The following is a 72,089-nucleotide window of genomic DNA, read 5'->3' as shown; positions in this document are numbered from 1 at the left end:
TTGACTGTTGTCTCTGCTACCTCATGGCAAGCGGTACTGGAGCACCAATTCTAGGATCAAAAGGCTCCTTAACAGCTTCTACCCTCAAGCCATAAGACTGCTGAACAATTAATCAAATGGCCACCGGACTATTTACATTGACCCCCCCCCTATTTGTTTTTACACTGCTGCTACTCTGTTTATTATCTCTGCATTAGTCACTTTACACCTACCAACATGTACAAATTACCTCAACTAACCTGTACCCCAGCACATTGACTCACTACCGGTATCCCCTGTATAATAGTCTCAGTCTCACTTTAGTTTATTAATTAAATAATTTCTTAACTCTTTCTTGAACTGCATTGTTGGTTCAGGGCTTGTAAAGTAAGCATTTCACGGTAGGTAAGGTTGTATTCGGCACATGTGACAAATACAATACAATTTGATTTGATTTGGTTTTAAATCCAAACTTGTCTTCTAGAGGCACAACTGAGAATGTTGTTTTTCTGCCTACCAGAATAGGGCCTTAGGTTTGAACCTATTCATTCAACGCCCTCTCAAAGCGTCATCGACAGACAAGTAATTTCCTGATGCCTTCGTATCTCTGTTCCACACCTCCATGTATGATGATGGCTATCCAATAATAGCATCACAAGCCTCATACAGTAGTAGGTGGCTTCTTGTTGCATTGTTGCCATGATGACTCCTCATTGTGCTGTGCAGTTGGAATCATCAAACAGGAGGCTGAGTGGAGTGGGGGATCTATCTGTTACAGGCCAACCACAAGGCACTCCCATGATGCTTTGCCAATGGCATTGAAGGAGTATGCCTTATGGTGCCTGGCATCTTACAGTGTCTTGCCTGGTTCCCTGGTTGCTTGGATGCTGTCCATGAAGCCTGCCAGTCAGATGCAACAGAGAGGAGGGTAGAGTGTTGGGTGTGATGCGTCACAGCCGTGGGCTGAGATGATCAGGGGCCTGCATGGCAAGGGCCCTGCGTCCAGTGGAGTGGACGTGGGACGACAAGGAAGCGCTAATTTAATCAGTGATTCCCCGCTGTGTCATTTCATCATCACCGATGGCTTCGCAATGTTTTCTCCTTCGTCACAGAACGTCTGGGCGCTGGGAAGACTTGCTGCCGGAGACTTTCACACACAGTTTCACAGCATGGACGTTGTTATTTTCAGCTCGATTTAGGATATTTCCATTTGCCAGACAGCAAAATAACAAAACAACACTAAGATGTGAATGGTGGAGATGGAAGGAGAAATTAGGAATGTGTTATCATGTTGATTTATTTGATTTGTCCAAGGAAATGGTTGGTAATATTGGGGTCCCTGAACTGCATGGGGTATAAACAACCATTTTTTTCCAATTTCGTAAAAATTAAAGGCCCAGTAAGTCCAAAACTTGTTTTCCTGGTTTAATATACACTGAGTGTACAAAACATTAGGAACACCTGCTCGTTCCATGACATAGACTGACTAAGTGAATCCAAGTGAAAGCTACAGTATGATCCCTTATTGATGTCACCTGTTAAATCCACTTCAATCGGTGTAGATGAAGGGGAGAAGACAGGTTAAAGAAGGGTTTTTAAGCTTTGAAACAATTGAGACATGGATTGTGTTTGTGTGCCATTCAGAGGGTGAATGGGCAAGACAATGGTGCCTTTAAACGGGATATAGTAGTAGGTGTCATGTGCACTGGTTTGAGTGTGTCAAGAACTGCAACACTGCTGGGTTTTTAACGCTTCCCGTGTGTATCAAGAACAGTCCACCACCCAAAGGACATCCAGCAAACTTGACACAACTGTGGGAAGCATTGGGGTCAACATGGACCAGCATCCCTGTGGAACACTTTCGACAACTATAGTTCATGCCCTGACTAATTGAGGCTGTTCTGAGGGCAAAATGGGGTACAACAGTGTTCCTAATGTGTGTACACTCAGTGTATATTTCCACACTAGTCTATTTATTTAACCAGTTAAGAACAAATTCTTATTTACAATGACGGCTTACCCCGGCCAAGCCTGGATGACGCTGCGCCAATTGTGCGTCACCCTATGGGACTCCCAATCACGGCCGGATGTGATACAGCCTGGATTCAAACCAGGGACTGTAGTGACACCTCTTGCACTGAGATGCAGTGCCTTAGACCGCTGCACCACTCGGGAGTCTAAGAGCTGTTTGAAAAGACCGTCTGAAATTTCAGTCTGTTTTGGTGGGATGGAGTTTTTCCCATAGATGCACTATCATACATTACAAGCTCAATACATTTTTGACAATTATGACAATAACTGTGGCATGACAATTAATCGGTCCCCAAAATTCCATAATCGTCACATTCCTAAAGAAAACTGAAAACTAGCTGTTATTGGCAGGGAGGTTTGGAACTCTCTTTCTTATTGGTCTATTAACTAGTTTACCGCCTGGTCATCAAAACTCCATCCCAGCAAAACAGGCTGAAACAGGCGGTCTTTCCAAACAGCTCTTACACTAAAAGGGCATGATCATAATTTTCACAATTTCACAGTGTTATTTCAACTTCATAGTGTGAAAATATAAAACACAGGAAAATCAATTTTCTACTGCACTTTTTACTGCACTACAAATGTTGAATATAAAATACACGGTGTCTGGCCTGGAGCTTCTTTCAGAAATACACACAGCTATGGGCAGAAGGCTGAAGATGAAAAAAAGGTCATTGTTTAACCCTTTCCACTGTTTTTATTGAAAGATGCGTGAAGAAATGATTGAGATAGAGGAATGGGACATAGCATAGAAAGTGGCACAGTCATGGTATGAACCCATGCCTCCAGTGGTCAATGTGTGGTCTTTTGTAGGCAGCAGTACCAGTAGACCACAAACCAACCCACGGTGAAGTAAAATACATTTATGGAGGTGTTGAAATGTGACGTTTCCATCCGTTTCTATTTTGTACCACTGCCCAAAATACTGTAACCCTGACTGAGGTGTGAGTCCCCTGGGCCAGTCTACCCTATAGAGGGTGGGCCTGACTGAGGTGTGAGTCCCTTTGGCCATTCTAGGAATCAGCCTGTACCTGATTGATTCATGTGAGGGGTGGTTGATGGTTTTCCAAACACATTTCAGGTTAGCCTGCGTAAAACGAACACACTGGTTCTGCACCTGTTAGATGTATTTTCAATGTGTTGGTTTCCCCTTCCATTAATAGCTGAGGTATCCTTGGCTGCCATCTGTTTTTGTATCTGTGGCTGAGATGTTTTGCAGACCTTCTGAACAGTAAGAAATTGTTGTTTCATACTGTTTGTCGCAGGAAATTGGGAATCTATTTCTGTTTGAACTAAGCAATGACAGGCAGCCTTTAAATGCACAGTCATCATCTATTTAATTTGGTATCTAACACATTTTCAACTTTACAACAATGTCTTTAACCATTCAAATGTTGGTTTGGTTATTTCTGTTTGTAAAATGTTTCAACAATATTTTTTATATTTTTTATTTTAGAATGGGGAATGGGGAATACTTAGTTCTTATTCATTTTAGAGTGATTAACACTATATGTTTTCTCTTTCTGTAATACAAATGATTTCCAGTGTTCTGGTTGTGCGGGTTTATGTTAACTAGACTTGATGATGTGTGTTAAACTCATATCTGTTGATAGGTATTGACGCCAGACTGGAGTTCCAAGGACCAAGGACACGGATTGTTGTTGTATTCCGTGAAACATAGTGTGATTCTGTAGCAGCTGTCAAAGTGGTTTTGACTTCCTGGTGCTATGTAATTAAGATATGGGCATTCTCGGTGAAGGACAAGTTAGACATTTTATCTGCTTCTGTTCTGCTGTTGCAAGTAGTAATTAAACCAGATTGATTTTTGATTGACTATGTCCACGACGGCTCTTCTCATTTTCCCCACTAAGGTTTTCAGCAGTGTTTGTTGAGCAAAGCTTCAGAATCAGCTCCATGGAGGTGTACTCCTCTTTTGTGGAGGCTTCTGCCATTTCTCTCACTCAAAGGTTGGCTTCCCTTGGTATCTAAACTGGGTTTCAGTGAAATAACCTTGTGTGTTGTCAAGTAATAATCTTGGTTTTGTTGTGATTGACTTGTTTGAAAAGTGATACCAGTATCAGACATTTCTGGAGCCGTATGACAGCGTTCTGGAGCCGTACGACAGCGTAGTCAGTTGGTATGGGGTCTGCAGAGTGAAAAATCTTTTAGTCTGTTGGTACATGGTCTGCAAAGTGGAAACACTTGTTCCTCGAGTGGGGGACTTGAGTGGTCTGTATGTTGGAGGCGCAAACTGTACATTCGGGGCGAATGGTGCCTGGTGTGACCCAAGTGGGTGTTTTGCACGTGAGTGCTCTGCAGTTAAAACCATATTAAATAAAAACTTCGGCTTCGGCTGGTGTCGGCCTAGTGAAAAGGTAACCTATTGGTATTACTTACCACAATTGTGAGAACTCTCTGGACCAGGGATTTGCAACTCCCAGTCTCCTTTTTGATACTGCTATACTGCTTGTATTGTGTGTAGCAGTGTGATGAAATCTAGTTCAGATTAGTTTGGACAAGTCGGGCATAAGCCTCTGGTGGGTAGAGCCTGTGTTGAGTGTCACATTGTTGGTTTACTTTTATGACTAAGGTTTAGAACCCCCAGGGTGGCACGACCACTCGATCAGGTTCTGTGAAACCAGACGAGGGGGACAGCAATGGCTCCAAGCAAGGTACAGTAGAATTGTGATTACCCACAAGCCGTTTACACTTCTAGAGGTGGAATGTCTGCTGGGTTCTCTCTCTAAACTCAATACTCATTGTCACAATCATGAATTCTGTGAGTTTTGCTCTCCAGGACCAGCAACACCCCATCTCCCTTTTTGTTGGTGTGTCAATGTATTTATTTTTTGACTGACACTGTACGTGACCGCGATCAGACCACTGCCGAGTTGGCTGCAAGGCCAGCTACCAAACCTGTTAAAGTTTCATTCAAGGTTCATGTAACTCCTGTTTTAGGAGGCCACAGTGTTATTGGCCACAGAGCTATTGACTGCAAGAAGGTTAATCATGTCCAATCAATTGAATTTACCACAGGTGGATTCCAATCAAGTTAATCAATAGAAACAGGATGCACCTGAGCTCAATTTCGAGGGGGTCTAAAAGGTATTTCTGTTTTAAATATTTAATACATTTGCAAAAAGTTATAAAAACGGTTTTCGCTTTGTTGATGAGAGGAAAAAATCTGTCCATTTCAATATAACGCGGCAATGTAACAAAATGTGGGAAAAGGGAAGGGGTCAGAATACTTTCCGAATACACTGTATGTATAATGCACAGGAAAGTCATGTTTTTGACTGCACTGCCCCGCTAATTAAACAATTTTTTGTTGGGTGAAATGGTGTTTACTCCTTATTTAACCTAAGGTAGTAAAATAAGGACTAAGGCGTATAGCCCAGAAAAATAACTGGTTAAATGTTTTTAAAGAGACATGATTCCCGGTACTCATTGTCTATCATTTGACTTTTTTTTAAATACACGTTTGGAAGTTTAGTATAGTAAATGTTAACCCCAAAACTTTTATCAGGAGTGTTGACAGTATTGTTCTTAATACTGGCAGTGTCTCCCTGTTACATTTTTTTATTAAACCAGATTAATTCATGATTGACTATATCTACCACTGCTCTTCTCTTTTATTCACCTGGAAAATCCCCTTTACAATTAGCAATATGTTAAAAAGAGTAGTCTGGATTTCAGTATGACCCAAGTCATTCAAGAGCCTTATGAGAAGTCTGCTTTAAATGTCAAAATTTCCCCCACCACTTTTTGAGCCACTGAGGTTGAAGTAACCTTTGAGTCCCTATTCAAAACATAGCTGTAAACATGAGGCTGGTATTGATCTTTACTTGTCTGAGGCGGCGTCCAAAATTGCACCCCATTCCCTTCATAGTGCACTACTCACATCCAGGGCCCATAGGGCTCTAGTCAAAAGTAGTGCACTTTAAAGGGAAAAGTTTGCCATTTTGGACGCACCCTGTGGAAACCATGCTCTTGAAACATAATAAACGCTCAGTACTTCACACGCAACAAGTAGGTCACTACCCCCCAGTGAGTCACTCCATGTATTGCAACAGTATTGACCACCAGCAGTCTCACACATCTTGGATCAATCTTGGACAAGGTCAATTCACTCTAAATTCCCTTCTTGAAAGGAAAATATGTGGTAGCATTTTTTCCAATGGGGTATGGAGAAGCATTTAAGATGCAGTTCACATACAAACACACTCTTGAATGTAATATCTCCATTCCAGAGAATGTTTTCAATGCAATTTGTCACACTAATGTAGAATAGTGTGAATACTTTGTAAGGGAGAGTAGGTATAGTTAAGCCAAAAAGGTAATCCTGTATCATCGATTACGCTACAGTGGGGCAAAAAAGTATTTAGTCAGCCACCAATTGTGCAAGTTCTCCCACTTAAAAAGATGAGAGAGACCTGTAATTTTCATCATAGGTACACTTCAACTATGACAGACAAAAAGAGAAAAAAAATACAGAAAATCACATTGTAGGATTTTTTATGAATTTATTTGCAAATTATGTTGGAAAATAAGTATTTGGTCACCTACAAACAAGCAAGATTTCTGGCTGTCACAGACCTGTAACTTCTACTTTAAGAGGCTCCTCTGTCCTCCACTCGTTACCTGTATTAATGGCACCTGTTTGAACTTGTTATCAGTATAAAAGACACCTGTCCACAACCTCAAACAGTCACACTCCAAACTTCCAAACTGTATTTTTAAATTCTTCAAGCTCTGTCAAGTTGGTTGTTGGTCATTGCTAGACAGCCATTTTCAAGTTCCTTTGCCACATTGTTTGCAGTTTTACTTTAGTGCCTTATTGCAAACAGGATTCATATTTTTGAGTATTTTTATTCTGTACAGGCTTCCTTCTTTTCACTCTGTCATTTAGGTTAGGATTGTGTAGTAACTACAATGTTGTTGATCCATCCTCAGTTTTCTCCTATCACAAACATTAAACTCTGTAACTGTTTTAAAGTCACCATTGGTGTAAAGGGTCTGTATTTATTTTCTTAGTCAACCTTGTGTTCTGTTTCGTTGTGTTCTTGAACGTAGCCCTGTTTCTTTGTGTTCTTGAACGTAGCCCTGTCTTTCATTTTTGTTCATTGATTTCACCTGTATTTGTTACTCACCTGGTCTCATCAGCTCCTTATTTAGTTCAGTTCATTCTGTTTGTGCCTTTGTGAGGTATTGTTCGTTTTGACTCTACTAAGCCTTTTCCTAGCTCGTTTGTGAGAACCAGTTATAGCCTTCAGTCCTAGTTTTGATTCACCTGCCTGTTTGCCTACCTGTGTATGACCATTGCCTGCCTGTGACCACGATTCCTGCCTTCTGTGAAGGCAAAATAAACACCTGCTGCTCTCTGCTCGTGAATCTACACCTTTTTCTCCCTGAGTATTCATTACAATTGGCTTCATGGTGAAATCCCTGAGCGGTTTCCTTCCTCTCCGGCAACTGAGTTAAGAAGGATGCCAGTATCTTTATAGTTACTGGGTATGTTGATACACCATCCAAAGTGTAATAATGTTACAATACACAAAGATATAGTCAGTGTCTACATTATTATTCTTTGCTCATCTACCAATAGGTGCAATTCTTTCTAAAGGCACTGTATAGCATATCTTGCAATACAATCTTCTCTAAAAACAGTTGTACAATGTCCTCTACAATAAGATAACCAGAGTTTGATGTTTAAACCAGATGAGTTCTCAAATAGTAGCTGCCCAATACCATGGTGGGCATGCAGAATGTTGGACGCATTGGAATAAAAGGTTTGGAGAATGATACAGATCCTGTAGGATTATAGAAAAAAACAGTGGGGAAATGAATGTTTGAGTTTCAAATACTAAAGGTTCAGTGAATGTGAGTATATTTGGGTGGTTTACATTATTAACTTTCTTACTAACCTTTTAAAAGATGACAGTGCCAAAATATTATATTCTACTAACTATGACTGAGTGTGGTTCTATTGTTAGGTTCTGAACAAACAGAGTAAAAATACGGACGACTCGAAAAAGCTCAAACCAAGTTTATTCACCCACTGGGTTCAACAGCTGCACAGATCAAAAAATGTTTTTACAAGCACATGTATTTATACCCACCTACTAGGCGGAGGCAACTACTTTCACATCTAGACAGCCAATACATCTCTGTTGCTAGGCAGGAACTTAATTGGTTCCTTTCATTGGTGTAGTCATGGCCCTGCCTCATGCTAGAGCCTTCGTGGGTGTGGAAATATGTGTGTGGGATAGGACTGTTCCTTCTCACTTCATCTGATCTGACCTCGGGCCGAATTCCTCACTCTTCCCTAATCCACGGCTGTCCTACCTTATCAGTCACTGAAACCAGACAGTTGCCTTTTCCCTCCCTCAAATTAAAATCTAATTTTATTGGCCACATACACATGGTTAGTAGATGTTGCGAGTGTAGCGAAATGCATGTGCTTCTAGTTCCAACCGTGCAGTAATCTCTAACAAGTAATCTAACAATTTCACAACAACTACCTTATACACACAAGTGTAAAGGAATGGATAAAAATGTGTACATATGAATATATGGATGAGCAATGACTGTGCGGCATTGGCAAGATGCAGTAGATGGTATAGAGTACAGTATATAACTCGGACAGGAAGAGGTTGAAAATGTCAGTGAAGACACTTGCCAGTTGGTCATGGCCTGCTCGCTGTACACGTCCTGGTAATCCGTCTGGCCCTTTGGCCTTGTGAATGTTGACCTGTTTAAAGGTCTTACTCACATTGGCTGCGGAGAGCATAATCACACAGTCGAGCTTAGAAGTAGTTTAGCTCGTCTGGTAAGGCTTGTGTCATTGGGCAGCTCTCGGCTGTGCTTCCCTTTGTAGTCTGTAATAGTTTGCAAGCCCTGCCACATCCGACAAGCATCAGAGCCGGTGTAGTACGATTCGATCTTAGTCCTGTATTGACGCTTTGCCTGTTTGATGGTTCGTCGGAGGGCACAGCGGGATTTCCCACTCCTTAAAAGCGGCAGCTATAGCCTTTAGCACAGTGCGGATGTTGCCTGTAATACATGGCTTCTGGTTGGGGTACGTACGTACAGTCACTGTGGGGATGATATCATCGATACACCTATTGATGAAGCCAATGACAGATGTGGTGTACTCCTCAATGCCATCGGAGGAATCCCGGAACATATTCCAGTCTGTGCTAGCAAAACAGTCCTGTAGCTTAGCATCTGCTTCATTTGACCACTTTTTTATTGATCAAGTCACTGGTGTTTCCTGCTTACATTTTTTCTTGTAGGCAGGAATCAGCAGAACAGAATTTTTGTCAGATTTACCCAATGGAGAGCGAGGGAGTAAAGGTGGTCCAGAGTTATTTTCCTCTCATTGCACATTTAACATTTAACAGAAATTTGGTAAGACCGATTTAATTTTCCCTGCATTAAAGTCACCGGCCACTAGGAGCGTCACCTCTGGGTGAGCGTTTTTCTGTTTGCTTATGGCGGAAAATAGCTCATTGAGTGCTTCAGTCTGTGGTGGTATGTAGACAGCTACAAAAAATACAGATAAAAACTGTGGTCTACAGCTTATCATGAGATACTCTACCTCAGGCGTGCAAAACGTTGAGAATTCCTTAGATATCGTGCACCAACTGCTTACAAAAATACATAGTCCGCCACCCCTTGTCTTAGCAGATGCCACTGTTCTATCCTGCCGATACAGCATATAACCAGCCAGCTGTGTGTTGATAATTCCGTCGTTCAGCCACGACTCCGTGAAGCATAAGATATTACAGTTTTGAATGTCCCGTTGGTAGTTTAATCTTCCATTTTATTATAAATGTCACCAGCCAAACAAGAAACAACAAAAACGAATGTGAAGCTTACTAGGGCTATACAGGCCACTAACAAAGACAACTACCTACATAATACAAAAGCAAAAAAGGCTGCCTAAGTATGATTCCCAATCAGAGACAATGATAGCCAGCTGTCCCTGATTGAGAACCATACCCGGCCAAAACATAGAAACACAGAACATAGAGTTTCCCACCCGAGTCACACCTTGACCAACCAAACATAGAGAATAAAAGATCTCTACGGTCAGGGCGTGACAGTAACCCCCCCCAAAGGTACAGACTCCGGCCCCAAACCTAACACTATAGGGGAGGGTCCACAGTATAAATCAAATCAAATGTATTTATATAGCCCTTTGTACATCAGCTGATATCTCAAAGAGCTGTAAAGAAACCCAGCCTAAAACCACAAACAGCAAGCAATGCAGGTGTAGAAGCACGGTGGCTAGGAAAAACTCCCTAGAAAGACCAAAACATAGGAAGAAACCTAGAGAGGAACCAGGCTATGAGGGGTGGCCAGTCCTCTTCTGGCTGTGCCGGGTGGAGATTATAACATGGCCAAGATGTTCAAATGTTCATAAATGACCAGCATGGTCAAATAATAATAATCACAGTAGTTGTCGAGAGTGCAGCACCTCAGGAGTCAGCACCTCAGGAGTAAATGTCAGTTGGCTTTTCATAGCCGATCATTAAGAATATCTCTACCACTCCTGCTGTCTCTAGAGAGTTGAAAACAGCAGGTCTGGGACAGGTAGCACGTCCGGTGAACAGGTCAGGATTCCATAGCCGCAGGCAGAACAGTTGAAACTGGAGCAGCAACATGGCCAGGTGGACTGGGGACAGCAAGGAGTCATCGTGCCAGGTAGTCCTGAGGCATGGTCCTAGGGCTCAGGTCCCCTGAGAGAAAGAGAGAAAGAGAGAATTAGAGAAAGCATACTTAAATTCACACAGGACACCGGATAAGACAGGAGAAGTACTCCAGATATAACACACTGACCCTAGCCCCCGACACATAAATACTGGAGGCTGAGACAGGAGGGGTCAGGAGACACTGTAGCCCCATCTGATGATACCCCCGGACAGGGCCAAACAGGAAGGATATAACCCCACCCACTTTTCCAGAGCACAGCCCCCACACCACTAGAGGGATATCTTCAACCACCAACTTACCATCCTGAGACAAGGCCGAGTATAGCCCACAAAGATCTCTGCCACGGCACAACCCAAGGGGGGGGGGCAACCCAGACATGCATATAATTGGTTCCATTGGATAGAAAACACTTTGGCGTTTGTAGAAATGTATCTATCCATTGGATAGAAAACACTTTGACGTTTGTAGAAATTTTTAAATAATGTACAAGACTATAACACAATAGATATGGTTCTACAGCTGCACCATCGAGAGCATCCTGACCTGGTTGCATTACTGTCTGGTATGAAAGCTGCTCGGCCTCCGACCGCAAGACACTTTATTTTTTAATTGCGTTGTTGGTTAGGGGTCGTAAGTAAGCATTTCACTGTAAGGTCTACACCTGTTGTATTTGGCGCATGTGACTAATAACATTGAAATGCACTCAATCTTTATGTGGACAGTACCACGTGTAATAGTACCATCATATCCTCTGAGCGTATTCAGCGGACATTGACTCATGCATGTTTTAATTACATCTCTCGGCACTTTTGATACTGATTCATCTAACATGGTTAAAGAGGGAACATCGATTGTCCTCAGGATGTTTTCACTGTGAGATGACAGAGTGAACCTATCATAGTTACATATATGTCAGATTATGAAGGCTGTGTACTTGGCCACGTTGCATTTAGTTGTATTTATATACAAATAAACATGCTGTTTTTAGGCTGCCTCCTATTCGCCAGCTATGCACCATCCATAAAACTGTTGCTCTCCAGCGTTCCTCTATTTAACCAGTATGTTATACATTGGATAACTCCTTATGAGTTACAGCATACAAAGACCAATAGTCATCTACAGTGATCTCCAAAAGTATACTACAACACTTTGGATTTGAAATGATACAATGACTGTGATGTTAAAGTGCAGAATGTCAGCTTTTATTTGAGCATATTTTCACCCATATTGGGTGAACCGTTTAGAAATTACAGCACTTTTTGTACATAGTCACCCTATTTTAGGGGACCAAACGTTTTGGGACAAATTCACTTAACTGTATTGGTGTAGTCAAACGTTAAGTATTTGGCCCCATATTCAATAGCACGCAATGATTACATCAAGCTTGTGACTCTACAAATTTGTTGGTGTTTGTTTTGGTTGTGTTTCAGATTATTTTGTGCCCAATAGAAATGAATGGTAAATAATGTATTGTGTCATTTTTTAAATCACTTTTATTGTAAATAGGTATATAGTTTATTTCTAAACACTTCTACGTTCATGTGGATGCTCGCATGATTACAGATAATCCTGAATGAATCGTGAATAATGATGAGTGAGAAAGATACAGAGGCATAAACGTCATACCCCACAAAAAATGCTAACCTCCCTTATTATTGTAATGGTGAGAGGTTAACATGTCTTGGGGGTATGATATTTGTGATTTCTCACTCGTCATTATTCACGATTCATTCAGTACAATCTGTAATCATGCGAGCATCCACATTAATGTAGAAGTGTTAAGAAACATATTCTATTCTTCTTTTTTTTTACAATAAAAGTGACTACAAAATAACACAATACATTATTTACCCTAAAATCGGTGGACTATGTACAAACAGTGCTGTAATTGCTAAACGGTTCACCCAATATGGATGAAAATACCCGTAAATTGAAGCTGACAGTTTGCATTTTAACCTCATAGTCATTGTATCATTTCAAATCCAAAACACCAAAAAAAGGTGTCACTGTCCCAATACTTTTGGAGCTCACTGAATAGTTGAGCACGCAAGATTTTTCACTTGAACGTATTATGCCCCACTGAGTTTGTGATCCAAAAAGAGGGCAAAAACCTCTCCTCACAGGTTTGCTGATCCAGAGATATTTCTCTGTGTGTGTGTGTGAACTCCTTTCTACAAGAACAAATCGGACCGTTTTCATAACACCCCTCCTCATGTTTGTAACCGGGTGGAGGAGTTTTTTGACCATTGCAGTTGTGCAAAGGAACTTTGGAATGAAGGGTACAGGGAGTATCGACAAAAAAAAAATACTGCCTAACTTTCGTAAGCACAGCATCCTTTATCAACCTCCATCACTGTATACTTGGTCAACTTTAGAAATGTCTGTGCACTTTTAAAATGTGAAGGTATTCAATCACAACTTCCTTGCTCCATTCCGAGAAACGTGGGCTTTTTAAAATAAAATTACAATACAAATAGAGTATCCAAGGAATATTCGCCAGTCAATGATACTCTCATGACATCACAGTGAGCCCCTTAAAGGACTGATCAAAGAAAGTCCTTGAGACGACTGGAAATAAGACCTACGTGTACTAATAAAAAATAATAAAAAAAGAGCCACAGTTGAACAAAAGCTGTGGCTTCAGAGTGAGGAATAGTGGGGAAGAGAAGAAAAAGAGCCCCAGTGTTCATCTGCGCATTCGCCGGTCTCCGCAGTATAACTGTGACAAAGATGGACTTCCTGTCAGCCCAAATATGGGCAGCCGTCGATGAGGTGTGCAACCGATGACTCATCTGCTAGCCACCCACGTACAATAGCCTCAACATGTGACAGATTTGGAAAAGGATACTGTAGAAAGGAAGAGGCAGAAAATAAAGAGCAGCAAAGATGTACAGTACCACTGCACTGGTTTTCTTTTTTTAAAGTAACCTTGTGGACAGACATTGACCTGCAAACCGACATGCATGTTGGGCTACATCCATAGATATGACAGGAGAGACAAAGATGCAGAGGGAAATGCCCAGTTTCTGCAGACTGTGATGTTATGGCTATTGTGCAGAGAGTCCTTTGTTCCAATGTAGGCAGTGAGATGAAGTACATGTTGTGAGCAGTGGTATGTGGAGTCCACCTACGCTGATTGCTCTATAGTTTGTCCCTGATACATCAATATTATCCAGAGAGCTAGACAAAAAATGATGCCCTGCATTTGTTTGTTCACAGGAGAAATATTGTGAGAGGACAAATCAGAGACGCCTCCTGCGATTGAAAGTAAAAGGGAACCACAGCTGGACAATACAAATGCTGATCAATGTGCACAAAACCACCCAGCTCATACAGTAGTTTCGCATTGTTAACCACGTTAGATGGTGACAATCAATCAATGACATGGATGTTTTGACATCTCTGTGTTCGATGCCCAACACAAGTAGCTCTGTCATCTGCAACTCAACGTGAGATACACACAAGGCACTCTTGTGTCAATGACACAGCTATTTCAAAGTTATATTGGGTTTTTAAATAAGCGCGGAAGGTGAATACCTGAAAGGTGCGTCAGGTGAACCTAAACACAACTGTAGACACCTTCGTCGTCTTCGGAACCTATTATTGACACAGCAGCGCTACTGTAGCTATGGAAGTGTAGGAGCGGTTGCAAACTAACTGCAAGCAACTTTAGATAGCCCCCCCAAAAAAGATCTTTCGACAAACATGTTATTGCAAACCCATTGCTTCAATGTGAGCACTATTGCAATGCTATCAGATGGTGCAGCATCTTTACAGGACCAGCACTACGGCTTCCTGGCAGAACTGCATAATCATGAAGGCCAGAGTGGTTCCCTTCACATGACGGCGTCGCAACATTATCTGTTCACCTCCCCCTCCATGTAAAAACGTTTCCTCAGTGCACTGTCCAGCCAAATGATAATGACTCAGAATTACATGATATGTTATAAGTTCCTTCTCTGGCACTGATGTTGTTATTGTTGATCGAGAGACGAACACCAGGCTGGTGTCTTACAGATTTAAACAGGGTTTCCTTCGTTGGCAGGGTCTGTGGCAGCAGCGTCCTGCTGATCAGCACTGATACCAACACAAACACAAGCACCATGTTGTGTCCACATTGACTCAGCTCGGCACTGAGGCCCCATATATTATCAATTGGAAAGTGATATTGACAGACAGCATTGCCACACAAGGTATCTTTCCACCTGTAAAAGTCATTCATTGAGCTGGACCTTGTGGTTATTATGTGGTTATGAAGTAAACGGTAATGACCACGCTGTTTCAACATATTATACTACAGCTGCACCATCGAGAGCATCCTGACCGTTTGCATCACCGCCTGGTACGGCAACTGCTCGGCATCCAAACGTAAGGCACTACAGAGGGTAGTGCATACGGCCCAGTACATCACTGGGGCCAAGCTTCCTGCCATCCAAGACCTACAGTTGAAGTCGGAAGTTTACATACACTTAGGTTGGAGTCATTAAAACTTGTTTTTCAACCACTCCACAAATGTATTGTTAACAAACTATAGTTTTGGCAAATCTACTTTGTGCATGACAAGTAATTTTTCCAACAATTGTTTACAGACATTATTTCACGTATAATTCACTGTATCACAATTCTAGTGGGTCAGAAGTTTACATACACTAAGTTGACTCTGCCTTTAAACAGCTTGGACAATTCCAGAAGATGATGTCATGGCTTTAGAAGCTTCTGATAGGCTAATTGACACCATCTGAGTCAATTGGAGGTGTACCTGTGAATGTATTTCAAGGTCTACCTTCAATCGCAGTGTCTCTTTGCTTGACATCATGTGAAAACCAAAGGAAATCAACCAAGACCTCAAAAAAAAATTGTAGACCTCCACAAGTCTGGTTCATCCTTGGGAGAAATTTCCAAACACCTGAAGGTACCATGTTCATCTGTACAAACAATAGTATGCAAGTATAAACACCATGGGCCCACTCAGTCGTCATACTGCTCAGGAAGGATATGTGTTCTGTCTCCTAGAGATGAACGTACTTTCGTGCGAAAAGTGCAAATCAATCCCAGAACAACAGCTTGTGAAGATGCTGGAGGAAACAGGCACAAAAGTATCTATATCCACCGTAAAACGAGTCTATATCGACATAACCATGAAAAGTCGCTCAGCAAGGAAGTAGCCATTGCTCCAAAACCGCCATAATAACGCAGATTACGGTTTGCAACTGCACATGGGGACAAAGATCGTACTTTTTGGAGAAATCTCTTCTGGTCTGATGAAACAAAAATAGAACTGTTTGGCCATAATGACCATTGTTATGTTTGGAGGAAAAAGGGGGAGGCTTGCAAGCAGAAGAACACCATCCCAACCGTGAAGCATAGGGGTGGCAGCATCATGTTGTGGGGGTGCTTTGCTGCGGGAGGGACTGGTGCATTTCACAAAATAGATGGCATCATGAGGAAGGAAAATTATGTGGATTTATTGAAGCATCATCTCAAGACATCAGTTAAAGCTTGGTCGCAAATGGGTCTTCCAAATGGACAATGACCCCAAGCATACTTCCAACTTTGTGGAAAAATGACTTAAGGACAACAAAGTCAAGGTATTGGAGTGGCCATCAAAAGCCCCTGACATCAATCCTATAGAAAAGTTGTGAGCAGAACTGAAAAAGCGTGTGCGAGCAAGGAGGCCTACAAACCTGACGCAGTTACACCAGCTCTGTCAGGAGGAATGGGACAAAATTCACCCAACTTATTGTGGGAAGCTTGTGGAAGGCTACCCAAAATGTTTGACCCAAGTTAAACAATTGAAAGGCAATGCTACCAAATACTAATTGAGTGTATGTAAACTTCTGACCCAATGGGAATGTGATGAAAGAAATAAAAGCTGAAATAAATCATTCTCTCTACTAATTATTATGACATTTCACCTTCTTAAAATAAAGTGGTGAAAGTGGTCCTAACTGACCTAAATCAGGGAATTTTTGCTAGGATTAAATTTCAGGATTTGTGAAAAACTGAGTTTAAATGTAATTGGCTAAGGTGTATGTAAACTTCCGACTTCAACTGTATATACTAGGTGGTGTCAGAGGAAGGCCTAAAATATTGTCAAAGACTCCAGTCCCCCAAGCTATAGACTGTTCTCTCTGCTACCGCACGGCAAGCCGTACCACAGAGCCAAGTCTAGGTCCAAAAGGACCCCCCTGTTTTTATACTGCTGCTATTCTCTGTTTATTATCTATGCATAGTCACTTTACCCCGACCTACATGTACAAATTACCTTGATTAACCTGTTCCCCCGCACATTGACTCGGTACCGGTACCCTCTGTATAAAGCCTCGATGTTGATATTTTACTGTGCTATTTTTATTTGATTAGAACTTTTACTTTAGTTTATTTAATAAATATTTTCTTAAATCTATTTCTTGAACTGCATTGTTGGTTAAGGGCTTGTAAGTAAGAATTTCACAGTTAGGTCTACACCTGTTGTATTCGACGCATGTGACAAATACATTTGATTTGATTTAGACATGGTGTGGAGTTTGTAAACACTGCTGGGTATTGCATTAGCCGAAGTCATTTTCCAACAGTCGGTCTCTTGTTGTCATTTCAAACGGCAAAGTCTTTCAGCCCAAATGCTCAAAGCTACATGTTCATATTGATCCCAATTCCCATGTATTATCTAACCAACGTTGACATTCAGTACAGTCAATCATTTCTTGAGCTCTTGGACAATGGCCCCAGAGTTCACCGTGACTTCTAGGTGAACTCCCATGGGGTCATTGATCCAAGCCATGGCTGCATCCCAAATGGTACCATTTTCCCTTTGTAATGCGCTACTCTTGCTCAGGGCTTATAGGGCTCCAGCCAGGTCTGGGGGGGGGTGGTCTGAGTCTTACTGGTCTAAATCTTACTGATGACAAAAGTGTCTTCACACTGGCCATTATCACAAAAGGGAGAACAACACAGAGGAGGAGTGAAGGTAAGGTATATGGATAGAAGGCATCAGAGATGCTGGGGATGAGAGGAGGTGAGAGCGGGCGTCTGGGCAGGGACAAAGCAATGAGACTGTTTGGAGACCTGCTTGGACTCCAGCAAGAGTAGCGGCTGCCTTGGCAACAGCTAATGGGGATCCTAATAAATACTAAATACTGTGTCTGCATGTGCACACTCAGGTGGTTTGTAATAGGTGTCATTATATAATTGAGAATGACAGTATTCATCAGCTATATTCTATTATACTCGCTTCAAAATTATTAAAACGTCCTGTTTAGACCCACTAAGTATTTTACAAACTACAATTTTTACGGTCTGCAGGCAGACAATTAATATAATGGCTTGGTTTAAGTATTTGAGGTTTTGTTCTTATCTTACAACGAAGAGGAAAAACGTTCTACTAAATGGCAATTCTCCTTGCAGTGACCTTCCCTTCTTCCTTTCACTTCTTGCTCCCCACTCCTGTCCCTCTGCGAAGGTCTGATGTTTGAGGATTGTACACCAGGCCACTCTGTCCCCACTAAGGATATCCAGGAATAAACCCACCCCTGTTACAAAGACAAAGAAAGAGATGAGTTACATAGACAGGTCATGGGGCACCCCATCATGTGTGGGAGAAAGATAGATCCTGGTCCCCATCGTGGTTAAAAATGATTGTTTTGTTTGTACAGGAGAAATATGGTGATGGATCTACAGTACAGGGGGTATTTTAAGTATAAAGGTCTTCATATGAAACCAGACACGGAATGAGAGGTCTTTAAAGTGTAAAGGAAATGGAGACCAAGGGCGAGATTCAGTCAGACTGTCCTCTGGGTGGTGGACCATTCTTGATAAACACGGAAAACTGTTGAGCATGAAAAACCTAGCGGCGTTGTAGTTCTTGACACACTCAAACCAGTGCGCCTGGCACCTACTACCATACCCTGTTCAAAGGCACTTCAATTTTTTGTCTTGCCCATTCACCCTCTGAATGCTACACATACACAATCCATATCTCAATTACCTCAAGGCTTAAAAATACTTATTTTTTTAAATACTCCTCTCCTTCATCTACACCAGGCCTGGGCAAAGGCCAGCACGGGGTCTGTATGTCCTGAATCAATACGGCCCGCGGAATCATGCTCGGATCACATAAAGAATTTACGTATTTCTTAATTCAAATTAAAAGCCCAATGAATACTTGATTTTGTGTAATAATTTAACTTCCACCTCTTGTGGGACATTTATTTTGAAGGCATGTATAAATAACAACTGCACGAGGACAGACAGTGACTGACAGGTTGACACACAAGTCACAGTTACAAATAGTAGCTAGCAAGAAATAGTTTTTCAAAGATTTCAAAGAAAAGGAAAGTAGACAATAAATGTAGGGTGTTCCAGCAAGAGTGGACATCAACATATTTCTTTATTGAGGTATCAGGGAAAGCTGTGTGCTTAGTGTACAAAGAGAGCATTGCTCTCTTGAAAGACTACAACTTGTCCCGACACTTCCAGACGAAGCATGCAGAGAAATATAGGAATATGTCTTCTGAGCAGAGGGCAAGTGCATCGAAAGAGTTGCTTTCTCAGTTGCAAAAGCAGCAAGGACTTTTCACAAAACTGCATTCAGCAAACGATGGAATTGTGAGAGCTAGCTATGTACTGCCCCACAAAATTTCCAGACATAGCAAGCCATTCGCTGAGGGCGAATTCATTAAAGAATGTTTAATTGACTCTGCAAGAAAGAGCTGTTTGAAAATGTTTCCCTGTCAAGACGAACAGTGACACAGCGTGTTGAGGACATAGCAGAGAAAATGGAACAGTTGAAAGATTTAACCTATTTCTCCTTGGCCCTGGATGAGAGCAGCATGTCACGGCGCAGTTGTTGATATTCTTACAAGGCATAACCCTAGACTTTGAAATGACAGAAGAGCTTGCTTTAGTGCAGTCAATAAAGAGCACAACCACAGGGAAAGATTTATTGGAGGATAATAAGTATGGGGCAAAGCTGGGACTGAGTTTTGAAAAGTTATCAAGTGTGACCACTGATGAGTGCCCAAACTTGACAGGAAATGACGTTGGCCTTTTGAAAAGGATACAAGATCAAGTAGCTGAGCTGAACTCAGATCACAAAATTATTTTCCTGCATTGCATTATTCAACAGGAGGTGCTCTGTAAAGGTGTTCTGAAAATGAGCCATGTTGTGGATACAGTCACTAAAGTGGTAAACTTCATAAGAGCAAAATCTTTCAACCACAGGCAGTTTGTCTCACTGTTGGAAGATACAGAGTCGGGTCATGCAGATCTCCCCTAACACAAAAAGGTGAGATGGCTGAGTTTGGCGAAGGTGCTTAAAAGGGTGTGGGACCTGAAGTCGGAGATTGCTGAATTTGGAATTCCAAACTACAAGGGAAGGGACTTTTCACACATCAGATGTACAGCCTTGTCAAAGCCTTCAAGGGAAAATTACTCCTCCTGACCCGCCAAGTAGAAACCAACAATCTCACCCAACTACTGACACTAGTCTGTTCCCTATCAGATGACCTACTGACACTACTAGTCTGTTCCCTATCAGATGACCTACTGACACTACTAGTCTTTTCCCTATCAGATGACCTACTGACACTACTAGTCTGTTCCCTATCAGATGACCTACTGACACTACTAGTCTTTTCCCTATCAGATGACCTACTGACACTACTAGTCTGTTCCCTATCAGATGACCTACTGACACTACTAGTCTGTTCCCTATCAGATGACCTACTGACACTACTAGTCTTTTCCCTATCAGATGACCTACTGACACTACTAGTCTGTTCCCTATCAGATGACCTACTGACACTACTAGTCTTTTCCCTATCAGATGACCTACTGACACTACTAGTCTGTTCCCTATCAGATGACCTTCTGACACTACTAGTCTGTTCCCTATCAGATGAACAGTGGGAGAAGTGTACATGCGTGCTTTGAACGGTGAGTTCTCATCGTTTTGAGGATTCCAAAGTGTTGGAAAATGACATGCTGTTGGTTTCCTCTCCCTTCCTCTCCCTTTATCCTTTGGATAACACTCCCACTGACCTGCAACTTGAGCTTATCGATCTTCAGTCTGATGCAGTGATTGGAGAACTATTCAAAACAATGTCGCTGACAAGGTTCTATGCATCTCTCGAACAAAACTACCAAAGATTAGAAGTCATGCTCAGAGGATGTTTGTACTGTTTGGGTCAACCCATGTAAGTGAACAGACATTTTCAGTGATGAAATATAACAAGTCACAGATCATCTCTTACTGACTCTCACCTTTCAGCAATACTGCGCATAGCAATGTTTTTAATTTTTTAATTTTTAATTTTATTTCACCTTTATTTAACCAGGTAGGCCATTTGAGAACAAGTTCTCCTTTACAACTGCAACCTGGCCAAGATAAAGCTATCAGTCTGACAAAAACAACAACACAGAGTTACACATGAACAAACATACAGTCAATAACACGATAGAAAGATTCTATGTACAGTGTGTGCAAATGTAGAAGAGTAGGGAGGTAAGGTAATAAATAGGCCATAGATGCAAAATAATTACAATTTAGTGCCAAGTTTGGGACCCAAAAATATATAATTGGCACATTCTAAGATCCGATGACAGTATCAGTAATGTGTTTTCAGACCCTTGGTCGTATTCTCGCTTGGAAGAAATCTCAGATCAATTGGTAAACTCTGATTTACCACCTCCAAAATATCCCTGCACAACATCTATTTGCGCCCCTACTGGATGGAAACTACAAGTGTAATGGCTGTGCTCAATGCAAAGGCCCTTATAAATGTAGATCCTGTAAACACCCCAAAACAGGGAAACAGATCCCAATCAAAGGTGTTATCACGTGCTCCACTATAAGGCAGTTATTTATCTTATAACTTGTCCTTGTGGTAAAAATGATGTGGGTAAAACAAAGCACGAATTAAAAGTATGAATCTTGGACCATCGTAGCCCCATTAGGTGCAAAAAGTCAACTTACCTCCCTAGGAGAAGAGGGCGACCTCAACAATTTATTGTTAAAAGGAGAGGCTGCCTGGATCTTTAATTTAAAGACCCTTGCTCCCTTCAAACTCAACGTAGACTTTGATCTGAAGCCATTCTTGTTATTATTGTGATTTTGATATTCATTGTAAATGTTTATAGGCCTATGGAGCCAAATTGTATCCATGATCGTATGCTATCCAATCATGTTTTTGGTATGTTCTTTGTATATCTGAGAATTAACCAATGATATCAGGCCACACTACAGACACCTGTGTGTGTCCTTTGACACTATATAAAGTAGTCACCCCGTAGTGTTTGTCATTATACCCTGATGAAGACAGCTTGTCTGTTAAAACGTTGGTTATTAGGTTATTCAATTATTGCATCCGAGCTACTAGAGTGTGCGGCTCTCCTTTAATTTACCAAAACGCACCTGAACAGCTTCTAACCCCAAAGCCATAAGACTGATGAACAGTTAATCAAATGGACAATTTACATTGACTTCCTTTATTATTGATTTATGTATCTTAATTGTTTTGCACTGACTCTACGCATACTATCTAGACTCTACCCACACACTGACACATACTACACTGACACTCCAACCAACACACACACACACACACACACACACACACACACACACAAACACACACACACACACGCACACACACACACACACTACATTCGCACACACACACACTACATTCGCTCACACACACACACACACACACACACACACACACACACACACACACACGCACACACTACATTCGCTCACACACACACACACACTACATTCGCTCACACACACACACACACACACACACACACACACACACACACACATTCGCTCACACACACACACACTACATTCGCACACACACACACACACACACTACATTCGGACACACACACACACTACATTCGCTCACACACACAAAACACACACACACATGCACATGGACGTCACACACACTTACACAGACACAATTTCACACATCATGTACGCTGGTGCTACTCTGTTAATTTTATATCCCGATTGCCTAGTCACTTTTACCCATACCCACATGTACATACTGTATTTACCTCAACTACCTCAACTACCTCAACTACCTCGTTCCCCTACACATTGACTCGGTATTGGTACTCCTTGTATATAGCCTCGTTATTGCTTTTATTGTGTTACTATTTCCTTTTTTATCTAGCAAATATTCGTCTTATTGTTTGACTCTGCATTGTTGGGAATGGGCTCTTACAGTTTTTTCCAACTGCTTACACACAAAATCTTTTCATGTCACACAATTTTTGAAACCTCTCACTCAAAGTGCAAAACTACACACCAAATATCCAAAACCATAAGCTATTTCTCAGCCTTTGACTCAGTTATCAATTGCATAAATTGCTTTTTTCAAAACACTACACACAATTCTCTACCTAAAACACAAAAATCTAACAGGAAGTGACTTGCTCTCCTTTTCCAAACACAACCAATCAAAATACTACAATTATTCACCAGGTCACACACACACTCCTCACATGTGCAAACACTAATAGCTTAACTGATCACTTACCAATCACTGCTTTACTGTAGTATAGGCCTATACATAGGTCAAAGGTCAGATTACCTGTTTTGAACAATGGATGCCACCCATCCACAATTTGTAGTTTTGTGCCTACCCCCATATTCACCTTTTCTAAATCTCATAGAGGAATTATTCTCAGCCTGGCGCTGGAAAGTGTATGATCGCCAACCCTATGCCCGCATGCCGCTACTCCAGGCAATGGAGGACGCATGTGGGGACATAGAGGTTGCCTCTGTCCAAGGTTGGTTACGCCATGCTAGGAGATACTTCCCTCCATGTTTGGCAAGAGAAAACGTATCTTGTATTGTATTGTGGCCAGACTCAGGCCGGAGAAGAGATGAAGCGTAACTTAGCACTGGTGACTGCCCCCCCCACCAATTCCTGGACTACCCCCGGGACCCCACACACACAATTGTGTTCTTTACTGTATTCTAAAGAATATACTTTTGGTTTACTTATGTTTATGGTTTTGTTGTATGCTACTGTATACAGCAGTAATGTTTGGCCTAATAAATATTTTTTGTTTCTACATTGCATTGGTGTTTACAGTGTACTTGTTACCCCTCTCAGCAGATTACTTTCACTGTAGAACATTGTATTGAAATGTAGATATAAGCCTATGAAATACCAAAGAGCTTTAGATTTAGAACAACAGTGTTTACATGGTATATCCAAAAATGTACTATTATGAAAGCAGTGTTTGCCATTTGATGCAAATGCTTCATTCCGACATGTGTTTATGGCATTTTGAATGCAGTGTTACATTTTGAAGGAGATGTGAGGCATTTTGCGTGTGCAGTTTTGGGAATTGTGTGTAGAGTTTTGAAGAAAAGGAGACAGTTTTGAAAACGTGTGTAAGCAGTTGGAAAAAACTGTAAGTAAGCATTTCACTGCAAAGTCTACACCTGTTGTATTCGGCGCATGTTACCAATCAAATGTAACTTGTCATCGAAAGAGCAGGTGTAGACTTTACACTTCTTGAAGATGACGTGCTAAACAAAAACAGATGTACATTAGAGCCAGTGGGAGTTGAACTATCGGTCTATCTCTCCAACATTAAGCATCAACATGATATTTACAACCCCAGTATATGTTCCACATTGTCTTCATTTTTCTACACTTTACAAATCAAAGAAAAAACATAAAACACGTTTCTCCTCAGCCATTACACAGTTTCCAGAGCTTTCTGATTTTTAGCGCACACAGCATCTCTCTTCACTGTGAGGTCTCTTGTCCATGGAATATAAAAAGCAGCGCCCTCTAGAGTAGAGATCGCTTCACAACCACTTGAGCAGGAGAGAAGCCAGAGATGCAGCCTGCTGCTGAGAGAAATAAAAGCAAGTGCCGCACATCTAGCAGGTTGTGACAAGTATTGTGACTGATGGAGTTCATTTAGACATAAAGTGCAAACTCTAAGTAATACAATGACCCATGGAGGATGCTAATTTATTGACCCTTATTTTAACAGGTAAGACTACTGAGAACATATTATATTTTACATCAACGACCTGGGGAAGAGTTACAGAGGGAAGGAGAGGGGATGAATGAGCCAATTGGAAACTGGGGATGATTAGGGGGCCATGATGGTATGAGGTCCAGATTGTGAATTGAACACTCCTACTTTTACGATAAGTGCCATGGGATCTTTAGCGATCGCAGAGTATCAGGACATCCGTTTTAAGATCCCATCCGATAGACAGCACCCTATGCATGGTAATGTTCCCTTCACTGCCCTGGGTCAATGGGACGAGTGTCGGCTACTGGACCTCCAACAACACTTCCAGCAGCATCTGGTCTCTCATTTATTTTTTTATTTAACCTTTATTTAACTTGGCAAGTTAGTTAAGTACATATTCCTATTTACAACAATGGCCAACACCGACCAAACCCCAATCATGGCCGGTTGTGATACAGCCTGGATCTCATTATCCAGGGACCGAACAGGACCGACCCTGCTTAGCTTCAGAACCAAGCCAACAGTGGGAGCAGGGCGGTATGGTATTGCCAACAATGTTGCTCATGCTGATGATAAAGATAGTTGTAGTAGTAGTACTAGCAGTAGCAGTAGTAGCAGTAGGGGTAGTAGTACTAGTAGTAGCAGCAGTAGTGGATGAAGCACTATTTAGTTAAACAACTATATTGTAGTAACCATCATAGTTTCCCACAGGCCCAGATTATTGTCATGGTTAACATGTATACATGCAGCATGTTCTCTTTGTATACTACTAGTACATTGTTACATTGTAGTGCATGGTATGTGTAGCTTGCCATTGTCAATGATGCAGGGGTTGCCTCTGTTTGGACACGACGCTGACTCTGCTACCGGGTGGAAGTGTTTCAAGCAGACTCTGAAATAGCATAGTGAAGGGCTGGCCCGGGCCATGTGGGATGGCTTATGCGGAGGCAGCAGTGGTTGCAGTGGTGGTGATTCCTCACAACTTTCCCTCCCACTGTTATGGGCATCTGTCTGCACACCGGTAGCAGTAGGATGATGTTTGGGCATACAGCATATTGTAAGTTGTTAAATGCCCAGAAAAATACACAGTTAATTTTGTCTTCTTTTTTTTCACCTTGATTTAACCAGGTAGGCCAGTTGAGAACAAGTTCTCATTTACAACTGCGACCTGGCCAAGATAGAGCAGAGCAGTGCGACAAAAACAACAACACAGAGTTACACATGGGATAAACAAACGTACAGCCAATAGAAAAATCTGTATAGCTGCAGCAAAGTAATTACAATTTAGCAATTCGTGCAAGTAGAACTAGCAAATATGGGATGAGGTAGGTAGTTGGTTGGATGGATGGGCTATTTACAGATGGGCTGTGTACAGCTGCAGCGATCGGTAAGCTTCTCTGACAGCTGATGCTTAATGTTAGTGAGGGAGATATGTCTCCAACTTCAGTGATTTTTGCAATTCGTTCCAGTCATTGGCAGCAGAGAACTGGAAGGAAAGGCGGCCAAAGGAGATGTTGGCTTTGGGGATGACCCGTGAAATATACCTGCTGGAGCACGTGCTACGGATGGGTGTTGCTATGGTGACCAGTGAGCTGAGATAAGGCAGAGTTAGCAGTTCTATGTTGAGGGAAAATATTGTAATTGAGAATGGAAATTTCATAATTTTTGGTGGCTTTCCTAAGCCAGGATTCAGACACGGCTAGGACATCAGAGTTGGCGGAGTGTGTTAAAGCAGTGAATAAAGCAAACTTAGGGAGGAGGTTTCTGATGTTAACATGCATGAACCCAAGGCTTTTACGGTTGCAGAAGTCAACAAGTTAGAGGGCCTGGGGACACACAGGGCCTGGGTTAACCTCTACATCACCAGAGGAACAGAGGAGGAGTAGGATGAGGATGAGGGTATGGCTAAAGGCTATAAGAACTGGTTGTCTAGTGCATTGGGAAAAGAGAATAAAAGGAGCAGATTTCTGGGCGTGGTAGGATAGATTCAGACAAGGGTATGGTAGGGTACAAGTACAGTGGAGGTAAACCTAGGCATTGAGTGACGAGAGAGATTGCATCTCTGGAGGTGCCAGTTAAGCTAGGTGCGGTCTCCGCATGTGTGGAGGGTGGGACAAAGGAGCTATCTGAGGCATGTTGAGCGGGACTAGGGGCTCCGCAGTAAAATAAAACAATGAGAGCTGCCCTAAACAACAGTATACAAGGCATATTGACATTAGAGAGAGGCATAAAGCAATCACAGGTGTTGATTGGGAGAGCTAAGACAACAACGGGTAAGACAATAATGGGTTAACAGCTAAGACAACAACAACGGGTAAATGGCGATGACTGGGCAGAGAGGGTCAGCTAGCTACACACAGGGCCTGAGTTCGAGGCTGGTGCCGACAGATAAACAAAATGAAGTACCGTGTTAATGAACAGTCCAGCAGGCATCAGCTGTGTAGCTGAGTGATCACAGGGTCCAAGGAGCAGCAATAGATGAATTCGGGAGCCGTTCGGTAGTCATTACTACGCTAGGCAAGCGAGAGACACAGAGTTCAGAAAGCTAGCGGGCCAGGACTAGCAGATGGGTCTTCACCGACATCCACGACGCAGAGGCCGGTTGAGAGCACATCGGACAAATTACGTCAGCAGACCAGTCATGATGGATCGGCGGGGCTCCGTGTCGACAAAGGGTCCAGGCCAATTGGCAAGAGAGGTATTGTAGTTGGTGTTCTTCGTTTGCTAGCCGGGAGATGGGCCTAGCTCGAGGCTAGCTCGAGGATAACTGGTACTTGCTTCAGGACAAGGGTGTTAGCCACAATAGCCAATCGGTAACCGCTAGCTAGCTGCGATGATCCGGTGTGATTTCCCAGAGCTTGCGGCAGGAATTCGGTAACGTAGAAGAAAAAAGCAGTCCGATATGCTGTGCAGACTGGCAGGTATTATCCGGGCTATCCGGGCTAAAGCGGCTGGTGTCTGAGCTAAAGGTAAAGACCGCTAGCAGTGGCTAACAATGACTAAATAGTTAATAGCTAATTAGCTGGATAGCTTCTGATGGCTAGCTTCTGATGGAGGTTCCAGTTTTAAGGTCTAAAAAAATAGCAGATCCATACCACATTGGGTGAGGCAGGTGGCAGGAAGGTATATTTAATCAGAAAATGGAAAAAAGAGATTGAAATATATTGAAATGTATACAAAGAAAACAGGGGGAAAAATGAATATTTACACGGGACAAAAACAAACACGTCTTACTGCTACGCCATCTTGGATTGATTGACATGCTAGTGTGTCAGTTGGATGGTTTGCTTTTGTAACTGTATGGTGCCCAGCTGTCATCCCTCAGCAGACATCGCTGGCTCGTGCTCCTCTTGCCTTCTTAGATCCTAATTAACATTGTTAGAGCTGCCCTGTTGACCTGACATCAGCGGCTGTGTTCCAAATGGCACCTTATTCAATACATAGTGCACTCCTTTAGACCAGGGCCCTATGGTCCTGATTTCACCCGCTGTTTTCCTGAACAGCAGGTGAAATCCGCTCTCCACTGCTGAGTGTCTAATGACTGATCTGATTACACAATTAGTGGACTTGACTTGGTATCTCCATGAGTTCTGTAAATTAATGTAACTTGAAGTCTGTGTCCCAAATGGCACCCTATTCCCTATGTAATGCGCTACTTTTGATCAGTGCCCACTGGGACAACAAGTCAAGTCTGGGCCCTGGTCAAATGTAGTGCACTATATAGGGAACAGGGTGCCATTTGGGACGCAAACGTGGTATCTCCACATGTTCTGTAAATGAATGTACCTCATTGTCAGATAAGTCCAACATATTGTTGATGAACAAGATAACTCCTCCATACTGATTAAACTTTCACACATGTTGTTATTGCATAGTAAAATAGTAATAAATGTGTTATTATACAATTAGCAGAGTTTAATCTAATGGCCAGGCTATATGCATGCACAAGGATGATTTTTTTCTGTAACACAGCTTGGTATCATAGACTAGACGTCACATAGTAAATGTAATTCCAGAACACCCAAATTAGTATGATATGTTACGTTTGGTATGGTTACATAAGGCAGAAGGTTACTTAAGGGTGATTGGTCGGTCAGTTGTGATGGGTGGGTGTATAACGCGAAAACCCTAGCAACCCAATGATTGCGTGTTCGAATCTCATCACAGACAACTTTATTATTTTTTCTCATTAGCAACATTTCAACTACTTACTACTTTTTAGCTACTTTGCAACTACTTAGCATGTTAGCTAACCCTTCCTCTAACCCTAACCTTAACCCTTTAACCTAACTCCTAACCTTAACCCTAACCTTAACGCTAACCCCTAACCGCTAGCTAACATTAGCCACAACAAATTGGAATTCGTAACATATCATTTGTTTAGCAAATTTGTAACATATTGTATGTTTTGTAAATTTGCAACACAGGATGATAGGCATCTACAAATGTAACATATCATATTAAATGGAGTGTTGCAGATTTACATCTGAGATTTACGTACAGGATCATTTTGAAATGCCCTGAGACCGGGTTGTGTAAGAGCACACCTATGTCATTGCCTGCATGCCCCTTAATTATCCTTAAGGTGCATTTCGGACCTCATAAAGGATGTCAGTGCTGCAATGCTCAGATGTCATGACTCATCTCATCCCTCAACTCAAGTGAGTCTGTTGTGGTAATACTTACAGACCATTTTGTGTGCTCTAGGGTCGCCACTGCCACTAGTGAGTAGGTCTGCACTCCATTATTGTATTTTTGCCTCTTTCTCCAGGGGATGCCACACATGTCACATACTGTATGACATCATTACTTCCATAGTGCACGTGGGCTTTAAGCCCCCAATCTTCTATGACTCTTTACTACTCACCTATTCAGCCACGTGTCTGTCCTTTTGGGGACATCATGATGTTGCCATTAAAGCATATGCATTAAGAAAAAAGGTAGGATCAGTTAGGAGCTACAACTCGTGTTTCTTGTGGTTTATATAATGTTGAGTCATGTTGTCCGAGTTTTGGGTCTAAATCATGCACAGTCGCCCTCTTAAATAGTTGTAGGTAGGCTTGCCTATAGCGCAGTAGGAGCCAATAAATCCAGCAACCTGACGCCCCCATTGGTGCTCTCCTTCCCAGCAGCTCACATGGAGAGACATTCCGAAAGCCCATTCAGAGTCATCTACTCCCCAGAAGCGGGGGAGTGTATGGGCTGCTGCAACGTGTTTTCCCTCTTTCTGACATTAATTACGACCTTGCTTCAGCCTATCCGTACCACAATTTTTGATTGACGTGTTTCAGATTTTGCTGCGCCATATCAGAATCATTGGAAAAGTCATGCATTCACTATTAGATTACACAGCATATTGAACTGGGTTTTCTTTTCACTGCATCCACAACCTGGTCTCAGAGCATTTCGTACTATTCTGTACGTAAATCTGAGATACTGCATTTAGTATGATATGTTACAAATTACAATTGATATTATATGTTATGAATTTGCTAAATGTACAATATGTTATGAATTTCCAAAGAGTACAATATGTTATAAATTTGCTAAACATATGATATGTTATGAATTCTAGCTAGAAGGCTAGGTGCTAACATTAGCTAGTTCAATAACATTAGCTAGGCTAGGGTTTAGGGGTTAGGTTTAGGGTTACGTTTAGGAGTTATGTTAAATGGTTTAGGTTTAGGTTAGGGAAAAAGTTCGCTAAAAGGGTTAGAGTTAGGAGGAAAATGAGCTAACAGGCTAAATAGTCACAAAGTACAGTAGCTAAAAAGTAGTAAGTCGTTGAAAAGTGACCATGATCAGATTCTAAATCACAACCTTTGGGTTGTTAGGTATTCGCAATATACGCCCACCCATCCACCCACCATCAATTAGTTTTTGCCATCTGCCATCTGTCTTATGTAACCATACCAAACATAACATATCATAATAAATGGAGAATCCCGGATTTATGTACAGAAGAATACGAAATGCTCTGAGACCAGGTTGGCATCTTTTATCCCCTATTAAAGCTTTTATTAATATCTGCCCATGAAACTTCAATTGCCAAGTAACAAGCAGCTGCTCTGTCAATAGAAGCTTTATTGCATGCACCTGTAGCCCAAAACCATATAATATCCCCAAATTATGATGATTTGTTTTATTCTTCAAGGTATTTATCATGTAATTATCGCATCTTATACAATGGTGCATCACATATTAGTCTGCCCTATAGGCTACTTCGCAGATATGGTGTGTGTTATGTCATATTATGTTAACTTGAGGCGCTTATACCATTATTTTCAATGATAGCCAATGCTTGACTTGGCGCAGGAGCTGTCCAGAGTTGAGTACCGGCACCTCAACTGTTCTACTGCTTGAGCTCTTGTTCCTCTTTCAGAATACTAGCTCAAAAGTATTGTGGAGCTCCTGCACCTAAATATTAACGGTACCGGCACCCAAAATGAGTACTGGGACCTATTTCAATCCAAGTCACCAAGTCAAGCACTGATGATAGCCTGCAGTACAAACATAGGCTATGTAGACGACAGCTCCCCTTTCCGGTGCCCATGCTCCTGCGTCCATCTCTGCGTAGTTTGGTGCTCACATCGTCTTTCTCTCTCCCTCCTTCTCCTCTCTCTCCCGCCCTCCCTTCTACACACTCACACGCACATATACATACCCCCACCTTTGCGTTGTCTCATTCACTTCAATGTGTTATCCACGCAGAGACTCCGACTCAGAGCAGGGGGGGCGGGGTAGGATAAATACTATTGAGAAGATGCCACAAGGCACACTGAGACTGAAACCCACTTGCAGTTCAAGAACCACAAGCAGGACTCCGAAGCCGGGAGTAAAAGTACCAACGATATATTGGAGCTCATAAAGGAAAGACAAGAACACATCTTCTGCTTTTAGGACTTTTTGGAGCTCCGATATACAATCAATTCGATATTTGGCTATAGTCAGTTTACCTGGATATAGCAACCAAAAAAAGTTGGTAGTACACTCTTTGGAGTTTGGTCAGAGTCGTTTTATTTTACTTTTGCTTGTGGAAGTGGACACTGCTCTAGAACTTGGGGTCGATCCGATACAGTCGTGTCTGGACTTGCCATTTACAGTTTCTGCCGTCGCCCCTTGCTGAACGTTTTGGCCCGAACATTCTGCGATGACAACGTGAAGACTCCGAAAGTTGCTTCCTGAATCTAGCTCGAAGAATTGTGGACTTTTGGATGGAGAGTGTGCACTAAAAGAACATTCTCAAGGTACAGTAGTATCCGATTCTATTGGTTGATTCATGTTTTACGTGTTTTGTTGCTTTGTCTTTTTGACAGTTCCATCATGTGGTTTGTCAGTAGTGCTTGGTCAAATAGTTGGTATTGCAATGTTGTTGTTTTTCTTGCTGTGTTTACATGGAAGCTTATGTGAGAAAGTTGTCTCTTCATATGTGAAAAACCTGCCAGACTTTTGGAGAGTTTAGGTACTGGAATCTTAGCATGACTTCAGTCAGTGAAACGAAGCACGCATTAAGACTCACTCGCTGTACACGGTGCTGAACAACGACATTCTGACTCGGTCGCTGTCCATGGTGCTGAACAATGAGAGTCGGGTTCAGTCGCTGTCCAAAACGCTGTCAAAGTACTTCCGTTTGTTTGCAATCGTCTTATTGTTGCAATATTGTGACTTCAGAGAACATTATTGCAGCAACCTGCACATGGGATTTATGATTAGCCTGCAACAACACCACACGAAATGACAAGCTTTAATGCATGTGAATCAAGCATGCAAATGCAAATCATTTCAACAGGTCTCTCATGTACTGCTCCACTTGTTCCTTCTCTCCCTCTAAATCGCCTTTAAGTTATTTTGTGGGAGCAAAGGAACTATCATTCCACCTTGAGAATAGCCGTTCAGATCCGTTTGGGCTGCACGAATCTGAAGGGTATGTGTTGCATTGTTATGATCGCAAAAAATCGTCCACGTATTAATGATATCATGCAATTGCTTTACCCTTGGAGATCAACTTGACGAATCCTTTGTAAGTTTGCACTCAGCCGGGCAATATTTCTCAATGTCCCTGTGCGCTATATGTCATTTCATATAGACACGGACACAGACAGACATCATAAGAAACCGTGTGCAATGAGCTTGTAAATTGGAAGTGATTCTTGACGACAGCATGCATTTGATCATGTTTATTATGAATGTTATGAACATTTCCGCGCCGTGGGAGTGGTGATATATTGTCACATGGACAGCAACAGAAATATACATGCATCGGCATTTATCAACAGGTTGCTCTAGCAAAGATTTCTCAATTATGGTTTCTTTTAACTGTCCAGCATTCCCGAGCGTCACAATTATACCCTGCTGAACTCTGACTCATCTCTGAATTTGATTTGATTTAATAACGTCTGTTAAGAACCTATGATTTGATTATGCAACATTTGCTATCCATATTGCTTAAATAGTTTCATGTTTAGCATTTCAGTTTTAGTTTATTCTATGACTATGGAACTAGAAAAAACACTTAATAATCATCGGTGTCTTCCGGCTTTGATGACCTTCCTAATGCATGATATCCGGTGCATGCATGTTGTTTTGTCATTTCTGTGACTCAGTGTTCATGTAATGCTTCGGAAGTTAAGACACAGGAGCACATACAGACGACTTGTTTTCACATCAAGGTTTGAATTTACTAACTTGCTGCCTGCTGCCATTGCACAACATTCACCGAAAGTGCATTTGGGAAAAAACACACACACACAGTTGCCACAGCAACTGAACTGACTCTTACCATAGGTCTCCAAAACAAAGGGGGGCTGTTAGAGGCAGTAGTGCTTTATAATGTGAATAATTATGACCATTTTGTTCCAGTGCTAACTAACAAGTCAGATCTCATATGGAGACACAAAGGGTGTGAACTTGGAATGAAGCAAAGCATATTAAAGGTTGCCAAAAGCTGTCTTGGCTTGCACATGGCACGCAATTGAATAGAAACAGCTTGAGCCATTTATTTGACTTGATGACCCCGAGAACGCGTTTATTTATTTTTTCATGTTTTTGCTTTTGCTGTGAAAGTCTGCAGAAAGAGAGCAATCTTGCAGAGAAAGGAAAAATGGGGACACAAAAGTAGAAGTGACCTCTCCTCTCTCGTTCACCCCCCCCTCCTCCTTCCCTGCCCCTAGGGCTTCTATCACAGATGGTTCAGTTGCAGCTTGCTTATTCCCATCTTTCCCTTCTCCAACCTCTGCACAAAAAGATACAAAGTGATAGAAGATCTGGGGATTTGTTTGGTCACCTGCAGCAGCTGTGGACTTAATTGCCTGCATGTTATCTTTTCAGAAGAACCAAGGAGATGTCCCTGTGTTCAAACAGTTCATATACATATTACAGGCAGTGTAGAATAGAGCAAGCTGTGGGGCAATGTACTATGATTTGACTCTGATTAGAGTAGTCAGGACTTGACAGCCACAGGTATATATATCCTGCTGGCAGAATACTTGTCAACTGATCTATGATTGCCTTCAAAACAACCACATATGTACAAGGGATAATGGTTTCTGTGGCAGCAATATAACTACCCCACACACACCCAGTACATTCTCACAGCTCTCCATTTTCATTAGTCATGCAAACCCATGGCCCTTCTGGCTTAAAGCGATTCTTCTATCTCTGCAGATCTCCTGTGAAGTCTTGAATCATTGTACTTCAACATAGATATGTTGTACACATTCCTAAGTCCACATCTCCGGAGAAAAACGGGAGTGCTTGTTTACTGGGCTGTTAGTGCTGATTGGTGCATGGTATTATGCAAAGCACAGCATCAGCTCTCTGGTGAAAAATGCCACTTGAAAGCTGTGCATCACAGCACAAACAGACAGAGAGCACCTGATGGTAATTTAGCTCTTTCCCCTCTTCTGAATTTTACACTAATCTGCACAAAAAAAATTCATAACAGCTGTTTCCATAACTACCACCTGATTACGCGTAGGCTGCCTGCTTTTGTAGAAATGTTGTTGACGATAGCGAGATAGGGAGAGAGGTAGAGATGGAGCGATGAAGACAGAGATAGAGAGAGAGGGAGGGAGCAAGGGTGAGAGAAAGGGGCTGTAAATGTGACAGCCATACATGTTTTTCTCTCCTCAGTCCTCGCCCCATTTAAAGCCCATTTATGGAGCTTCCGTCTGGTTACTGAGTGGCGGAGGGAGAAGAGAGAGTGAGACACATACTCCCACACAAGCAGAGGTCTACCTCAGAGGGAGAGTATAGGAAGGAGGCTGGTGCAGAGCATGGGCAAATTAATGATGGTCTAGCTTTGAAGGATGCAGGTGCATCGCTACTGAGAGAAGGAAGGAGGAGGCAATGCTGAAGTTGTATTTCAAGTTTTTTTGTATATCATTCTGCACCTGGTTGTACCTCCTGCTACCCCACCCACCCAATAACTTAGCCAAGGCTTTGAATCCCTTTGCAGACCTACTCATAACGTTTTAATTATTTGTGAATTACTCGGCATCAGTTGGTGGGTTAATCGTGTTTTAGGGCTTCTTCCGACATTAGTCACTAGCTCAAGATGACTGGGCTGCCATAGAGACATGTAAGCAGGAAGAATAGCCTTGCCCTGCATGCATGAGAAAGTTGTTGCTGAGCAACAGTCTTCTTCTCTCCTTATTCCCCCTTAGGCCCAGGGAACGACCCCAAACCTAAGTCACCATAACACCTAGACAATGTGTAACCTCATCAAGTATAAGGTGCCACATGGAGAGTCCAGTACAGGGATACTGATCTTGTGTGCTCTTTGTTCCAGGGCCAGATAGGGTTATTCCTATATATGACTTGACAGATACAGATGTAGGATCTTAATTTGAACCAGTTTGCTACTGCAGGAGAATAATCCTGCAGAAACATGCCATTTTAATTATTATGTGGATGACAATTAATGGAGATTTTTGTTGTATATATTATTTATTTTTTCATGTTTATGCTTTTGCTGTGAAAGTCAGCAGAAAGAGAGCAATCTCTCTCTTTATTTACAAGAGAAAATAAAGTCTGAAATTATCAAATGGGAATAACAAACCTCAAATACACTACAAGTTTTAAATGTGATCAAATTAAGATCTTGCATCTGTACCTCTCTCCACAGGGCATTGTAGTGCAGCAACTACATGCTGTACATGTTGGTTTATGTCTAAACACATTTAGGGTGGGAAAAGCAATGTTGCATGAGTGTCATCCCAATGCACTCCACAGCTGCATATTCTAGTGTACGAACTGGCAATCGAATAGACCCTCCCTTCAGTCTGCCCTGAATGGGGCTCCTGATAACCAAGGCTTCTTCATTTTTGAGGGAACGCAATAGGCAAGGGTCAAACAAAGTTCATGCAACTTGTGGAGCTGTAAGTGAGATCAATGACTTAACCTTACCATGTTGCTCTTGCTTCTCAGATTCCTGGGCATTGTAGAGTGTAATTGACTTTAAGTGATGTCTGCGGTTCCCAGTGGCAATGCGCCAGCACCAGACGTCAGCCTGACGCACTTCGGTTAGCATTTAGCGACACATTCCCGTGTGTGGGAGGAAAGAGCGAGAGAGAAAGAAAGAGAGGGAAATTGAGAGAGAGCGGAGGCTAGGGCTGTAATTGCAGATCCACACACTGTTATTAAACTCTGGACCCTCAGTGCATTTGTTCACTGGAGAGATCTGCTGCTGCACAGTATTGCTAATCACAGGCTCAACACTCAAGTGGAGATAGATGTAATTTTTTATTTATTTTTTATTTTACCTTTATTTAACCAGGTAGGCAAGTTGAGAACAAGTTCTCATTTACAATTGCGACCTGGCCAAGATAAAGCAAAGCAGTTCGACAGATACAACGACACAGTGTTACACATGGAGTAAAACAAACATACAGTCAATAATACAGTATAAACAAGTATATATACAATGTGAGCAAATGAGGTGAGAAGGGAGGTAAAGGCAAAAAAGGCCATGGTGGCAAAGTAAATACAATATAGCAAGTAAAACACTGGAATGGTAGTTTTGCAATGGAAGAATGTGCAAAGTAGAAATAAAAATAATGGGGTGCAAAGGAGCAAAATAAATAAATAAATAAAAATTAAATACAGTTGGGAAAGAGGTAGTTGTTTGGGCTAAATTATAGGTGGGCTATGTACAGGTGCAGTAATCTGTGAGCTGCTCTGACAGTTGGTGCTTAAAGCTAGTGAGGGAGATAAGTGTTTCCAGTTTCAGAGATTTTTGTAGTTCGTTCCAGTCATTGGCAGCAGAGAACTGGAAGGAGAGGCGGCCAAAGAAATAATTGGTTTTGGGGGTGACTAGAGAGATATACCTGCTGGAGCGTGTGCTACAGGTGGGAGATGCTATGGTGACCAGCGAGCTGAGATAAGGGGGGACTTTACCTAGCAGGGTCTTGTAGATGACATGGAGCCAGTGGGTTTGGCGACGAGTATGAAGCGAGGGCCAGCCAACGAGAGCGTACAGGTCGCAATGGTGGGTAGTATATGGGGCTTTGGTGACAAAACGGATTGCACTGTGATAGACTGCATCTAATTTGTTGAGTAGGGTATTGGAGGCTATTTTATAAATGACATCGCCAATGTCGAGGATTGGTAGGATGGTCAGTTTTACAAGGGTATGTTTGGCAGCATTAGTGAAGGATGCTTTGTTGCGAAATAGGAAGCCAATTCTAGATTTAACTTTGGATTGGAGATGTTTGATATGGGTCTGGAAGGAGAGTTTACAGTCTAACCAGACACCTAAGTATTTGTAGTTGTCCACGTATTCTAAGTCAGAGCCGTCCAGAGTAGTGATGTTGGACAGGCGGGTAGGTGCAGGTAGCGATCGGTTGAAGAGCATGCATTTAGTTTTACTTGTATTTAAGAGCAATTGGAGGCCACGGAAGGAGAGTTGTATGGCATTGAAGCTTGCCTGGAGGGTTGTTAACACAGTGTCCAAAGAAGGGCCGGAAGTATACAGAATAATCAGGAGACTGGGAATTATTTTTCACCTTTATTTATACAGGTACAGGTATTTATACAGGTATATCAATTACCTCAATAAAGACCAAATTCTCACTAACAAGGATGAGCTGTGCAGGTTGCAATGAGCATATGTATATTAGAAGTTAGTTCTGAAGAATTCCTTGAATTCACCATAGGGCCAAGGTACCTCTTGGGTTGGTTCTGATCAGATAATTGTTACACTTAGTGACCTATCATGTTTCTTTTTTTTCATCTTCCCTTTGTCCAACAGACACATCTTTGACACATGGCTGTCTGTCTGTCCCACTGAAGCCTTTGAACCCCATCCAATTCCTCGGAGAGTAAACCAACAACTTCCAAGCAACTGAAGTCACATCGCAACAAATTACATAAATAGAGGAGAGAGAAAAGAGTGAAATCGATTTGAGTCCCCTTGAAACGTCCTCTCGAAGCAACCACAGAATGGCGTGGCCACCTCCCCGGTCGGGGCCCTTAGTGGCCCTTGTGGCCCTCCTTTTCCTCGGTTTGACTTCCAGCATCCCGTCTGGCCCGGCCTCTGATACCTGTGCCACCCTGGAGCAGAGCCGCTTCTTCGGGCTGTTCTCTTCGACCGCCAACCTGCCCTCCACGCCGTGCTCCTGGACCCTGCAGAACCCAGACCCTCGCCGCTACACCGTCTACATGAAGATCACCAAGCCCAGCGACTCCTGCCTGCCCCGCCAGGTCAAAACCTTCCAGTTCGACTCCTTCATCGAGACCTCTCGCACCTACCTGGGTATGGAGAGCTTTGATGAAGTCGTCCGATTGTGCGACGCTTCAACATCTGTAACCTACCTGGAGTCTAGCAAGCAGTTCCTGCAGCTCCGCAAGGTGGCGCCAAGACACGGCCTGGAGATTGTGGAGGGAGAGGGCAGCGGTGAATTCAAGGCCGAGTTCCTGGTGGTGGGCAAGAGGAACCCCAGTATGCCAGCCTGTCAGAAGCTGTGCCAGTGGCTGGAGAATTGTTTGTCCACCAGCACTCATCCCAACCCCTGCGGCATCATGAACACCCCCTGCCAGTGCTGGGAGACCCCCGTCAGGAAGCCCGGTGGCTGCTACCGTGGAGGCGTCTACCTGGAACAGTGCATCCCAACCCCCAGAGACAATGGACGTGACATTGTACGTGACACCGAAATCATAAGTGAGTAGAGTTACCACCACCTAACTGGCTTACTGTGTAATGCTCAATGTCCACGAATCCACTTGTCTGTTTTTGTTTTCCCATCCAATAGAGTCTAGACTAGATCTCTGTCTGGCTGATTGGAATCATGTTCCCTTGGAAGCACAGCCTCCCCATGCTGACTCAAACTAATCAACCCTCCCCCCCGTTAATGATCTAAATTCTAGAGGTATAGAGAACGTGAGGTTCTGATGAAGATGTGCCTTTTGCTGCCCCAGTATCATAAGGCATAAATGAAGGGTGTTAGGAAGAGACTGTGCCTCCTTAAGGTCTAAGTGGTCAGATTGCTCCCACTGCACAGTGTTAGCTCGCCATTTTGTTTTCATGGATGGCGGACATGTTTGCTGGCTCTTTGCTGGGGGATTGAGGGATGCAAAAGGCACACACACAGTGTACACAAAGCCCTCACAGTTTTAGCTGGCACAGGAAATCGAAGCCAATCACTTGCAGTCACCATAGCAACACGCCAGCCTTGCACACCGTGCTTTCGAGGGCGCTGGAAAGCAAACAATCATTTCAAATGAAAAACTTTTATCTGGTGTGGTTTCCTCACAAAGAGCTGTCCTTGTGCATTTCTCCTTAGCTCTCTGACAGGCACAGTAATTTCCAGTTACAGTTTTTACATCTAAATCCTTGAGAACACTACCTGAAAAAACATTTACAGTCTTACTGAACTGTAGCAATTTCTATATCTACATTTCTGAGCGGTAGGGCTTTTTAAGAAAGAGTTAAGCTCCATCCACATCTATATACCATCTTCAAGAAGGATGTCTCTGGACTTGTGTGTGATGCCATGTGTCTCATGTTTTTCTCTTCTGCAGAGGGCTGGAATGGTTGGGGCCGCTGGTCTGAGTGCAGTATGGAGTGCGGGGGTGGAGTCCAGGTGCGCAGCCGAGCCTGTCATCCAGAGGATAGTGTGTGTGAAGGCGTGGTCGAAGAGGGGCGTGCCTGCAACCCTCAGCCCTGCATTGGTGAGTCTACCTGTCAATCTAGCTGTCTAGTTGTTTTCTTGGAAGTCTGTAGTGTCTAACCGACTGTCTGTCTTTGTGTTGATCTGTTTGGAAGCGGCTTGAGTTTCAGCTCACTAATCATCGTTTACCTCCCAAGGTCAAGTGCGTGCCCGTAGCCAAGCCCTAGCTTCCATTGTTGGCCTGAAAAGAGAGAACGCTGATGTTCCTGGCACTGGAGTCGTGGCCCCTCAAACAGGTGAGACACACATTCTGGTGATAAAGGATACAAAATCCAGTTTTGGAGATAGTTGGAGAGGTGTTTACGATAGTATAATACATTTAAGAGACCGGTAGATCATTTGCAGTTATGTCATGTATAGCTTAGCTCTACCATATAAGTTGTGTTACGGCCGCCGGACCTTCAGCGCTGACTCTTTGACCCCTGACCTTTTGTAGTGGACGCTGCTGCGGTTGCAGATGAGTGGTCCCCCTGGAGTGTGTGTTCAGTGAGCTGTGGAGAGGGCTGGCAGGCCCGCTCCCGTTTCTGTGTTACGTCCTCCTACAGCACCCAATGCACCGGCCCCCTCCGCGAGAACCGGCCCTGCAACAACACCATGGTCTGCCCCGGTAAGTGGTGGCTCATTTACCAGGGGCCGTGTTTAGGGTGGTGTTTAGGGTGTGTGTGTCTCTAGACAGGTTGGCAACTCTGGTCAAAATCACAACTCCACCTAGTGGATAGCTCGTGAAATGGTCACCTCCTTGAACTCACAGCCAATAACCCAAAGACCCTACAACTCAGTTACCTATGAATAATTCATGTTCATTTTGAGGGCAAAACCATCACGTAAAAAAAAAGTATGTTTGGTGACATAGTCTGAATTTTTCCTCTTGTTTTCAGTTGATGGAGCTTGGGACGAGTGGTCCCCATGGAGCCTGTGCTCTTCCACCTGCGGCCGTGGTTACCGTGACCGCACCCGCACCTGCAAGCAGCCCCAGAACGGAGGAGAACCCTGCAAGGGACCCATCAAACAGACCAAGTTCTGCAACATCGCAGTCTGCCCAGGTTAGCCTTTTTACTTACTTAATTATGATACATGCCACTTAGCTGACTCTTTTATCCAAAGCAACATACAACAGTGAGTGCATGCATTTAAGTATATGTGAACCTAGCGGGAATTGAACTCACTACCCTAACTCTTAATGAGCATATCTTTGTCAATGGGTTGGCTTTGTCACTGACCCCTGTGGGAAGAACTCTGACTGACTAAGAGACGTTCACTTTCAAGGCTTCTCTCTTTCCTCCTTCCTGACTTCCTACCCGTTCTAACTCACATCTAAAATCCTTTAGTGATGGTGGTTATCGTGGGGAGTAAAGTGTTGGTTTGGCATCACATCTGACGTACTGTATCTGCAGAACAAATACCTACTGGGCTTAGTCATGGGCTATACAGGCAGTGAGTCATACACTCCTCATGGTCATCCTCACCACTCTCACTCTCACACACACACACACACACACGTCGGAGCTTCAGTTCTCTCTCTGGTGATACATACACACCGCCCACTGGCAGTGAATGGTTAGTCCTCTTCTCTCTCTCACCTGAATGTTTAGTCAGTCTGATACTTAGACGTTTTTTAATTAAAATAACAATGGCTTTATATTTTGCAATTCCGTTATTCACATAGCACATAGCTGATTGTCTGCCGCTCCTCAATACTTCGGAGTTAACTCATTCAATCTGCCTGGCCATGTAGTTTCATACTGTGGACAGCAGATGGCAATATGCACCACCAAGAGATGACCGCTGTAAATGACTGTCCTTACTTTGGGAAAATCCCATTTCTAACACTGGACTTGGCAGTGAGAGAAAAAAAGGCTCCTGCTTCATCCATATAGGCTGATGGGATCACTTAATGAGGTGAAACTCGGGGAGTGATGGAATCCGACGTCCTCCAGAGGCTCCTAATTAGGCCTGCCATCCCGTGTTGGGAGACATTGACTGCATCTTAAATGGAACCCTATTCCCTATATATAGTGCACTACTTTTGACCAGTGTCCATGGGATAGCTACAGGGCTCTGGTCTTCCCATACGACACATAGTTGTAGGCCCATGTTGACCTCCAATGAGCGAGCAGACATTTTTCTCCCTTTAAATGCAGTACACTTGATGAGGTTCTCCCAAAGACTGGAGGGTTTTGTGTGTCATTTGAGGAGGGCAATTGGTTGGGGAGGCATTTAGAGTTAGAGACACCTGCAGTGGTGCATGAAGGGCAAACGAGAGCAGAAGTTGAGCTTTCACTGCTGCTCAGTCTCAAAGTAGGACATGTTGAAATGTTAATAGCATCTCTGTGCCATGATGATTACTGGCCCGAGGCTTGACGGTGTCCTAATTCTCCACCTCCCTCTCTGGTTCCCTCTAGTGGATGGTGCCTGGAACGAATGGTCCGGTTGGACCACCTGCTCCGCCTCTTGCTCGAATGGCACCAAACAGAGGACACGTGAATGCAACGGACCGTCCTACGGAGGCTCGGAGTGCCGTGGTGATTGGCGTGAGACCAACAACTGCTTCCTGAAAGATTGCCCAGGTAGACAGCTAGCACCACCAAGTTTGTAATGGAGACCTCTTTTGTCATAATAACTTGTCAAGCACCTTGTTCCAGACGTAGTCTATGTGTAAAAGGCCAGCATTGGGCCACTATGGCCAGTAAAAGGCCACTATGGCTACTGGTCAGTCTGTCGAAGGTCAGGGAAAAAACATTTGTTTGTCTCTCTCTAGTTGATGGACGCTGGTTATCATGGAGCTCATGGGGAAGCTGCAGCAAGACCTGTGGTGGAGGAAGCCAGCAGAGACAGAGGATGTGCGAAGGACCTTACTTTGGTGGAGAGCCTTGCCCTGGAGAGAGAGGAGAGCTGAGACGCTGCAACGAGAAAAGATGCCCAGGTCAGTGAGTCGAAACAACATGGCTGACATGTGGGGTGAAATCAAATTCAGTGGTTCAACACAAAACAACAGTTTTCTAATACAACTTGACCAAAGACAACCAAGCAATACTTTATTCAGTCCAACCAAATATGCAACCAAGTCTCCTTCTCTTCTCTTCAGAACCCCATGAGATCTGTCAGGAGGAGACCGACGGTGATGTTGTGTGGAAGAGAACCCCAGCAGGAGATATGGCGGCCGTGACCTGCCCTACAGATTCCACAGGTCAGTACATTAACACATGTAGCCCATTATTCTTAAACGATATACATGTACTTCACATGTTTAAGTAATGTAATCATCCCTGTGTATGATCATGCTGACCTCCGGTACTCTGTCGTACACACAGGCTTGACCTTGCGCCGATGCACCCTTGGCGCTGTAGGCCTTGCTTATTGGGAGAATCCGACCTATATCAAGTGCATCTCCAAGAACTACCAGGACATTTCCACATTGGTAAGTTGACTAGACCAGAAAGGAGTGTCTGGAGATGTATCTTCCAACAACCGTGCTAGTTATGATCGTCTATTGTTGTCTCACACAATTAGTAGTCAATCCTTTAAACTCTGAAGATGCTGCCCTTAAAGTCATAGCTACAAACCATTAGAGATGGGGCTCACTACAATGATAGATACCTAATATGAAGATCGTTGAAAACACATCTCCACAACCTATGATTTCCCGGCCGTGTACTCAAGCTACGTTGTATCAAACTCAACTCCGGAACTCAAAGCAAGTTCCACTGCGTTATTTCATTGTTCCCCTCTAATCAGGGATTGAAACAGACCTGGGACACCAGGTACTTGCAATTAAATATGTAGGGTCGGAGTTGAATGCTCCTGAACTAGTGTGTGACCTCTCTACTTACCCTCCTGTCCTATAGGCCCAGGATGGTGTTGATAAGGCTAAGAAGGGCTTGATGGCTGATGGGATTTCTGAGGTGATCTCCCGACTGAGGGCCACCTCTGATGAGGGGACCAAGTACAGCGGAGACCTACTGTCCATCATGGATGTCCTCAGGAACACCACTGAGATCTACAAAGGAGCTGGATACAGCCTGAGCAATGCCGATGTGGAGGTCAGTCCGAAATACTGTGTTGCTTTTGAATTAAGCATTGCAAATAAAATTGCAATGTGTATTGTCACTCACACATTATAAGCTATTCCTTTTGCCATTGTGTTATGTTCTGACACTCCTCCGGCAAAGTATGATTTGGGCTTGATCAAGTCTAACACCCATCGCTCATATCTCCTCTTCTACAGAACTATGCCCAGACAATCAGCAACTTACTGAAGGAGGAACATCATGACAAATGGGAGGAGGCACAGCTGGTGAGTGACAAGTTCTGAGAGCAGTGTATTTAGGCAATGCAACATGTGAATATGTGCGAGTGGATGACTGTGTCACTGAGAAAAAGAGTGGTGGAGAAAGTTTTTCCTCCTTTGTCAGGTTTGTGTGAGAGATGGAGTGGAGGAGAAAGTTCGGTCTGTGAGAGCGAATGGGGGAAAAAGTGGTAACTAGTGGTACCTCATTATCACTCCCCCCAAAAAAAAAAAACCATTCAGTTCACTACCATGGAAATAATAGGCTCCATAGTAAAAAACAGGACACTCAGAGAAAGAATGGGCAAAAATGTGAGAGTATTGATTAAAAGGAACAGAACATGTGTCATTTCAATCCTCACCCCTTGACTTCCCTCACACCACCCCATACTGAAGATAGTGTTAGGAGCATTTTTAACATGTTATGCTCTGAATCAGATGAGCCTCGTGAGAATTTTAAGGAAGACTCTTGGCGGTATTCTTTCTCATTTGTCATGACATGTTGATTGTGTTACTTTAAACCCCTGTTCAAGTGAACTTTGACCTCCAGCCTCATGGATAGGATTAGTCCAGGTATTATTGTAATAGATATTGTGTTCTCAATAGCCTACTTGGTTAGATAAAAGTAATACATATATTAGTATGGAAAACTCCAGTCACTAACCAAAAGGCTCCACATTCAGGGAATAACAATTTGCTCGTCAAATTGAAGATGAACTGATTACGAATTAGCCGTGTGTCAGTTCGGGGCAGAGAGAAAGAGCAAGGCAGACAGGGAGAATCACAACGCCCACTCTCCAATCTGTGCGTCTCCATACCAACCCACAGACCATGGTCGTTGTAAAGAAGGGACACATACACAGACACTGTACAATATGTATTACACAGATATACACACACCTTTCGCCCACATCGCTACAGTTCTGCGTCAGAGAGGCGCAAGAGCCCTCCCTCCCGTCCACAGAGAACAGAGAGAAAAAGAGGAGAGCGAATCAACAGCCTGCTGCCCATATATGTCCCTCCGGAAGTTAGGAGGCTCCACTGTCGATGATAGTGCTTTTCACTGCTCAGGAACATTGGTATTGTGAAAGACTAAGATACAGTATGAAAGGCATTACATATACAGTGCGGTATAAGGCCTATACGTTCATTGTTCCTCTTTATGCTCAGCATAGATAAGCGATGCTATGAAAAACAAATAGTCTCCCAGCCGGCCAAACTGGCATTGTAATAGTCACGCAATTTCAACCGGACAACAACAAGTTCTGGTTGTAAATTCATTGTAATGACGTTCATTCAACCAACTTCAAACAACCCCTGGATGTTTCTGATTTTCCTTTATCTAAACGTATGGTCTCCCCTCCTCTTTTCTTCCTTCTCGCTCTCTCCCTCCCTCCACTTAACTCTCCTCTAGATGGGCGCTAACGTCAAGGAGTTCTTGCAGCTCGTCGAGGACTTTGTGGACATGATCGGTATGCAGATGAAGGACTTCCAGGACATTTATGAAGTCACAGAGAATTTAGGTGAGCCCCTCATTTTTCCTGGCAGGAGCTCTCTGCTCTGACATCCCATGGTGATTTGTCTTTACCTTTTATCCGGCCACAGAGTGCATCAATCTTAATCATGTCACCGAAGAGAGGTTCTAGATTAACAAGAAAAAATGTATCTGTTATCACTGTGACATTTTGGCAGGCCCGTTAGTAGCAATCCATCTTCAAGATAGTTTTGTCCTATAGCAGCTGAAATATGTCACAAATCTAATCAAATACAATTTTATTTGTCACATGCTTAGACAACAGGTGTTGGCTAATAGTGAAATGCTTACTTAGGGGTCCTTTTCCAACAAGCAGAGTTAAAAGATGTTTTTTTTATGAAAAAAAAAAATGAAATAGTGACATGAGGAATAAATATACAGTGAATAACTAATAAAAAGAATGAGTAAAAATAACATGGCTACATATAGGGAGCAGAAAATAACATGGCTAGTAAACAGGAAGTACCAATACCGAGTCGATGAGCTAGATGCAAAGATACAAAGATAAACCCCATCCTGCATGTTACCAATTACGTGGGAGGAAGCTAGAATCCGATTGGGTTTTACATAAGCTCTCAGAGAAGGCACATACTGTCCAAACTGTAGAACTCACACTTATTTCTTGCCATACCGCCTTGACTATAGCAAAGCTGACATTCACAATCCCAGTTCACACAGGATTCAGCAGCAACTCCTCCAGACAGTTAAAAGAAATGATGTGTGACGCATGAAACCATAGCTGTCTTTGGCTCTTCACTTACCAGACCCTAAGGGAGTCGCAGTATCCTATACACACCATGTATTCCAGGCACACTCTTTGACACAACACCTTCCATCTCTTTTTCTCCTCTCCAGTGTTGAGCATCCATAAACGCCCCACAGCCATGACCACCGACTTCACCTTCCCAGTGAAAGGATGGAGAGGCATGATGGACTGGGTCAGGACCTCAGAGGAGAAGATCACCGTCTCCCGCGACGCTCTGTCCATCGACCAGTCCGGTGAGAATGGCATACATACTGTATTTAAATAGTGTACATTCACAACCACTGATGCATGCATGGTACAGATAGTTTACAGATACACATGCGTGTACGTATTTGTGTGAAGAAACCGATAGCAGACAGTAAAACAAAACCGTTCTGCGGAGTCTCAAAACACCTCGAAGCTCTCGCCTGCTCTTGTTGACACCCACTGTTTTCTTCTCTCCTAGTGAATTATAACAATAATAATTGTGTATTTGTGTCTGTGACAGAGGGCACCACTGCATTTGTGACCGGGATCATTCTGTACAGAAACCTCAGCTCCATCCTATCCTTCCAAAGGTAAGACTTTCCTACTGAATAACTCCTACTCTATTCTAGCACACTTTTACAGTGCCCTCTTGATACACCTTGGGGGAAGGTAGACTTTACTCCATTGAAACCCGGACAGGCACGGGACTGATTTACAGGCATATGGTTACTCACTGTACAAACCCCATTGAAACCATTTTAGCATTCCCCTGAAGTATTCGCCGTTGATTGCCAATTTATCCCATCAAACATTGGAAATGCTCCGACAGCACATTACCAGTACTGTGCTTTTGTTTGACCAAATGTCCTGTCTCTTCTCTCCTCAGTAACAGCAGCGTACTCAACTCGAAGGTAGTTACGGTTGTGGTCAAGCCCACCCCAGGTCTGCTCTCCACCCCAGTGGAAATCGAGTTCCCCCACCTCCATAATGTAAGTTCCCATTGGATACCCACCTAATGGCCCTTTAGAACTACAAGTCCCCTAAGGGTATTGTCGTTGTTTTTATTTTATTTTAAACAAGCAGCAGTACGTTAAGTCGCATGAATAAACCTTGCGTCATTGCGGTAATGAGGAGTGGACGTTTTTAGTGCAGTAGGTGAGGTTGTGGGGAAAGAAACGTTGGATGGTGGTTAGCGCCATGCTGTTGCATCTCACGCATGTGATAATAGATTGTCCAATTGTGCATCCCACGCATTTCCTTTTGCTTAGATCCTTACCCCGCCTTTTCTATTTTTTTCCCAGGACACCATCAATGAAACGTGCATCTCCTGGGATGAGAGTGAAACGTAAGTGGTGACTAATGTTGTTTACATCCCATTTGTCTATTCACATTCATAAATATCCATATTTTCATAATTCTGTCAACCCATTTGGTGATAGTTGATTATTCCAGAACAAGCAGGGACAGAGCACCAATAGATTATGTTGACATGACCCATCTCTCTGGGCTTTAAGGGTAACAGCCGCTCTTATCCTCAGAGCCCCCTGTGACACCTTTCACTGATCAACAAGTCATCTGGATCCATTCATACCCCACTAACTAGGCAGGGACACAACACAGAGGCAAAATTGATGTAAAGTTTAATTCCGAGTATTCCAAAGACAATGGCAACTCTTCTTCTCCCATCTCTCCCGTGTCCATTTTAGAGGTTAATAGATGTTAACAGGAAGTGACACATGGACTTAAAAAAAAATATGTTTAGATGCATTTGAATGCATCCTGAATACCCCCCCGCTGTTCAACTTACCCCCAGCTCTGAGGCGGCAGGGTAGCCTAGTGGTTAGAGCATTGGACTAGTAACCGAAAGGTTGCAAGTTCAAATCCCCGAGCTGACAAGGTACAAAATCTGTCGTTCTGCCCCTGAACAGGCAGTTAACCCACTGCTCCTAGGCCGTCATTGAAAATAAGAATTTGTTCTTACTGACTTGCCTAGTAAAATAAAGGTCAAATTAAAATTTTAAAATCACTGTGGGGCATTGGGTGAATCCTAAATGGCACCCTATCCCCTATATCGCACACTACTTTTGACCAGAGCCCCATAGGGAATAGGTTGTCATTTTGGAGGCAGCCGTACTGTGCCCTCCTGAAGCACAGGTGGGCCATTTGCATTTAGATAGATTTGTACACTTGTGGAGCTCAGATAAGCACTGCAATGCATTCAGCTGAGGCCCCGTCCACATCCGCATCCCTTCCCTTCCCCACCTGAGAAAAGCAGCCCAAGAGAAGAAAAAAAGAGGTAGAGGAGAAAATGTCATTCACTCATACACTTTCAGAAGGGAGGGGGGTAAGGACAAGGGAGAGGGTACGTGCCTCCAGCCAAATTAGTTTCATTTTAGACAGCAGATGTGATTAATGCCTAGATGGAGGGAGGATAGGGGGAAATGGTAGAGAGGGAGAAGCCCTGGATCAGAGTTTGGGTCAAAGTTTACTTTGTGGAGGAGCACTTGTTTGGTTTTGAGGCAGGCTCACTGGGGAAATGCCATTATTCTACATGTCCATTCACGCCCAACTGTCTATGCTATGCTACAGACACACAGATTGAGGCCAAGTGCTAAGCTAGGCTATTCTAGAGTCAGTGTCCATCTCTCAGTGACATGCTATTAGTATTAGATATTAGACTAATTCCAAGCTAACATACTCTGTCTGATCCCTTTTCAAAGCTACACAGTCAGATATCGCACAGTTACACAAACCACAAACCGTCTTAAGATTGTTGATTACAATGTCTTTTAATGGTCATTGATGACAAGATGTTGCCCTTTGTCTCCATACCTAAAACTGGATATTCTGGGATGGAAAATCCATAGTGGCCATCTTAATAACTGAGAGTTAAAATTATACACAGTAGATGTTCAAAAGGTTTAGAGAAGACCCTATGGCAGTCTTAGAGGTCATGCGTGAAGCGATTCCCATGCCCACACCATAAGGCCATGCATGGTTTAGCAGAAGGGCACCAGTGAAATCCATCATGTTTCTTATTTTACTCATACTTTTGAGAAAGTGTGCAAGAAAAATTGTATTCTCATTTACAACCTCCTCTTTCAGTGTATTGACTGTAGGCTTGTTGGGGATATCCAGTGTCCACCATCTCATATCTAATGCCTCTTGGGAAAGATGGTCAAGAATATAAATTAGACAGATTCTTGTTTATGTTTTTGGTATAGTATTAGCAGCAATAGTGTGCTCATCCCATAGCAAGGCTGCCATTTCAAGTGTTAGAACTACAATTACACTCAAAGTTATTATAACAAAACTGTTTTTCTTGTGAAAGCAACAGGTTCATTCCTATATCATTTCTGTGTAATAAGAATTTAGATTTGGATAAAAACTCACACATACCACGTATCTTATCAATCACATATCAGATATATGAATTCCTCTGCATTTCAAATTACCATGCAAAACTGAAAGACCTGTGATTTGCTATTACAAATATGCCGGGTATATTTTACGTGCTCTTATTATAGACTAGGCTACAATGCTTTTTGGGGGGATGGAGAGGTTGATTTGAGACATTTCTCAGATTATGTTTCCTCTCTCATAACCCGCTGTTCCCTTTCACTCTCGCCCTGTGCAGTTCTTCGCTGCTTGGATCTTGGTCTGCGCGTAGCTGCAGAGCAGTCGCCGTTGATTCTTTCAGAACCAAATGCGTCTGTGACAGGCTCTCCACCTTCGCCATTTTAGCGCGGCTGAACCCTGATATGGTAAGTGTTGCGCTTATTTACCTTGTGTTCCTTCAATGTTAACGTTCGTTATGTGTGTGTGATGGAAGAATTCAATGTAAACAGTAGGCGTTGTTTTTCGAATTGTTTTTCGCGCTGCCAGCCTCCCCCTCTTTGTCTCTGTGCAGGTGCCATTGACCATAGATAGGTTTGATAGACTGGTGATTTGAATGGTCAGACAAATAACTGTGCAAGTAACATGTCGATATTCGATACGGAATGCCATTTCTATCAAAATAACGATCGATTAATGGTAGGCTAATAATAGCCCTAATCGTTACATTTGAATGATGGTTTTCAACTAGACTCACTGTCTTATTAAAATATGTGCAAATTACATTCCCTTTGTGCATTAATAATCGGAGACAATTCTGTGTCATTCTTATCAATTGAATGAAATTGATAAATTCATGTTTAAAAACATAAAGCTAAATGGTTTCGTTGTGACCTACAAATAGAGTGAATAGCTACAAGCGTCACTTGAAAAATCATATCAGAATTTGTTCTACATATCAGAAATGTGTCTACATTTGTGCATTTTATTTATTTTTCCATTTGATCAAGATTATTCATTCATGCATTTCGGGTATTCAAATTCATAGGGGATTGCATTGCATAGTTTTCACAGCATGCATTGACTTGGTGGAACATATACTTTGATTAGTGTATTCATTCTATCAATACTCAAAGAGCTCTATTGCGCAAAGGCAAAGTGTAATTTACCCCAGTTTAGATTGTGCCTCCATAGCAGTTCACTCTCTAGTTGCCCTGGTAACGACTTCTGCAGCAGCAAGCTTGGTCTGTGTGATTTTTGCTAACTGAGATATTGAGGGAGGAAAAAAAACACCATGACCAAAACCACACTGACAATCAACAGATAGGACAGGCTATTACAATTCAGAGAAATGCAGGTTTTTGTCTCAGATCGGCTTAATTGCACATAGGATTACCTTCCATTCCACTGCAAACATCAGATACTAACCTGTAGTGGGCTCAGCAGAATAGATATACAGCATGTCAAAGACTATACACAATGCAGTCACTCAGTCGGTATGCTTGGACTGCATGATTCTATTGCATCTAGCAAAAGATGCTGCCAATCTGAACATAAGAGATGCAATCTGGGCTTTGTTTGTCTCTAGACCTGTTGTCATCGATTTGTTTGGTCTCTGTTGCCGGTCTGGAAAAGAGAAAGGTAGCTACAGCGCCCCCTGTGTTTGTGAGAAGACAACAAAACCAGCCACCCCTACCTGCCCCCCATAGTCGACGGCCAACTGCGCCAATCATTTCGCCTGCCAATACCTCTGAATCCTCTATTACACCCCCCCCATCCTCCTCCCTTCCACCCCACCCCTACGGGTCGCATATCAAGTCTCTCTGAAAAATGCCAAAGACTCTGGCCAATGAGAAGCGGATGTCTGGTTGTGCATTGACGGTTCCACCCGCCCCACCATCCTTTGATGTGTGCTGTAGACATTTTCAATACTGTCCCTCCGGCTGCCAGCTGTATGGGAGAGGAGAGAACAGCCAGACACTGCAGTGTTTCAGCTCTCATTTGATACGGTCTGCTCCCTGGACCCTGCACCAACGAGAACGTGTCTTGGACACATGGTCAACGAGGCAGGAGTGGCCCACCTAGTTAGTCAGTGGAGAGAACCTTGTCCACTGGACCCCAATTAGAGAGGTGCGCACTGGGTAATCAACCCTTATCACAAATGAAAATGCACACTTAATAGGCACCATAAAGGACTCTTTTTTTTTTTCTCCTGTCCTGATTTTAGGTTTAGGAGAAAATGGGAACTTTGGGATTCCTTCAAGGGCAAAAGCAAGACATGGCTCATATTTAGATCAAACTCGCTGGATTACAGTTTCACTCTGTAGCCCATGGCGAAAGGCAGCATCAACCCAGATAGACAGACATATAGGGAGGGAGGCAGCGAAGCTAGCATACTGCTGCCACAGTTCTTTTTCTCCCTGGCATTAGCAAACGGCAGTTCAGCTCACCCCTCCGCTATCTGCCATCTGGTTTGGGAGCCTCTGATGTAGTTGGATAGATTTCTAAACAAATGTGCTGTGCTAATTTAGCATTTGGCTGCCGTAGGCCCGGGTTTGCCAGCTGTGCTGTGATATGAGGTATGTCCACGCAGAGAGCAGATAGCGATATAGACGGCCCTCCAAGGCACCGCATTCATCCCCATTTTAGCCTCTCGGGCATTATCTGCATTATCTGCAATGCCAAAGCGATGTGGCTCTTGTGGTATTTCCTATGCTACAGACACAACACTTGATGGGTTTATCATAGAAATCCACTGGAGGGCGTAGCCAATTTCACTTTCCTCGCACCTCAGGTTTATCACATTTGAAGCATTGGTTTTGCTTTTTTTCCCCCCTTCCTCGGCAATTAGCTTGCCCCTTAGCCTTTCCCACCTCTTTATAAGTGCCACAATTCCTAACCCCGATCAAAATGCCTCATTAGATTCTTCGCCTGTGAAGGCTTCCACATTGGGCGCCTGAACATGGTTTGTCCGCGTCTCATTTGCACCACAGTGATGCAGATTAATCTATGGTGTTAAATTAACTCAACCCCTCCAAAGTCTATTCAAAGCACGGGGACGAAGACCCAGCCAATTAGCTGGTGGGAGTGGGTGGGGGGCAATGGGTCCCTTTCATTAGTATTGGCGCCCTCGTAGCCCCACAGGTGAGTCAGCATCAGGGCTAACAGGGTGCGAGACCTCTCCTGTGTGCCCGCCGCTAAAGGTTCAGTGTGCCAGGTCTGAGACACAGGCGGGCACTAGTAGGGCACTAAGCTGCTGTCAGAGGCGTGGGAGGTGATAACCTGTCCACTCCTACAGGGAGGGGTAACAAGACACTGGGCACACACACAGACACAGTAAATATCCCCTCATAGAAAGGCACCGCGGCATATAAATCCATGCAGATATCAGCTTGTAAGGAAGGCCCGGGATATTTCTCCCTCTTTCTCTCTCTCCCTCTGCTTAGTAGCGGGAGATATATGTTCTGTATCCTCCATGCCTCATTTGCTGGTTCAAAAGCTCAATGGGAAAACGCAGTGACCTCGGGCCGAGTCTTTGGCTCGCCGCTCCATCTTTCTGACACGTTCACCTTGGGGTCACCTTGCCTTAGCCGTGGCCTAATTGTGCCATTCAGCTGTCTGCCCACAGGGAGCCGTCTGCTGTTGCAGATAGTGCAGCAGAGAGTAGACTCACTGCCTGTGTGTGTGTGTGTGCGTGTTTTCATGTGTTAGCCTTTTTTCATGTGCGTGTGTTTGCTGGTGTGCAGCGTAGTAAGGGAATGTATTGTGTTGTCTTGTCTCCTCTCTACAGAACATGGATAAGAATCTTCTTCCCTCTGTGACGCTCATCGTGGGCTGTGGGGTCTCCTCTCTCACCCTACTGCTCCTCATCATCATCTATGTCTCCGTCTGGAAGTAAGTGCCCCCTGGAAGCAAAACCACTATAACACATTTCACGTCTTTGTGTGCGCAACACGCTTCGTCTTCCCCACCGTCCTCACTCTCTCCATTTCGTCCTCCAGGTATATCCGCTCGGAGCGCTCGGTGATCCTCATCAACTTCTGCCTCTCCATTATCTGCTCCAATGCCCTCATTCTGGTTGGACAAACCCAAGCCCGCAACAAGGTATGGCACAATTCTAACCAATCCCCTCTTCTTTTTCATTCTTCTCTATGGCTTTGACCTTCTCTATGGCTTTGACCTGCTCTGTGGCTTTGACTTTCTCTGTGGCTTTGACCTTCTCTGTGGCTTTGACCTTCTCTGTGGCTTTGACCTTCTCTGTGGATTTGACCTTCTCTGTGGATTTGACCTTCTCTGTGGATTTGACCTTCTCTGTGGATTTGACCTTCTCTGTGGATTTGACCTTCTCTGTGGATTTGACCTTCTCTATGGCTTTGAGACCTTGGAGATTAACCACACCACTGACACCGTTTTTCTCTCAATCTCTTTCTCTCTTTCCCTCCTTCCTTTAGGTGGTGTGTGGAGTGGTGGCCGCCCTCCTTCACTTCTTCTTCCTCTCATCTTTCTGCTGGGTGCTGACGGAAGCATGGCAGTCCTACATGGCTGTCACGGGCCGTCTGCGCAACCGCATCATCCGCAAGCGTTTCCTCTGCTTGGGCTGGGGTACGTGCCCTAATAAATGGTTTTCTGTCTGTCTGTCACTCTGTCTGTATTTCTGTCCATATAAATATAATTGCTAGAATGGGCATCCCCATTCAAAGTGTAAATAAAGTAATAATTTGTTTATGACTCTGTTACTATGTCTATGTGTCTGTCTTTCCTCTTCCAACCATCTTTGGACATTCTAGCTGTACGTTTTCCTGTATTTCTGCCATTTATTTCTTGTTCAATCCTAACTCTGTTCCTTCTCTCCCCCTCTGTCTTATAGGACTCCCTGCTCTGGTGGTGGCTGTGTCTGTTGGATTTACCAAGGCTAAGGGATATGGCACCGTCAACTAGTAAGTTGAACCTAAATCTGTTTCTTCCTCCCCACCTCTCTCTCTCCTTCTTCCCTCCGCTCTCTCTCTCGCGAACTCCTTTTCTCCAGCTCATGTAATAATTGCTCTTGTTCTGTCTGTTCCCTGTAGCTGCTGGCTCTCTCTGGAGGGTGGACTCCTCTACTCGTTTGTTGGGCCCGCTGCTGCTGTTGTTCTGGTATATATCCCTATATATCTAATGATTTCGAAATACATTAAAAAAAATACTTATTAAAACCTCTTGCTCCTACTTGAGACGCAGACGTCCCATCTAGAGCTCTGGAAATGCAAATGCGCTACGCTAAACGCTAATAGTATTAGTTAAAACGCAAACGTTCATTAAAATACACATGCAGGGTATTGAATTAAAGCTACACTCGTTGTGAATCCAGGCACCAAGTCAGATTTTTAAAATGCTTTTCGGCGAAAGCATGAGAAGCTATTATCTGATAGCATGTAACACCCCAAAAGACCCGTAGGGGATGTAAACAAAATAATTAGCATAGTCGGCGCTACACAAACCGCACAATAAAATATAAAACATTCATTACCTTTGACCATCTTCTTTGTTGGCACTCCTTGATGTCCCATAATCAATACTGGGTCTTTTTTTCGATTAAATCGGTCCATATATAGCCTAGATATCGATCTATGAAGACTGTGTGATAAACGGAAAAAAATAGCGTTTCATAACGTAACGTCATTTTTTAAAAGTAAAAAAGTCGACGATAAACTTTCACAAAACACTTCGAAATACTTTTGTAATGCAACTTTAGGTATTAGTACACGTTAATAAGCGATAAAATTCATCAGGAGGCGATGTAAATTCGATAGGTGGTCGTCTGGAAAAAATGTCCGGGAAAAACTCAACCAATACATCCAGTTGGAGGTCGGAGGCAATCGGTTCCCTTGGGTCGGTTCGACCAAGAATCAAATCCGAAGCAAATGAGAAGACTCTAGACATCCTGTGGAAGCTGTAGGTACTGCAACCTCGGCCTCATTTAATACGGTTCACCTTTAACAATTCCTGGGAGTGGCGCATGGATATTTTTTTCCATTTTCAGTGATCAGATTTTCCTGCGCTTTTCGATGAAACAAGACGCTCTGTTATAGTCACAGCCGTGATTTAAACAGTTTTAGAAATGTGAGAGTGTTTTCTATCCACACATACTAATCATATGCATATACTATATTCCTGGCATGAGTAGCAGGACGCCAAAATGTTGCGCGATTTTTAACAGAATGTTCGAAAAAGTAGGGGGTCGACTTAAGAGGTTTTAATGAATGCTTTACCATGCATTCTCTTATGACATATGGTAGTTCAACCAATTTCTAACCAGCTAGCCATATTGTTAGCCATAGCTCATTGCTCACTACAATTGTCTCACTCATTGTGTCTTTAACTTCTTTTGAACAGGTGAACATGGTAATTGGCATCCTGGTCTTCAACAAACTGGTGTCCAAGGACGGCATCACCGATGTCAAACTGAAGGAGCGAGCGGGAGCGTCACTGTGGAGCTCCTGTGTGATTCTGCCCCTGCTGGCCCTCACCTGGATGTCCGCTGTCCTGGCCATGACCGACCGCCGCTCCGCTCTCTTCCAGATCCTCTTTGCGGTCTTTGACTCCCTGGAAGGGTTCATAATCGTCATGGTGCACTGCATCCTGCGTAGAGAGGCAAGCACAACGTTTTCACCTCGGAAGTTATTTTCCTACGTTTTGGTTTGTATTGAAGGGTGTTTCCGAATGTAGCTGACTGTTTGGTCATTTCGCCACTATTTTCATAGGTTCAAGATGCAGTGAAATGCAGAGTTGTTGACCGTAAGGACGATGGCAATGGAGATTCTGGCAGTTCCCTCCAAAATAGCCACCACACCCAGCTCATGGTGAGTGTCTTTGTTTATGCTTATAATGTCGGAATAACATAGTTATGAATGACTGAAACTTGTGTTTTCAATGTAAAAGTAAATACACTTTCGATCAGTACTATAACCATCTCTTTGTATTTTGTTTTACAGTCTGATTTCGAAAAGGACGCTGACTCCAACAGACCTGGTGAGCCTCTTTCCTTTCATTACTCTCCTAACCATTTTTCCATTCACTTACTTAAATGCCCTTTCATTCGTGGAGGTCATTTGTTTTGTCCATTTAGAATGAAGATATTTTAGAGGCAGGTTGCTACTTAAGGAAAACATTTCAGCACTTTGATTACTTCTAAATCTATTATTTACGTTTGACCATCCTTTCAATCAATGTGAATCAACAGACATGCCCAGCATCATTTTACTGTCAGTGCACTCTCTTACCTATTTGCCCCGACCCTCCTCTCCATTCCAGGTGGCATGAACTCCTCCTGTGAGGAGAAGATGCCCCTCCCACCTCAGCTACCCCTCCCCATGAGCTCCAACTTCCACACCCTGCCCTCCCACACCACCAAGGCTCACATGCAGGCCTTGCCCGAGTACTCCAGCCACACCCTCACCCTGAAGAGGGAGAAGACCCGGCTGCATGGTGGCATGGACCCGTCCTCCTGCGGGAAACCCGTCTACGTGTGCGAAGGCGAGCTCTTCCAGCAGCTGGACGCCAACCTGGCGCTTGGCCAGGCGGAGGGGAGCTGCCCCGACGGTAGCGGCTACTTGCTCCTGCCCAACACCACCTCCACCCTTCGCAAGGCCAAAGAGGACCCGTCCAAGTACAACATCAGCGTGGAGCAGCTTCCACAGACCAGGCTGGTTCATCTCAGTGGGCCGTTCGCTGAGCCCCAGGCTGCCTTCGGACTCAAGACGCTACCGTCCGACCGGGTCAGCGTGTCCTACTCGGAGAGGGACTCTCCTGTCCAGAACATCCACAACATGTCCAGCGAGTCTCACATCACCCACAGCAGCCTGGGAGACACCTTCGACTCAATGAACTCCATGATGTCCAAGAGCGAGACCATCTCCACACTGTCCATGAGCTCCCTGGAGAGACAGAAGTCCCGTTACGCTGAATTAGATTTCGAGGTATGTATCATTATGTAACCAAGACAACGTTGTTATAGAACAAATACTGTATTATCATGTTAATAGCACATCTGTAAACTTGTAATAAACATGGAATAACGTCAAAGAGCTGAATGTAAGCAATCTCAAGTGTATATTTGTATATTAACCAATAATATGGATAGAATTCATCAGTAAGAAATTACATTTGTCTAAAATGGGGTCATTTTGTGCCATTTGCTGACTTACTATTCTTATGTGTCCTGTAGAAGATAATGCACACAAGGAAACGTCACCAAAACATGTTCCAGGACCTCAACAGGAAATTACATCACGCTGAGAAACAAGACAGAGAGTCCCCTGCTTCAGACAGCAAGGTAAATAATCCTATAGGCATCTATTTTATAGTGTACACACAGATTCGCATACAGTTAATATAATTTTTTGTTTAAATGCCGCAGAAAATAAATGGGCAGTTGCTAGGCTAGACAACATTAATAGAGAACGAGAGAGACCATTCCAAGCAATGCAACATCTTCAATCATCTTTGTCGTGCAGACATGCTGAGTCTTTATTTACATAAGAGTATTGTTCTGGAAGAAAACCTGACCTCAGCCAACCATATTGACCTCGGCGGTTATTGAAATTGCATTTAGCAGTCTTTTAAGAATGTTTAAATAATGATGTTTTTTTTTTTTTTTTTCCTAACAGTCTGTGAGATGGAGTGTGTCCTCTGGAGGAAGTGACAAAACAAACCACAGCGTGAGTCCTATTACCCATACTGGTCTAACTGACTGAATATGCCTTTTCTGGCATTGTAAATAGGGCATACTCAGCATTGCAATGCTTCACTAGCTCCCCAGTATGAGAGGAACAGTTTATCCACATTACGCAATCATATTAGCAATTTTTAAGTTACCTTAAAGGTAGTTAATGGCAAGCTGATTGACAGTTGTTTGGATTAAACAAGGAAAGACTACCATGACTGACCGTTGATCTGCCTATCAACCAAATTCACAATTTTCATTACAATATTATTATTTCATTGGACTATCCCCAAATCCAATTTACAATATTACAATATTATTATTTCATTGGACTATCCCCAAATCCAATTTGGGCCCATTGATGATACCAATACTCATGGCCTTTTTTTGTTCACCTCTTCAGGACAAGCAACTGCCACAGGTGGAGAGACCCTGGGAAGGTGTCCAGAGGACCCAGCACTCGCCCCCCGCCTGGGTGCGGAAGGACCTGGAGCCCCTGGCCGCATCGCCCCTGCATATGCAGCAGGTGGAGTGGGAGAAGGCTGGAGCCACCATCCCAATGGTCAGCCAGGACATCATCGACCTGCAGACGGAGGTCTGAGAGGAGAAGTCTGAGATTGTTCCTTATAGTGCCACCTCAGTCACCTATTCTATTGGTTGGGGGAGAAGAAGAGCCATGGATCCACGTGGATAGAGTTAGAGGAAGCCAATAATGAACAGGTGAAGAGAGGAGGGGGTAGAGAGAGCTGAGAGAGTGCTGAACCCAGAATCCATGTCTTCAAACCCTTAGCAAGTGAAAGATGGAGAGATGGAAGGAGGGAGGCTGTTGTGTTGTGCTGTGGGGATTTGTTTTCCAGCAGGGACTTGATAATGAGCAACACTAGAGAAGCACTGTGATTCTGACCTGCGGTTAGTGTCAGGTAGTGACGGATGGTTCCATGGTTCCAAGGACTGGTTCTGGTTCTGTTTGCAGCCCGACCACTGAGAGGTTTCTTACCGCCTGGACTCAGGAGAGGTGTGGTCGACATGGTTAAAATGGAGTCAACGTGCCCCTTTGACTCGTTTTAAAACGCCGGGTCTCACTTTACCCGGGAGCTCCAACCAAACGTAACATTTGTACGCTTGTGTTTGTGGCCAAGGCATCTTCCAAGTTAGCTAGGACAAGGCAAGAGGAGCGGTCTGGACTCCCTTCAGACATGGGGTCTGACTCAACGCGGTGGTTTATCAATCAATGCTTGATCATGCTTACAGAGCTGAGAATTATTCTTATTATCATTATCATGTTGTTATAGTATTATGATTCTCATTCTTCTTCTTACTATTATTGTTATCATTATCATGTTATAGTATTATGATTATCATTCTTATTATTATCATTATCATGTTGTTATATTATTATGATTCTCATTCTTATTATTATCTGTATTATGTTTGATTGTTTTAGCATTGATTTGAGTTTATATCTTACTACTGGTGAATTTACAGTTTTTTGCACTGTATATATCATTAGGCTCAAATATTTGATTTGAATTGGAAACCCCAAAAAAGGACTGCAAAGCATTGGGACAGCCAGCGTGGTGGTGGGAGCACAACCCTGGTTCTGCCAGCATTCTGCCTCCGCGGTACATGACATGACTGGAAGAACAACCAGCTTTTTTTACAGGAATAGCAGTGCATTCTGGGAACTGCTGGGCGGCGTCATCAGGAAGTGGTGGACAAAGACCACTCGATTCCCACCACTCCTCCTCAGCTGGCGGCAGAATGCAGGCTCCTCCGGGTTCATAATAAACAAGAGCCCCCACCATGAGATCTCGTTTCCATCCTGCTACGCACGCAGCCTTGCAGACAGAAGCCCAGGACTAGAAGCCGTCGGGCACTTGCCAAAACGACATGACTTCACTTCCGCAGTGCCAGCTACTAAAAGACTTCAACACAACATATGTGTTTTAAAACCATCAGTGTGAAACTCGTGCAAAATGATGGGCGCTTGATGCTCAAGCAGGACTGATATTAGGGTTATAAGGCCGATTTTTCTTAAGATGTTTCAATACTCTTTTATAACGTGTTCCTCCCATTTACAGAGCATATAGATACTTTATTGTATAACAAATCTGTATTAGTAAAGAAACTCATTCATTCAAAAGAGGTTTGGTTGTGTTCCGAGTGGAAGTGTATGACTACAAATTATTTGGAGGTCGATGATTGGTAGATTATTGTAATTCTAAAAAACAGATGTTATATAGAATTAATAATAGCCTATAAGAATATATCTAAAAAAACTGTGCTTCAGGATGACGGTTTTGATTCCATACCTCACAGTGTGGAATAACTGAACCTCATGTCTTCTGTAATAGTGTTTTGGATCATCTTGTCATATTACCCTACAGTATGTGCCCAAAATCTATGTACCCATTTGTATCTACACTTCCCCTTAGTTTTTTTGTTAGAATACAACTTTTTTTTGAGTTTCTCTTGTTGTAAATGTACAGTTTTCAGAGCACAAGATGAATGTGATTTTTGTTCTAATAAAATGAAAACATATCTATATGAGCTGTCCTTGTTAGTACCTGAAATGATGTTGGCAATGGCACGGTCTTAATTATTTACCAGGATAAATTAAATAATTTAGCTGGATCTGACACTCTACAACCCTTAACCTGTACTGCATATTCACTCACCCCTAAAACAGCAGGGTGATATGGACAAAAATACATGTTATGATATGTTGACTGAATTATCATATCGATAAATAGAATGATACACAGCCCAGCTCTGACCCCTACTACCAAATAGTTCAACTCTCCATCTGATTTGTATGTGATATTTGGAAGGTTTATGGAAGTTAACTTTTAGTTAACCACAAAACCAACACACTGTTTGGTCCTACTACTTCTATCACGGTGCCATCATCCACCATGTTCTGTGATGGTGCTTCAAAGTAGAGCTGAAGTAGAGCTGAGCTTCATTGTAACTGATGTGGTACTGCTCTATATGCCAGGCACCAGCTCAAGTAATATTCTAGAAATAGGACAATAGTGCAATAAGTTCGAGAGGGAACTAACTAAAAATGGATGCCGAATTAGTTTGGTCGCGTAGCTTTTATAATCATTTGGGTCCCTAAATATAGAACCAAGTCCCAGGTAAAAAGGAAATCTACAAGGTGATAAAAGTGGGCTGCCATAGTTCTATTTTCATTAGAGAAGAAAGCTTTGTGCCAAGTTGATGTGACCCATTGCAAAAATATGAAAATCTACACAGAGAAGATCTACATTATTATGCGGGAGAAGCCAAAATAGCATATATTGACCTTTTTCAAAAATACAACCCATCTCCAACAACCCAAATTTACTTTCCAGTTTATCTAAGTATTGTTGTTTGATATCTGAATTCCTGAATTCTGAGTTCCTGAATGTTAATTGAACACATCTAATTCTGCATAAGACCGAATAGATTTGCATTATCCGCACTGCTCATTTTCACGAGGTCATCTGGAGAGCGAGCTTAGCTGGTTTGGTTGAGAGCTCTCTGCTTTAGGGGCCCTGGTCCACTGATGGAATTAAAGACGAAGCCATTTGCCATTTGCAACAGGGTCTCCTGATATTGCGACCCTCTTAAAGTAATAGGCATTCAGCCATGCATATGAGCAATTTAAAAAAAAATTTTTTTTACCTTTATTTTTTTTTAACCTTTTCTTGGTGTAAGGACAGGAATCAGGAACTGAACCCCCTGCCTTAAGGCAACACCTGTTCCTGTGTGACTCAATTGGTACAGTAGGAGCATGGTGCTAGGAATGCTATATGCTTAGGGTTAGGGTTGTGGACATGAAGATAAGGTTAGGGCTAAGGTTAGGTTAGGGCTTTTCTCAGGTATTTTACCATATATTCTTTCAAATACATGTGGAAATCCCAAATGATCTATAAATTGTTTAATTAGGAGTGCGTAGGAGTGCCCCTTTAACTTTCTGAAATCTGAAGAAATTCATTGTTTGCTTATCGGAAAATATTACCATCAATGTCCACATAGGACCATGTAGATTGGTTGTCTCTGAGACCCCACCCAACAACAAAAACAAGTGACAACGGCAATGAGATCCAGATGCAACATCATGCTCGTCATCACCCTCAATGCCCCACTGCTAATAACTTCCTAAAGCCCTCGAATGCCACTCTTCTGTTCATTCCTTACCTCTGTTCTTGTGCGTTTCAGTATGAAGTAGCACCTAGCTGGATACGGTGGGGGGGCTGTCACGTAATTGAAGTCTGTTGCCATGGAAACTGCAGATGCTACTCCTGGGGATGGTTGGTGAGGCAGACAGAGCTTGCGTCCCAAATGGCACCCTATTCAATTTATAGTGCACCACTTGTGACCAGATTCTTGTGTCCTGGTCAAAAGTAGTGCACTATATAGGGAATGGGGTACCATTTGGGATGTAGAAGAGGCAACTGTGGTGGTGGCTTTTAGCAGAGAGAGGAGAGGAGACACTACCGGTTCTTGCTGCAGGCAATCATGTTCCTGCCTAATGATTGTCAGCACTAATAATGGTATGAGATTGTGAAATGTAAAACAGCAATGTCATCTGAAGATGTCTCTAGTCTGTATTGCATTTGGCTCCTTCTAGTGATTCACATTGTCTCCCATAATCACTCTGTTGACTTGAGAGGAGAATGAAAAGAGAAGGAAAGCAATACGGGGTAGCGCTTTACTGTAGGCCCCCTATGTACAGTTCTGTATGCATTCATGAGACCTTTGTAACAGCTACAGAAGATATTATAGCATCCGACATAGCCAGTCATAAACATTGAACAAATAATGAAGATGTTATGAAGCTGACAGCAAAATGTGGCCCATTATTGATGAACTCTGTAAACTTGAGAGGAGAATAAAAAAATGGAAAGCAACATTGATTAACCTCGTGTTACCCTGAATTAGAGCATATTCCTGTGCACGTTGGAGATATACACTACCGGTCAAAAGTTTCAGAATAGCTACTCATTCAAGGGTTTTTCCATTATTTTTACTATTTTCTTACAGTGTAGAATAATAGTGAAGATATCGAAATGATGAAATAACACATGGAATCATGCAGTAACCAAAAAAAGTGTTCAACAAATCAAAATATATTTAATATTTGAGATTCTTCAAAAAGCCACCCTTTGCCTTGATGACAGCTTTGCACACTCTTGGCATTCTCTCAACCAGCTTCACCTGGAATGCTTTTCCAACAGTCTTGAGGGAGTTCCCACATATGCTGAGCACTTGTTGGATACTTTGCGGCCCAACTCATCCCAAACCATCTCAATTTGGTTGAGGTCGGGGGACTGTGGAGGCCAGGTCATCTGATGCTACACTCCATCACTCTCCTTCTTGGTAAAATAGCCCTTACACAGCATGGAGGTGTTGGGTAATTTTCCTATTGAAAAACAAATAATAGTCCCACTAAGCCCAAACCATATGGGATGGTGTATCACTGCAGAATGCTGTGGTAGCCATGCTGGTTAAGTGTGCCTTGAATTCTAAATAAATCACTGACATTGTCACCAGCAAAGCACCCCCACTCCTCCTCCATGCTTTACAGTGGGAAATACACATGCAGAGATCATCCATTCACCCACATCACGTCACAAAGACACGGCAGTTGGAACCAAAAATCTAAAATTTCGACTCCAGCCCAAAGGACAGATTTCCACCAGTCTAATGTCCATTACTCGTGTTTTTTGGCCCAAGCAAGTCTACTTCTTATTGGTGTCCTTCAGTAGTGGTTTCTTTGCAGAAATTCGACCATGAAGGCCTGATTCACACTTCTCTCCCCTAAACAGTTGATGAGATGTGTCTGTTACTTGAACTCTGTGTAGCATTTACTTGGGCTGCAATTTCTGAGGCTGGTATCTCTAATGAACATATCCTCTGCAGCAGACGTAACACTAGATCTTCCATTCCTGTGCCGGTCCTCATGAGAGCCAGTTTCATTATAGCACTTGATGGTTTTTGCAAATGTACCTGCAATTTCTAGAAATGTTCTGTCTTGACTGACCTTCATGTCTTAAAGCAATGATGGACTGTTGTTTCTCTTTGCTTATTTGAGCTGTTCTTGCCATAATATGGACTTGGTGTTACGGTTCTCTTTTGGTGAAGGAGAGTCGGACCAAAATGCGGCGTGTAGATTTCGATCCATGTTTAATCAACAAACGTAAAACACGAATCAATACAAAAACTACAAAACAATAAACGTAGAAACGTAACGAAAACCGAAACAGCCCTATGTGAAACCCAGGCTACCTAAATATGGTTCCCAATCAGAGACAATGACTAACACCTGCCTCTGATTGAGAACCATATCAGGCCAGACATAGAAATAGACAAACAAGACATCCAACATAGACTGCCCACTCAGATCACACCCTGACCAACCAAAACATAGAAACATAGAAAGCAAACTATGGTCAGGGTGTGACACTTGGTCTTTTACCAAATAGGGGTATCTTCTGTATACCCACCGACCTTGTAACAACACAACTGACTGGCTCAAACGCATTAAGGAAAGAAATTCCACAAATTCACTTTTGAGAAGGCACACCTGTTAATTTAAATGCATTCCAGGTGATTACCTGATGAAGCTGGTTGAGAGAATGCCAAGAATGGCCATCAAGGCAAAGGGTGGCTACTTTGAAGAATCTCTCATTTGTTTAACCATTTTTTGGTTACTACATGATTCCATATGTGTTATTTCACCATTTTGGGGTCTTCGCTATTATTCTACAATGTAGAAAATAGTACAAATAAAGAAAAACCCTTGAATAAGTAGGTGTTCTAAAACCTTTGACCGGTAGTATAGGTTGCAGAAATATGGATTTGACTCATTTACATTTATGCAGACAGTCTTATCCAGAGCATCATACAGTAGTGAGTGCATACATGTTCACATTTTGTTTGTACTGGTCCCCCATGGGAACCGAACCCACAACCATAGTGTTGCAAGTGCCATATTCTACCAACTGAACCACCATTTTGTTCAGACTGTTTTTCATGGCTGCAAGTGGTCTACACAAATCAAAATATCTTGATTATTCAATTCAGCGTAAAAAAAAGTGAGGTCCTGTAGGCAATGCCTATTGTAACACAGAGTAGAGAGCAGAACAAAGCATCGAGCATAGAGTCATCCATTTTCCATCTCATGCATGTCCAGTGAGCCCTAAATGAATCTGTGCATGAGTGCTTTTCCCATAAATCAAGATGATAAAGACTTTACATGCAATCCCAGTCTAGCTCTACTTTCTGCCCAGTGAGAAGGACGTTCTGCTTCTTTGGCTAAAAGCCATGTTAATGCAGTAGTGGTCACAGCAACAAACAAGTTAATAAGCCAGGGAAGACCTCTGACATTCAACGTTCATTATTTAATTGGCTCGGTTGTGTGGGCCTTCGTTTCCAGCTCTGGAAAACAAACAAGGCTTTCTGGTGCAGCGAGGATTCTCTTATCTGTCACACAGACAGTGTGACACATTCAAAGGGGCCAGACTCTAATGCGTTGTTTCCGATGGTGGCATTACTGCTGAATATCAATGTGCATTTGAAAGCAATCACACCACTTATTGAATCAGGATGTCAGGGGAAGGGGCTGGGGAGGGTACAGGGGGGGGGGCGTTGGCGGGCCGTTGCTCTGAAAGGAGCACTTATACATTTTATGGTAATTATCCTTTTCTCTCTTGCTCATTGTAAAAAAATACCATATTCGTGCCATTGAAAAAAATAGCCTCCCACGTGATACCTACCTACTACACATGAATGACAAAATGTTAAATGCAATGGATTACAGCTGTGTTTGTGCGTCATATCTAAATGCCAACAGTCTCTTGAGCGTAGTTCCCTGGAGGGGTATGGTCACTGATTGGGGGCGGGTGGGTAATGACTGGCTATGGCACTGATGGGATGGTAAGAGGCCTGATGTGAAAAGAAAAGGACATAAGGTACATTCAATAGCTATGGAGAGTTAAGGAGACAACAGACTCGAAAATCAGAGATAAAAAGGTCAAATAAAGTGTACCTTACTAGAGTGTAGCCTGGGTATCAGACCTGTTTGTGCAATCATTCCACTCCCTACCACTCTTTCTCAAGAGGTAATGTGTGATATTTGAATCAGTTTGGGTATTTATCGAAATACACTAAATATACACAAAAGGTATGTGGACAGCCCTTCAAATTAGTGGATTCAACTATTTAAGCATCACCTGTTGCCGACAGGTGTATACAATCGAGCACACAGCCATGCAACCTCCATAGACAAACATTGGCAGAACTGAAGAGCTCATTGACTTTCAACGTGGCACCGTCATAGGATGTCAACTTTCCAACAAGTCAGTTCATCAAATTTCTGCCCTGCTAGAGCTGCCCCGGTCAACTGTAAGTGCTGTTATAGTGAAGTGGAAACGTCTAGGAGCAACAACGGCTCAGCCGTAAAGTGGTAGGCCTCACAAACTCACAGAACAGGACCACAGAGTGCTGAAGTGCGGAGCGCGTAAAAATCGCCTGTCCTCAGTTGCAACACTCACTACCGAGTTCCAAACTGCCTCTGGAAACAACATCAGCACAATAACTTTTAGTCAGGAGCTTCATTAAATGGATTTCTATGGCCGAGCAGCTGCACACAAGCCTAAGAGCACCATGCGCAACACCAAGTGTCGGCTGGAGTGGTGTAAAGTTCACCGTCATTGGCCTCTGGAGCAGTGGAAACACGTTCTCTGGAGTGATGAATCACTCTTCACCATCTGGCAGTCCAACGTATGAATCTTGGTTTGGTGGCTGCCAAGAGAACACTACCTGTTCCAATGCATAGTGCCAACTGTAAAGTTTGGTGGAAGAATAATGGTCTGTACACCTGCTTCCCTCGTCACGCACATCAGCGATCATTTGGACTCACCTGCACTCAATCACCTGTTATTTCCTTCCCTATATTTGTCTGTCCCCCAGCTCTGTTCCCTGCTTCCACATTAATGTTTGTATGTTGTTTTGTTACCCCTGTGAGGACGCTGTTTCTGTCTTGTTCCTTGTCTGTTCCTCATTAAAATGTTTGACTCCCCGTACCTGCTTCTCAACTCCAGTGTCGGTCCGTACAGAATGTGGAAGCTATCAAACAAAGCATCGGGGAAGGTTGGCATGGCTGGCATGGTTACACATGATCTGTGGTTGTGAGGCCGGTTGAACATACTGCCAAATTCTCTAAAATTACGCTGGAGGCCGCTTATGGTAGAGAAATTAACATGAAATTCTCTGGCAACAGCTCTGGTAGACATTCCTGCAGTCAGCACGCTCTCTAAAAACGCTCTCAAATTTGTGGCATTGTGTTGTGTGGCCTATTATTGTCCCCAGCACAAGGTTTTAGAGAAATAAGCTTTGTGTGTATGGAACAGCATTTTAGAGAAATAAGCTTTTTGTGCATAGAAAACATTTCTGGGATATTTTATTTCAACTCATAATACATGGTCCCAACACTTAACATAATGTGTTTATATTTTTGTTCAGTATAGTTTAAGGGTAAAAGTAGGCATGTTGGGGCCTCCCGGGTGGCGCAGTGGTTAAGGGCTGTGTCACCAGAGACTCTGGGTTCGCGCCCAGGCTCTGTCGTAACCGGCCACGACTGGAAGGTCCGTGGTGCGACGCACAATTGGCCTAGCGTCGTCCGGGTTAGGTAGGGTTTGGCCGGTAGGGATATCTTTGACTCATCGCGCACCAGCGACTCCTGTGGCGGGCCGGGCGCAGTGCACGCTAACCAAGGTTGCCAGGTGCACTGTGTTTCCTCCGACACATTGGTGCGGCTGACTTCCGGGTTGGATGCGCACTGTGTTAAGAAGCAGTGCGGCTTGGTTGGGTTGTGTATCGGAGGATGCATTTACTTTCAACCTTCGTTTCTCCCGAGCCTGTATTAGATGTTAACTGCAAAGTAGGCTTACCTGGCAGAAGTATATCGTGGGGAAGTATATAATTTGTATCTATTATTTCTTAATTGCAAACTTCGCCTAGTTTCAGATGGTCGGACACTAGGGGCCCTGGGCCACCCTACCGTACCTCCTTGCCCGTCCAAATAAAATATTAAAATATTGATCATTTATTTGACCGAGATACACACCAACAGAAAGACGCATCAATCTCCTATAAAGCATCCGTGCGAGCGAAACAGCGCCCCTCTGGCTCCGTATGTGTAGATCATGTACCTGATTAGATCTGGACAAAAGGAGTACATTATGAAGCCATGGATTATAGGAAACATCCGCACCGAGCTAAAGGCTAGAGCTGCCGCTTTCAAGGAGCGGAACACTAGTCCAGAAGCTTATAAAAAAATCCCGCTATGCCCTCAGACGAACCATCAAACAGGCAAAGTGTCAATACAGGAAAACAATTGAATCCTACTACACTGGCTCTGACGCTCGTTGGATGTGGCAGGGCTTGAAAATTATTACGGACTACAAAGGGAAACCCAGCCGCGAGCTGCCCAGTGACGCGAATCTACCAGACGAGCTAAATGCCTTTTATGAGCACCAGCTGTTCCGGATGACTGTGTGATCATGCTCTCTGGGCCAACTGGCAAGTGTCTTCCCTGAATTTTTAACCTATCCCTGACCGAGTCTGTAATACTAACATGTTTCAAACAGACCACCATAGTCCCTGTTCCCAAGAAAGCGAAGGTAAACTGCCTAAACGATTTCCAACCTGTCGCACTCACGTTGGTAGCCATGAAGTGCTTTGAAAGGCTGGTGATGGCTCACAACACCATCATGCCGGAAACCCTAGACCAATTTGAATACCTCCCAAACAGATCCACAGATGACGCAATCTCAATCACACTTCACACTGCCCTTTCCCACCTGGACAAAAGGAACACCTATGTGAGAATGCTGTTTATTGACGACAACTCTGCGTTCAACACCATAGTGCCCACAAAGCTCAACACCAAGCTAAGGACCCTGGGACTAAACACCTCCCTCTCGCGTTAATATTTCCCTTCATTGGAACTAAGGGGCCTAGCCCGAACCATGGAAAACAGCCCAAGACCATTATTCCTCCTCCACCAAACTTTACAGTTGGCTTTTGAGCAGGTAGCGTTCTCCTGGCATACGCCAAACCTAGATTAGTCCGTTGGACTGTCAGATGGTGAAGCGTAATACATCACTCCAGAGAATGCATTTCCACTGCTCCAGAGTCCAATGATGGTGAGCTTAACACCTCTCCAGACAATGCTTGGCATTGCGCATGGTGTTCTTAGGCTTGTGTGCGGCTGCTAGGCCATGGAAACCCATTTCATGAAGCTGCAGATAAGACGATTTTTTTCAACACTCGGCTTCCCGTTCTGTGAGCTTGTGTGGCCTACCACTTCTGAGCAAAGCCGTTGCTCCAAGACGTTTCCATTTCCCAATAACAGCACTTACAGTTGACCAGGGCAGCTCTAGCAAGGCAGAAATCTGATTAACTGGAAAGGTGGCATCCTGTGATGGTGCCACGTTGAAAGTCACTGAGCTCTTCAGTAAGGGCCATTTTACTGCCAATGTTTGTCTATGGAGATTACATGGATGTGTGCTCGATTTTATATACCTGTCAGCAACGATTATGGCTGAAATAGCCGAATCCACTCATTTGAAGGGGTGTCCACATACTCTTGTAAAAATAGTGTGTCTTAACAGAAAACAGTGCACTACTCTCTATTGTACAGTAAGGACATGGGGAACAGTTGCAGGGGAGAGGAGAAGAGAAGAATGTTCCTATTTGAAAGCTGGAAAAAATTAGTAGTTCATTACCCGTTTATTTTTTTTAAGTAGCTCTCATGCTAGAAAACGTTGGAGACCCCTGGCCTATCCTATTTTTTGATAAAACCCTAATAAAGTTAAGCAACTTTTGGGAACGTCTGGTGTGGTATGGCTATTATTTGGCTTAGCTATTGCAGGCTTATGAAAGCAATGGGCACAGGCACTCCAACTGATTTTAACAGTTGAACTTAAGGTGAGGAAGAATATTTTATAATGCGTATCTTTCTAAAAAATATTTTGATCAGAAATTTACGAATTAGCCTCTTTCTGTACGCTTATCTGTTTAGCATAGACATGTATAAAAATCCATGTCGGGAACATGGCGCCTGCATATCTTTCTAGCTTTCTCTCGGACTCTCTAGGGCTAAAACAAAGTGTGTCTCCCTTAATATTTATTTTTGAAATATGAATATCATACAGTGTATGAATAGGCCTATATGCATGCAATGCCTTGATGCATTTAGCACTCAAATATCCAACAGCTGAACCGTTAGGTAGGCAATTGTTTCAGGAAAGAAAAAACAATAAAAACAATAAATATACTATTTGTTTGTTTGTATTATTATTACTGAACATTGGACCTCGTTGTTATTATTATATTGCTTATGATCCAGGACATTTAGACAATGATGACTCCACACCAATTAATGGACAATATATTGAAGTGTCATACAGACTGGGGTTCCTTCCTTGTGGGGCTACAGCGCATTGCATCCCTATGGGCTAAACTGATTAGGATAGTTAGCCAGTCCCATATGATCTACCACACAATTACTTTTGGTTTGGGTTTTTTCTTCCTGTTAATGGCTGTCCACCTCCGTTTACGCAACTGTATTCGGGTAGCATTCAGACCCATTTACTTTTTCCACATTTTGTTACGTTTACAGCCTTATTCTAAAATGGATTCAATTGTTATTTTCATCAACAGTAAAATCTACACACAATACCCCATAATGACAAAGCAAAAACAGGTTTATGAAGAAAAAAAATTGCTGGGCCGTAACATGTGGATTATTGTAAATATCTAGATTATAGACTGCATTTCTTACACATACCCTCTTCTTTTTTTGTACATAGTAAAGAGCACATACAGCACCTTCAGCACCTAACATTTGCCCATTATTCTTCAAAAAATTCTTCAAGCTCTGTCAAATTTGTTGTTGATCATTGCTAGACAACCGTTTTAAAGGTCGTGTCATACATTTTCAAGTAGATTTAAGTCTAAACTGTGACTCGGCCACTCAAAGGGTCTGAATATTTATATAAATAAGGTATTTCAGTTTTTTGGGTTTTTTACATTTGCTAAAATTTCTAAAATCCTGTTTTTGCTTTGTCATTAGTGTGTAGATTGATGAGGGGGGGACAATTGAATCCATTTTAGAATAAGGCTGTAACGTCACAAAATGTGTCAAGGTGTCTGAATACTTTCCAAATACACTGTAATTTATATAGTGAAAAGGAGGAAGCCTGTACAGAATAAAACTATTCCAAAACATGCATGTGTTTGCAACAAGATAATAATTGGAAGTGAGCAATTTAATTGTGAGATGTCATAAGGTTAGATATGTGTGCCTATTAGTTTGGCTGCAAAATCTAGAAGAAATGCCGCCAAGCCATACCAAGCCACAGGAAAAGCAGACACACAGTGAGCACATTTACCATGAGTATAGATTTCATAAACCAATAGCAAAGAACAGACAATGACACTGGCAAAATGGAACAAAATCAATGCATTGAAGGCACGTTTTTGCAGGAAACATTTATGCAAGTCAATGTTTCACACAGAGACATCTTGCC

General features: G+C 43.0%; 1 protein-coding gene across 1 annotated transcript; it reads left to right on the top strand.

Moving 5' to 3' along the window:
- The first annotated feature begins 31,514 nt into the window (after positions 1 to 31,514).
- On the top strand, positions 31,515 to 61,048 carry LOC112229974 (adhesion G protein-coupled receptor B1). Its single transcript, XM_024396153.2, has 30 exons — positions 31,515 to 31,994; positions 37,997 to 38,905; positions 39,766 to 39,915; positions 40,052 to 40,150; positions 40,351 to 40,521; positions 40,793 to 40,957; positions 42,317 to 42,481; positions 42,673 to 42,837; positions 43,000 to 43,101; positions 43,226 to 43,332; positions 43,760 to 43,954; positions 44,140 to 44,208; positions 45,614 to 45,722; positions 46,589 to 46,732; positions 46,987 to 47,056; positions 47,353 to 47,455; positions 47,768 to 47,811; positions 50,104 to 50,230; positions 53,593 to 53,696; positions 53,804 to 53,906; positions 54,254 to 54,404; positions 54,670 to 54,739; positions 54,869 to 54,935; positions 56,175 to 56,432; positions 56,543 to 56,641; positions 56,774 to 56,810; positions 57,093 to 57,757; positions 58,006 to 58,113; positions 58,448 to 58,498; positions 58,907 to 61,048. The coding sequence occupies exons 2-30, from the start codon at positions 38,188 to 38,190 to the stop codon at positions 59,102 to 59,104; spliced, it is 4,614 nt and encodes a 1,537-aa protein (XP_024251921.2). The 5' UTR covers positions 31,515 to 31,994; positions 37,997 to 38,187; the 3' UTR covers positions 59,105 to 61,048.
- The last annotated feature ends 11,041 nt before the right edge of the window (positions 61,049 to 72,089 follow it).

This window comes from Oncorhynchus tshawytscha, linkage group LG31 (genome assembly GCF_018296145.1).
Source record: "Oncorhynchus tshawytscha isolate Ot180627B linkage group LG31, Otsh_v2.0, whole genome shotgun sequence".
In the NCBI taxonomy this organism is placed as follows: Eukaryota; Metazoa; Chordata; class Actinopteri; order Salmoniformes; family Salmonidae; genus Oncorhynchus; species Oncorhynchus tshawytscha.
This window is presented reverse-complemented; position numbering and strand designations above follow the sequence as displayed.

Excerpts from the sequence above, each read along its gene's own strand:
- LOC112229974 (XM_024396153.2), top strand. The coding sequence starts at position 38,188 with ATGGCGTGGCCACCTCCCCGGTCGGGGCCCTTAGTGGCCCTTGTGGCC. Across the intron at positions 47,812-50,103 it reads TCCTGGGATGAGAGTGAAAC|TTCTTCGCTGCTTGGATCTT; the intron begins GTAAGTGGTGAC and ends CGCCCTGTGCAG. Across the intron at positions 54,740-54,868 it reads GGATATGGCACCGTCAACTA|CTGCTGGCTCTCTCTGGAGG; the intron begins GTAAGTTGAACC and ends TGTTCCCTGTAG.